The sequence below is a fragment of the Saimiri boliviensis genome, chromosome 3 (assembly GCF_048565385.1).
Source record: "Saimiri boliviensis isolate mSaiBol1 chromosome 3, mSaiBol1.pri, whole genome shotgun sequence".
Classification (NCBI taxonomy): Eukaryota; Metazoa; Chordata; class Mammalia; order Primates; family Cebidae; genus Saimiri; species Saimiri boliviensis.
Window position 1 is genome coordinate 43,844,417 of NC_133451.1, and position 72,089 is coordinate 43,916,505.

At 33.9% G+C, this 72,089-nt stretch overlaps 1 pseudogene; it reads right to left on the minus strand.

Annotated features, from left to right (window-relative positions):
* Positions 1-16,187: 16,187 nt before the first annotated feature.
* LOC101036337 (52 kDa repressor of the inhibitor of the protein kinase-like) lies at positions 16,188-46,322 on the minus strand (annotated as a pseudogene).
* Between the last annotated feature and the right edge of the window lie 25,767 nt (positions 46,323-72,089).

A 72,089-nucleotide genomic window follows, 5' to 3' on the forward strand; every position in this document is an offset into this window, starting at 1 on the left:
AATTTTTGTCTTAAGCTCAAAATAAAAATAGAAGTTGGCCTGTTTTGATGTAAGACTGGCAGACGATCAGGTTCAAAGAAACTAACCATTAGGAGCAAGTTTTGGATATGTCATGTTTGAAACATCCGTAATATTCGTGTGTGTGTGTGTGTGTGTGTGTGTGTGTGTATGTATGTGTATCTATATATCTATATATCTATATCTCTATCTATATCTATATCTATATCTATATCTATATCTATCTATCTATCTATATATTTGAAATCACTGCCCAAAATAGGAATGCCAGAATTATCAAGTGATTGTTGGAATATTAAAGTAAGATAGATATTAGAGGATGCTGTTCTGCTGGTTTTGAAGATTGAGGAAGAAAACACATGTCAAGAAATAAAGGTGGCCTCTAGAATCAGGCAAAGGCAAGGAAATTGATTCTCTACTAGAGCCTTGAGAAGTAATGCAGCCCAAACACCTGCTGATACCTTGACTTTAGGCCATTGAGGAATATTTTGAGCTTCCAACCTCCACAACAACAGCATAATAAATGTGTATTGTTTTAAGCTACTGTCATTTTGTAATTTGGCACAGCAACAATAGGAAATGAAAGCAGACACATTAAAGACCTTATTACCCCTGTCGGCTAATGAATCTGAATCATATAGAGGACTGGAAATTGTACAGAACTTGCCTCAGAATAATGTCGCTTGAGGGATGAGAAAAATAATGTATTTGTTCAACCCCAGTTTGCCTTTGATGACAGTCTGAAGCCCCACTCACCTGCCCTGCACATGGACTGAACACGATCTCAATAATAAAAGGTGAGCAAGGTGGCTGACTAGAGGCCCTAGCACTCATCCCTCTAACAAAGCACCCAGAACAATGAAAAAACTACTCTATTTTGATTAAAAATTAACTAAAGGAGAATGCCAAAGTACATCAAAGGAGTAACAGAAAGACTATAGAGCACAGAAACTCAATATGGCCACATAGAGCATGTAAAGAAATACTTTGCCTCTGCCAATCAATCTCTTAGTTGGGATCAGCTTGGAACTAGATGGGCCTTTTCTTGCTGAAAAAGGCAAGTGAGAGGACCTTGGTAGCTTCCACCAACATATTTGATTCTCACTACTGGGAACTCCTGAAACTCTCACAGGCACTAAGCTTAGCTGAGAGAGCTGGCTGAATTCCAGACAGCTGCTCACCTCAGAGAAGGAGCAAACACTGTGCTCCTCCTACAGCCCTAAGGCTACTGTGCTGCACCGTCTTGGAATGGGGCCAACTGTTGAAGTAGTCGTGGTAAGCTTCTATCTGCGAGGCCTTGTTGCACCTTGAACCACTCCTGCCCAGTGGCCTGCCACCCCAGAGCTAAGATGTTATTACACCCTGCCTGTGAGGCCAAGCTGTTGAGCTATTCCATCTACTCCTTCCAATCTCTGCTGTACCCTGTCCCTTAGGGTCTGAGTTGAAGCAGAGGTTTGCCTCTCAGGGAAATGTTGCATTGGCCATCAGTGTAGCTACAACCCTAGAGACTGAGTTGAAGCAGCACATTTCCTACTAGGCCTAGCTGAGCAGGTGTGCATCCCAGAGACGACCTGACATGATAATCCTTGTCCTATGAAAACAGTGTTCACTGAGCCAAGACAATAATGCTCATTTCTATAGGCTGCATAACTGTAGTACCATCCTTCACTGATACTGAACTAGCCCCCTAGATTCTGAGCTGCTGACATACTCCCTTTCCCAGCAGATATAGTTATTACTCTGCTTCTCTTTGCCAGCCAGAGCTTAAGATATAGCTGTTCTCTGCCATTTTGTGTTTCTTGCTGCTACTGTACTTGACTTCACAGTCTGGGATACTGTCATTTCCCACCATCCAACCATCCAGAGTCAACACTGTTGCGACTGTGCCCTATGATCAATTTAATGGATAAATCCTCCAGTCAAAATGTATAGTGTCAGAATGAATTAGAAAACTAAGATCCAACTACATTTTGTCTACAAGACACACACTTTAGCCTTAAGAACACATAGACTGAAAGTAAAGGGATGGAAGAAGATATTCCAAGCAAAGGTTAACCATAAGAAGGCAAAGAAAGCAGGGATGGCTATACATATATCAGATGAGATACACTTCAAGTCAAAAACTGTCACAAGAGACAAAAGAGGTAATTATTTAGTAATAAAGGCCTCAATTCATCAAGAAGATAAGTGTGTGTGTGTGTGTGTGTATATATATATATATATATATATACTGAACATTGGAAGTTAGATGAAGCTGTGAATCAAATCAAGAGCTTGATCCCTTTTACAACAGCTGCAGAGAAAGTAAAATATTGGGGCAGGCACAGTGACTCATGCCTGTAATCCCAGCACTTTGTGAGGCTGAGGTGGGCAGATAACTTGAGGTCAGGAGTTCAAGACCAGCATGCCCAACATGGTTAAACCCTGTCTCTACTAAAAATGCAAAAACTAGTTGGTCGTGGTGATGTGTGCCTGTAATCCCAGCTACTTGGGAGGCTAAAGCAGGAAAATTGCTTGAACCTGGAAGGCAGAGGTTGCTGTGAACCAAGATCATGCCATTGTGCTCCAGCCTGGATGACAGAGCAAGACTCCATCTCAAAAAAAATAAAAAAATAAAAAGGGAAAAGAAAAATTGGAATACACTTAACCAAGGATGTGAATGATTTCTACAAAGAAAACTATAAGACACTGCTGAAAGAAATAATAGATGACACAAACAGAAACACATCCCATGCTTATGGATGATTAGAATCAATATGGTCAGAAAATGACTAAACTGACAAAGGCAATCAACAAATTCAGTGCAATTCCCATCAAAATACTATCATCAATCTTCACAGAACTAGAACAAAAAAAAACCACCCTAAAATTAATATGGAACCAAAAAGGAGCCTACATTGTCAAAGCAAGACTAACTGAAAAGAAAAAATCTGGAGGCATCACATTACCTGACTTCAAAGTACACTGCAAGATTATAATTATCAAAACAGCATGGTACTGTATAAAAACAGGCACATAAACCAATAGAATGGATTAGAGAATCCAGAAATAAAGCCAAATACAGCCAACTGACCTTCAACAAAACAAACAAAAACATAAAATGGGGGAAGAACACCCTCTTCAACCCATGGTCCTGGGATAATTAGCAAGTCACATATAGATGAATAAAACTGGATCCTCATCTCTCACCTTATAAAAAATTAATCCAAGATGAGTCAAATACCTAAATTGAAGACCTGATGCCATAACAATTCTAGAGGATAATTGGGAAAAATATTTTATGCATCAGCATAGGTACAGATAAAATAGATTTTAAGCCAATAGCAGTAAAAGAGGATGAAGAAGGGCATTCAACAATGACACAAGGTTCAATTCAACAAGATGTCTTAACTATCCTAAATATATATGCACACAGCTGTGGTGCACTGAGAGTAATGAAACTAGTATTTCTAGACCTCAGAAAAGTCTTAAACAGCCACACCATCATAATGGCTTATGCCTTTAATTCTTGAACATTGAGAGTCTGAGGTGAGAGAATTTCCTGAACCTATGAGTTCAAGACTAGCCTGAGCAACACAGTGAAGCCTGGTCTCCACATAAAATAAAAAAATTAGCTGGCATGATGATGTGTGTCTGTACTCGCAGCTACTATGCAGGCTGAAGCGGGAGGATTGCTTAAGCTTAAGAGCTCATTGCTGCAGTGAGCTGTGATTATTCCACTGACCTCCAGTATGGTCAAAGAGTAAGATGCTGCCTCAAAAACAAAACAAAACAAAAAATAGACAAAGGATTTGAGTAGACATGTCTCTGAAGATAACATAAAAATTGCCAACAGTTCCATAAAAATGTGTTCAACATCACTAATCATCAGAAAATGCAAATCAAAACTACTCTCAGATACTACCTCACACCTGTTAAGATACTTGACAAGAGACAACTAATGTTAATGATAACTCTTTATGCAAGAGTATGGAGAAAAGGAAACCCTTGAGTGCCATTGGTGGGAATATAGATTGATGCAGCCATTATGGAAAACAGTGTGGAGGTTCCTAAAGAAATTAAAAGTAGAACCACCATATGACTCAGCATTCTCTCTTCTTGGTATATAGCCAAAGGAAATGAAATCACCACCTCATAAAAATATCTACACTCTTATGTTGATTGCAGCATTATTCACAACAGCCAATATATAGAAACAACCTAAGTGTTTACTGATGAATAAATGGTTAAAGAAAAGGTTTTATACATGTAGGACTATTATTTAGCCTTAAAAATGGAGAGAAATTTGCCATGTCCACAGATGGACCTGGGGAGTACATTAGACTAAGTGAAATAAGCCAGACAAAGAAAGAATTGAATTACCTCAATTTTATGTGGAATCTATAAAATAAAGGAGGCTCAAATATATGGAAAGAGAATAAAACAAGATCTAGGTTAGATGAAGGAAATGGGAAAATATAGGTCAAAGGATAAAAAACAGCAGATATGTGGACTGAACAAGCTTAGAAATCTAATATACAACTTGAGGACTATGATTAATGGTAATGTGTTGTGTTAAGGATTTTTGCTAAATGAATAAATTATAGTCGTTCTTGCCAAGGGACAGTTGGAGTTGAATAACTGTGAGATGATGGACTTGTTAATTTGTTCCATTATAATTACCATTTTTATATATTACATATATAATAAGTATTATGTCTATACTATTATCTTATATACTTTAAATAGGCAAAATAAAATATACAAAAAATACCCATCAAATTATCACACACACAAAAGGACAAATAGAGAGAGCCTTCAGCACAGTTGTAAGTACAGTGCATGCATCACAAGGGTTATTGCAGAGAAGATACCAACAGTATTTGCTAAAATAATCCTGATCACTTTCTATGCACATTTCTTTCTAAATTTCTCTTAATATTTATCATAATAACAGGTTTAATTACTTTTTTCTTTTTTTTCTTTCTTTTTTTTTTTTTTTTTTTTTACAAAAACTACGTTAAGATCATGTAAAGCCTTAATCTCAGTCATCATGAAATTTCCTCTTAGTAAGAAACAAAAACAATTTCTGGAATCCAATATGAATGTTAAAAAAGATGTATACATATGATGACTTCACAGCACATCAGAAAATTATTAGGTCCCAATAATGTTGTAAGGAAGAGGCCATGACTAGAGATTAAGATGCCAAAAGTGAATATGGAAACAAAGTGGAAATGGTAGAAGATGTATTCTAAGCATAAGATACTGTATTTGTGAATGTATGCCTAAATAAAGAGTTTTGTAAGTTTAGTTTAGCTGCAGAAAGAAAATTTTGGTGAGGAGTTAGCTTAGGATTTCAATAATGTTGGAAAATTCATTGAGGTACTAATTTACTCCCCATTATATACCATGAAACTTAAGTTTGGATATTACTAGCTAATGACCTGTCTTCCATTTGTATCTGACATGCCTATTTGGGAAAGGGTTACTTTACATGAAACAAACATGTACTTCAACTACCTATGTTTCCAAAATAACTACATTCCATCAATGGCCTATATTGGCTAAAGTAAGACAAATTTCTGGGAAAATGGTGTTTTTTCTCCTGATATTTATGTATAATATTTGAAGGACTTATCTTCAACTGTTCTCATTTCTAACATTTCTACATCGAATCCATCATCACCATTGTTGGCTCTAATTTCAAAATATTTAGGCATCTGAATACTTTCTTTTTTTTTTTTTTTTTTCTTTTGAGATGGAGTTTCGCTCTTGTTGCCCAGGCTGGAGCGCAATGGTGAAATCTTGGCTCACCACACCCTCCACCTCCCAGGTTCAAATGATTCTCCTGCTTCAGCCTCCCAAGTAGCTGGGACTACAGGCATGCGCAACCACACCCAGCTGATTTTGAATTTTTTAGATAGAGAGAGTTTCTCCATGTTGATCAGGCTGGTCTCATGCTCCCGACTTCAAGTGATCTGCCTGCCTCAGCCTCCCAAAGTGCTGGGACTACAGGCATGAGTCACAGTGCCTGACACATGTGAATAGTTTCAACACATTAGATGCTAACACTGTACCCTTAACCAGGCAGCCATTTCCTCTCTCCTTGTGTATTGTAATTGTTTTCTAGCTGTACTCTTACTTTCCTGAGTGTGTCGACTATTATCAACTAAGTAAGCAGAGTGATCTTTGAAAATGTAAGACAGGTCACAACATCCCTTTGTTCAAGACATTTTGAATGATTGTCCTCTCCATCTGAGTAAAAGTCAAACTTTTAAAAATTTCTTGCAAGACCCTCATTCATCCACACTCCTTTTACTTATCTGTCCTGCTCTCCTACTAATCTCACTCATTCATTTTACTCTGGCCTCAGTTTTCCACTTTTTGGTCTTTTGCATTTGCTGTTTTCTCTACCTGGAATGCTTTCCCTCAACATACGTATGTGGCTTCTTCAAATTTTCATTTAAATTATTTGCCAAAGCTAATTAATGACAGAGTCAAAATTTGAACATAAGTAATCTGGCTTCAGAATCCACAATTAAACAGGGACACGACCTTTATGTGTAAATTTGACTAAATTTTAGTTCTATGACCTACCAATATTCAAAACTTTTCCCATAGTTTTCTCAAACATTAAAAGGTTTCTATTTTATACTTTTCTTCTTTTCTCTGCACCTTGAGTTGTTACATGTTGACTTCCCTCTCTTTCCCATTAAATGTTCTATGACCTTATTAGTTTATTGGATATGAGATTAAGGGGAAGTGTCATGTCTTATAATGTTCCTTCTTTTATTTACCCTCTATTCCACTAACCACTCATTAAAATGTTTCTTCTCCTCAAGATAAATTTGTCTTCTTGTATGTAGCATGGGATAGAAGAAACAGTCATTGCATTTTGAAGCCTGAGCATACCCTTGAGGTCTTTTCCACGATCTTTTGTAGTTAATGTAGCTTTAATAGGTAATGAAAGTATTTCTTCTTTATTAAAAAAGTATAGTTCCTAAGAGAAATTCTGGGTAAGACTTTTTTTACACCTAGTTATATGTGATCTGAGCTCAAGTATGAATATTCTCATTTGTAGTGTGGGCTCTGCCAAAACACATATATTTATAAAAAGATTTCTGGTAACACTCTGATTACATATTTTGAAACTCATTGAATTTGAGACCGTTATCAAGAGTCTTTATGACAATAGTGACATGAAAGCAAACTACTCTGTTCTCTCATCTAGCCTTTCCAAAATTGAATAGCATCAAAGATAATAAACTAAAACAGGAAAATGAAGTCATCACGATTGAGCCTAGAAATAGTGACAAATGCATGCTAAAATTATTGAAAATATTATTGCTAAATTCATTACAAAGATGAGCAAATATAACTTAATTAAGTGGAATTGGAGCTGCCCTCCAAATGAATAAACTCTAGTGGTACAGGAAGCAGTAAAGAAAAGCAGAGGGACATCCTGCTAACATTGATTCAAATGAAAAAGCAATGTTTAGAGGCCAGCTAAGGGAAAAACACAGGTATTAGTTTGTATAAAAAACCCTTTTGTCATTGTGGAAAACATGAATATAAGAATATCAAAAACAGTCTTTGTGACTATGCACTTTGTGAGGGAATTATTCTGATGCAAGAGGAGTTCATTATCTGCTAGTATGAGGGACAGAGTAAGCATATATGGAAATAACACATTGAAACCTCTTTGGGCACTGGGAACTAACTGCTGTCACAGGATGAACATGCTGTTTAAATAACACAAATAAGTTTTGAAGAACATCTTCTGAACACTGTAACAGAAATAAAACATGAGTTATGTGAGATAAAAAAAATGAGCTATGACATGATAAGAGAGAATTTGAATATAACAAGGAAAGGCACTAGCACATTTTTAAATTAATAAAAGAACAAGAAAACAGCACAATAATTCTGTTTAATAAATTAAATAAAACAGATGAGAGGATGTAAGCTGGAAAGGGTGTCTTTTGAATAAAAAAATGAAATTATTAAAAACATTAAGAGGAGAGATAATAGACACAAAGAAAATATATATAATGTGGTTAACTGGTATACTGAAGAGAAAAAACATTTAAAGGTATAGTATTTAAAAGTACTGAATTTTAAAAGTAAAACATCCTGTACTTTCAAATGGTACCCAATAACATTGGACAGTGATGAGCCATTCAAGTGGAATATAAGACAAAAATATTAATCATTAACGTTTATTGAGCACTGCCTTAGTCAGCTTGAGCTTTAATACCAATCACCTAATGACACACTTTTACTTCTAGCATTTCTGGAGGAAGGGAAATTCAAAATCAAGGTGTTGGTAGATTCAGTATCTGGTGAAGGCCCTCCTCTTGGTTTGCCTGTGGTTGCATTCTTACTGTATTTTCACCTGGTGGAGACAGAGTCTAATGTCTTCCTTGTCTTACAAGGACATGAATCTTATCTATCTATTGGTTTCCAACCCCATAACCTCATCTAAACCTAATTACCTCCCAAAGGTTCTACCTACCAATAGCACCACAATGGAGGTTAGAGTTTTAACATTTGAAATTTGAGAGAACTCAAAACATTCAATCCATAACAAGCACTAATGTCATGATTGTACTAAGTTCTTTACAAGTATCACTTATTGAATATGCTTAATAGTCCTGCAAAGTCAGCACCATTATGATCATTCTCTATTTAAGAGAAGGGGCATAAAGAATATCTTGACAAAGTAAACTATCTAGTATGTGAAAGCTGGGGTTCACATCCAGGAATTCTAAATGTAATAAAGATAAAATTTGAAACATTAATAAAAGAGAACTGAAATAGTTGACTTTGAAGGTTTGGTTTCTATTTTAAATGCAATAAACTTATAAATCACTAGTTATTATAGGTGATTTTATTTGTAAGGAGAAAATACAAATACTGATAATTAGGAAAGAAGGCTAATACAGCTATTAATGTAGAAGAAATTCCAGTTTAGAAAAGTATAGTTTATTGAAACAGTTCTTGTATTTTTTCTTCTTCCTTTCATTCCTCTCTCTGTCTCTTTTTACCTAGCTTTGTTTAAGGAAGGAATTACAATTGCCTAAGTTGGATAATAGTTTCTTATATGAAAATAAGGGTCAAATTTCAAATTAGTAACACAAAAAAGGCATTTTTGTAAACTTTCCCAATTTTTGAATGTTAGCTTAAAATATTTTAAACAATGTGTAATCTAAAACAAACAAAATAACTGTTGGTCAAACTCAACCCATATTCTAAGCTTTTGTCCTCTGATAAAAGATAAGATCACAACCTATTTTAGATGGCATTTTATAAACATTGAAGTTTATACCTGAATTTTTGTTATTGTTGGGCATTAGTACAATTCTACCTTTTGGGAAAATGTAAAGTACAAATGTTCAATGTTTATTTAAATGAATAAAAGTGTTCTTTAAAAATAAACTGTGTTAGACATAGGCTGTGTAAGAGCTTTTGAAATTTGAAAGAGCAAATAATTACATACTCATAAATAAAAATACATCTTTTCCCCACATAGGGGTGAGCTGAAACCATATTGATAAGCAGCCTAAAGCTTCTGTTTGTTTGTTTTTAAAAATATCCACAGAGAAGTAGGTAGTAGGTACCTCACTCAGTCAGCAAATATGTATTCATTACCTACTTTGTGTGCCAAAAGTTGAATGCAAATCTTATGTAAAACAGACATCATTCAATACCTTCATGGATAATCTGGTCATTTTTAATTTCTAATAGTGAATGCAAGAAAGAGAGAGTGGAATGGTGGGAGGGTGGGAGGGTGATGGGGCTGGAAAGTAAAAGAAGGGCACATGAGGGAAGAGCACCCACAAAATTTGAACTATGTGGTATCTTGTCAAAACTTCCAAGATGAAACAGTTATAGGATATGTCCCTAGGTTCATTAATAAGTTTGTTTTTTTGTTAAATTAGGTAAAAATTTAATGAAGCCTACCCAAAATGATATTTTTTTTTGGTGGGGCTGGTGGAAAGAATTATTAGTCTTAAGCCATTCTGTCTGGCCATGGTTATAGATCTGTGACAGTTGTTCTTCAAATTCTCTTGTTTATTGCAATAAAAGTAAATAAACTGTATCATCTACATAACATCCATAGTTTTTTATCTTTTTTTCTAACTTCTATTCAATTTTATATAATTTATGGTTCATGACAGACTTATCTAGTTAGATTTTTGTCCTACTATACTTTGAATAATTGGGAGGTTGGACTGAATTCTCACTCCACATCTTTTGAGAACAATAAAATGGCATAGAATTAAAGAATATTAATGCAAGAAAGAATTTAAGGGATTATCATTCATTCACATTTCATAGGTGTAAAGCCTGAGATCTAAAGAAATATTTTGTCAAGAGTTTATAGGAACATATATAGGTGGCCTACATAGAAATTAGTTGAGTACTTTAAATGAAAATACCAAAATGTCTGTTTATGAGATATGTTTAAAATTCATCTGTATTTTTAAGATGAAGCACATGCTGTGCAATCAGTTTAGTTCATAGGTAAAGAGTATTATTTCTAATCTTGATTGCAGCAATTTCCTGCAAGTTTTGGCTGGTACTATTTTTGACTTTTGAGGCTATGAGCTCTGCTGTGCCTGGCTCACTGCTGGAATTTCATCAGTAGTGTTTACAAGTCATGTGAGCTGATAGCCATACAGCTTAGCCTGAGTAAGCTATAAAGTTCTGCCAATGGTGGCAGGGGTCAGCATGTGAGTGAAGAGTAGGGATTTGAAATCAGCTGCTAGAATTGATGTTATTTCTGGGGAACATGATGATACTAGCAGAGCCAAGGAGCTCAATATAAAGCAAAGAACAGGGATTAAAATATTTCGATAACCAGCACACATAATCATTCTTCTGGTCTTTGGCCTAATGGACTTCGGAGCCTCTTGCTTCTAATATTTTCAAGCGATGATACAGAACAAATGTCTTTAGTGTTATATTTGGGATTTGTTCCTTGTGAATTATATACTTACTATAATCTCTAAACTGGATGATATTTATCTTTAATAAAAAGCCATAATTGACCAATATGATTGGTATTATAAATATTAGTTGGTTATTTCATGTTGATGGATGATTCTTATTTTAGTAGTAATACACCATGGTGACATCAGATAAACAACAGTAAAGAAAAACATTGTCCGGGACTCTTTTTCAAGAAATTAATTTTCCATAGGATGTCATTTAAAGTTTTATTTTGGAGACAGAAAAGCAACATTTTATAAAGCAAAAATCCCATTACTGGGTATATATCCAAAGGTTTATAAATCATTCTATTATAAGGACACATGCACAGGAATGTTCATTGCAGCACTGTTTACAATAGCAAAGACCTGGAACCAACCCAAATGTCCATCAATGAGAGACTGGACAGGGAAAACGTGGCACATATACACCACGTAATACTATGCAGCCATAAAAATGATGAGTTCATGTCCTTTGTAGGGACTTGAACCAGAAACCATCATTCTCAGAAAACTGACACAAGAACAGAAAATCAAACACCACATGTTCTCACTCATAGGCAGGTGTTGAACAATGAGAACACATGGACACAGGGAGGGGAGCATCACACACTGGGGTCTGTCAGGGGGAACTAGGGGAGGGAGAGTGGGTGATGGGGAGTTGGGGAGGGATAACATGGGGAAACATGTCAGATATAGGTGAAGGGGAGGAAGGCAGCAAACCACATTGCCATGTATGTACCTAAGCAACAATCTTGCATGTTCTTCACATGTACTCCCAAACCTAAAACACAATAAAATATGTATTAAAAAAAAAGCAAAGACTGTCATACTCTAAAAAATAAATCTTGCAGAGAAAGAAAAAGACAAAAAAAGGAACATTATTAGATGCAAATCTAAGTTTGCTACTGTGTTTCAGGTCAGTGGTTTTATATAGCACTTGAGAAAACTCATCACCCCTTGTCCAGTGCAATTACATGGTGTTGGCATCTACAAAGAAAGACTTTTGTAAATTCTCTGTAATGTTAGTTTGTTCAAAGACTACAGGGAAATCATTTTTAAAATGTTTTATTTGTACTGAGATATAAAAAGACAATTAAATTCTATAAAAAGTTTTCATACATTTTTGTGATCTCTTTCAAATGTTATTTCTAAAGGACTAACATTCTATGATATGTGTATTTTTCCCACATCTCTTTGTAATCTCTCAATTTACTACAAAATTCTTTATAAAATCACAGGGCATTGGAATAGGAAAGAGGAAAAGAGATTGATTTGTTTTTTAGTTTTCAGATATTAAATATATTATTCTGAAGCCAAAGATGACTAATTGGTAAGTATCAATGGAAAATGAAAATAAATACATTACCAAAAATATAATAAAAATCCTATCCAAATTGAAAAGATATTTCTTTAAGGCTATCAAGGAAAGCCTGCCTACTTTAGGTAGGCTTAGGAGTCAAAATATTCAAAGATATCTGGTTTTAAATAATCTAATTTATTCTTCTTATAAAGAAAAAAAACAACTGTATTTATCATTATGAATTTATATAGACAGAACTACTTATAACTTTTCAAGCACCATTCAACTTTTAAGATTTTAATCATTGTTATTATGTGATAATAAAAATATTGATTAACCTCCATAACTAGTATTTAATTTTTTTCTAATTATTTTCACTTTTATTATATCAGTAGTTCTGTGTCCTAGTAAATACTCATTTTCAGTTAATAAAAGAGGAGATTTTTATGGCCAGGTTGAGATTGTTCCTACCCCAGACAAATGATTATTTTAATGCCATTGTGAACCTTGACCAAATATTTCCTTCTCATCACAAAGTACCAATTCTTCTTACAAAAAGTATTAATGTGCATTTACACTTCTGGCAAATGGCCAGATATCTGTGCATTACCATTTCCAAATAGAGGCAAAGCAAGGAAACATAACTTGGGTAATAATAGTGTGTAGTAGAATATCTGCCTTTAGCCCTTCCACTAAGGAATTTATAAACTATTTAGCCAGCGAGGTTGTGATTAAGGTTGTTAATAACCCAGCTCTTCTTCCAGTGACAAGGTTGTATTATACTTCCCAACACCTCAGAGCTAGATATGGTCATGTGAGTTTTTCTTAAGAACATATTAGCAGAAATGATGTGTATACCATTCTGGCTGAAGCATTAAATAGTTGTTCATGTTTTCTTTTTTCTCCCTGTTTTTTTGAATGTCTTTGTTCACATGGAAACTGGAAATGTTTAGAGATGGTGGCTACTCTTTCTCAATGTACTGACTGAAAAATATGACAAGCAGAGCATCTTAATGTCCTCATGTATGTGGAACATACATTTTTTATTAGCATACAATAAAATTATTTTTGGTGTGTGTTTTTGTGGGTTTCTCTATATTTATTGATTGGTTTTAATAATATCAACATGGTAGGCATAGGAAATACTTCCCTCATCTCCAAAAATTCTTTCTTGCTGTAATTTTGTAGTCATAGTCAATCACTCTCCTCTGAGTTAATCTTTGGCAACTATCAATATTTTCTCTGTTCTTATACTTTAATCTTTTTCAGAGTGTTACTTGAAATGGAACTACACAGGATGTAACATTTGGATACTGGCTTTATTCACTTATCATGCTGTCTTTCAGATTTTTATGTGTTATCTACAACGTTTCATTTCTGAGTATCCATTGCTTTTTATTTTTGAGTACTCTTCCATTACATAAATGAACCAGTTTTTTTTTTACCCATTCACCTATTAAAGGGCGTTTTGGTGGTTTCCAGTTTTAATATGATCATGAATAAAGGTGTTATAAATCTTGTTTACACACTTTTTTTGGAAAATGTATGAGAGTTCTCTGTAGGGACAGAACTAATAGGATATATGCATATATAAAATGGAGTTTACTAAGGATATTTAAACCATAGGATCACAAAAGTGAAGTCCCACAACAGGCCGTCTACAAGTTGAGGAGCAAGGAAGCAAGAATTGGCTCAGTCTGAGTCCCCAAACCTCAAAAGTAGAGAAGCCAGCAGTGCAGCCTTTAGTCTGTGGCAGAGGGCCTGAGAGTCACTGGTGTAAGTCCGAGAGTCCAAAATCCAAAGAACTTGGAGTCTGATGTTTGAGTGTGGGAAGCATCCAGAACAAGAGAAAGATGAAGGTCAGAAGACTCAGCAAGTCAGGTTCACCTCTCTTCTGCCTGCTTTATTCTAGCTGTGCTGGAAGTTGTCTGTATGGTGCCCACTCACATTGACGGTGTGTCTGCCTCTCCTTGTCCACTGACTCAAATGTTAATCTCTTTTGGCAACACCCTCACAGACACACTCACGAACAATACATTGTTCCTTCAATCCAATCAAGTTGACACTTAATACTAATCGACACAAATTCTATATTTAGAAGTAGAATTGCTTGGCCATATGGTAATTGTTATGTGTAATCCTCAGACTTCCAGTGCAGCTATACAATTTTACATTCCCACTGGCAATGTATGAGAGTTGCAGTTGTTCTGCATCTTCAACACCACATGATATTGTAAACTTTTATAAATGCAACAATTGTGCAGTAGTATCTCATAGTATTAATTTGCATTTTTCAAATGGAAGATGTTAAAAACATTTTCATGTACATATTTTTATCTGCATTTTTCATGTGCTTACTTGTATATCTTTTTGATCAAGTGTTTGTGAAAGATTTGTCCTTTTTTTAAAAAAATATATATTTTATTGCATTTTAGGTTTTTGGGGTACATGTGAAGAACATGAAAAATTGTTTCATACATACATGGCAATGTGGTTTGTTGCCTTCCTCCCCATCACCTATATCTGACATTTCTCCCGTGTTATCCATCCCCAACTCCCCACCACCCACTGTCCTCCCCTAGTTCCCCCCAACAGACCCCAGTGTGTGATGCTTCACTCCCTGTGTCCATGTGTTCTCATTGTTCAACACCTGCCTATGAGTGAGAACATGCAGTGTTTGATTTTTTGTTCTTGTGTCAGTTTGCTGAGAATGATGGTTTCCAGGTTCATCCATGTCCCCGCCAAGTAGAAATAAATGTTATGTTTAGAATGGATTAACCTAAACAATTCCAGAATGACACTAGCAGAGATTACACAGAAATGAAACGCAGCCCTTCCTATACTATATCCTGGAAGAACAGATCAGTCTTCAAGGCATAACAGTTAAAACAGAGGCCTTTTAAATACACAGATCATTAATGGATAATGCATTCAATGGAAGGCCTATAGGCAAAGATACACCTTACAGCTTTTCTTCCAAATATCAAATACAAGAGAAGACATATCTTGAAAGTATTTTAGGCATTTTCACTGGTTTCTGAATTATCCATAGGAAGCTCTAACTTAATTGTATAGAGTTTGATTTGTGTACTCCCCATTAAATCTGGTGTGTTTTATATCCAAAGTTTTGTTAAGCAAAGCTGAGTTACTCAACTTTGTTCCATCAAAGTGTTTAACTATGCTTCAGACACTTTCATGCATTTTCATAGCACTTATTCTCCATTTTCATCACAGGAAGAATTCATCAATGCATCCACATTAGGAAAAAAACAACCTCAGGTAGGTGGAGTGTTTCATACATGAGGGACAAAAGTTCTATATCTTTACCTCTGTGTTTCCATTTGACTCTTTGACAAGGGAACTTGGCTGAGATTATGTCAGGATTGAGTTAGTCACTTCTGTACTTGTCAGCATGGTGTTCCTCAGATGTATTGAATTTAAACTGTCCTGTGACTGAAGGTACCAGAAATAAGCAGTTTTGCAGTACTGTTCTGAGAATGTATCTTTCAGTTTCTGAAAAATGTGCACCACTGTTGGAACGTTTGGGTTTCTTGATAAAAACACTCAGAGGTCAGTTGATATGCCATGTTACCTTACTAAGCTCTATGGAATATCCCAGGGAGTTTCATTTGACTATCAAGTTTGGTTGCCAAATCTGTGCTTCCTTAAACTAAAAATAACGATAGATTTAAGATCTTTCATCACTTCCTTAAATGAATGCAGTACTGCCTTCAAACTACGCCCTACAAAGATGGTATCAGAGGTGTGACCCTGAAGATTTATTCAAAGGGTTCTTGTAATGAATAGGACATTTTTTTAAAACAATGGTAAAAATGAAATCAAAATTAACAATGAGGGCAAATTCTTAGCTGGCTACACAGTTATTCCATCTAATATTGCATCACCATTTTTATCACGTAAAAATAAAAAAGTGCTAGCATGAGGTCTACTAAAATTTTGAAAGCACCATGCCTGCTTATCCAATGAAAATACCCAATTTCCTTTCATCATTTATCCTTTTTCCCCTGTTTTGAAAAAGAGCATAAATGACATTGTCCACTCCTAAAAGCAGTTGTGATTGATGGAAAAATGAAGAAACTTCTGCAGTTGTTCCTAATGCAACCCATAATGGGCACTGATTTTGCCAATCACATGAGGAAAGGCAGAGTGGGTAGATAGCTTGAGGATATATTTCTAAAAGTCTAGAAGAAACAACTTTTATTTTGGAAGAGAATCCACTGCACACAGTGTAAACTTGGCCATGGCAGTAATACTCCATATTTAGTCCCCACTTCTCAGTTATGGTAGTGTGAAATTTCACAGCCAAAATTTCTGCTTCAGCTTCATAAGGCAGGAAGCCCACAGAGTCCTGTCTCAGGTTGAGATTCACAAACAAACCTCACCAACAGAAGTGGGTGCTCTTTCCCTGATATGTCCACTACACTGTCAGTGGTGGCCGTAGTTTGGATATTTGACCCTCAAAACTCATGTTAAAATTTGATGCCCCATGTTAAAGGTGGGGCCTAACAGGAGGGGTTTGGGTCATGGGATAAATCTCACATGAATCACTTTTGCCATCCTTCTGGTAATGTGTGAGTTCTTGCTCTCTTTGTTCCTCCAACTGCTGCTTGTTGAAAGGAACCTGGCATCTCCCTCCTTTCTCTTTCTCCAGTCATGTTGTCTCTGCATGCACCCGCTCCCCTTTGCCTTCCACCCTGAGTTGAAGCAGGCTGAGTCCCTCGCCAGATACAGATGCTGGTGCCATGCTTCTTGTACACCCTGCAGAACCATAGGCCAAATAAACCCTCTTTCCTTTGTAAGTTTCCCAGCCTCAGGTAATCCTTTATAGCAACACAAACCGACAAAGAGTGATAATGACAAAGAAGTGTGAGATTCTCACTTCCCTTAGACTTTCTTCCCTAATGCATCTCTTACAGATTTCTAGCATATGACTCTACTGTGTTTCCAAACAGAACAGTGTGTTAGCCACTGTCATCTCAAAGTGCTTTCTCTAGGACCTCTTCACCAGAATTTATCCGGCACTCCAGCAGTGCTTGAAAGTTACCAGGAGTAAAACAACTTTCTGGGGTTTCATCACCCCAGAAGGAATGTTTAGCTTTCTCATAAGAATCAACATTTCAAATAGAAACTTTATATTTAGCTTTCCCATGAGTACCAAAACTTCAAATAAAGACTTTATGTATTTTTTGTTTTCCTTTTTGTCAAAGGTTAATGGTAAAAGATCCTAATGCTGTTCTTCATCCCCTTCTCTGTACTGGGGTTGTGCACATTGTTGTTATTGGTTTCTCTGTGTACGTGTGTGTGTGCATTTTCCTCTTCAGTTTTGTAAACTTTTTCTGCTTCATGTGTTCTAATTTCATCTTCACTAATTCTTTTATTCATTTTCCCTGTCATGGAGATTGTTTAAATGACTGCTGGCATCAACTATTGTTGATATTGCATTATCTTAAAAAACCATCCCATAAGCACTGGTTCTACAAATCATAAGAGGTCTCAAAGTAGTTGGCACATACTTGACAATGTTTGTTTAGTTGATCAGATGTTTGATTTTCTGTCTGCTCCACTCTGCTTCTGACATCTGGCTGGATATGGCGGGAAACTGAAAAAAGCCAGGTCAGACTGCATGCTCTTCTACAGTGCAATCTGTGGTAGTGCAGCCTCACGTACCCTCTGTTGAGCTCAGCCTTCTTTTCCTTGCCTTCTCAGGGCAGTCTGCTGGCCATAGAACCCAAGGAGGAGAGAATGCATGTTGTATTTTAACAGATACTTTTAAAAATATCTATCGATAGAGTTATATAGTATTTTCTTCTTCTTCTTTTTTTTTTTTTTTTTGAGACAGAGTCTCACTCTCACCCAGGCTGGAGTGCAGTAGCACAATCTCGGCTCACTGCAGCCTCCACCTACCAGGTTCAAGCAATTGTCCCATCTGAGGCTCTCGAGTAGCTCAGACTACAGCTGGGACAACCACTCCTGGATCACCTTTGTATTTTTAGTAAAGACAGGGTTTCACCACATTGGGCAGACTGGTCTCCAACTTCTGGCCTCAAGTCATCCGCCCACATCAGCCTCCCAAAGAGCTGGGATAACAAGAGAGAGCCACCAGGCCCAGTTGTAGTGCTTCTTTATTTTGTTAATAGGATGAGGTATAGATTGAGTTTTGAATGTTGACCTAACTTTGTATTTCTAGTGGAATAAATCCCACTAGGTTATATTTGATGTAGTATTCTTTTTACATATGGATATATTTAATTTGAAAATAATTCTTTATAGATTTTTGCATCTATGTTCAAAACGAATATTGGTCTTTTCTTATACTGGCTGTCTCAGATTTTAGTATCAAGTTAATTCTCCCTTCTTGCTCTACTCTGGGTTCTCCAAAGAAACAGAACTGAGAGGATATATGTGATATATGTATGTGTGCATGTTTTATAGACATTGGATCACATGATTATGGAGACTGAGAAGTCCCAGAATCTGCCATCTGCAAGCTGGTGAACCATGAAAGATAGTGGCATAATTCAGTCCAAGTCCTAAATCCTGTGGGTTGGGTGTAGGGAGGTGATGATGCAATTCCTGGTCTGAGTCTGAAGGCCAGAGAACCAGGATTTGCTGTCTAAGGTCAGAAAAAAAGAAGATGGATGTCTCAGTTTAAGAAGAGAGAGCAAATTTGCTCATTGTTTTCCTTTTGGTTCTATTTGGGCCCACAAGAGGTTGGATAATGTCCACCCACATTGGTGAGAATGATTTTCTTTACTCAGCTACTGATTTAAATGCTCATCTCTGCTGGATGTACCCTCACAGACACACCAGAAATAATGTTCTAGCAGCTATCTTGGGCATTCTTTAGCCCAGTCAAGTGGACACATAAAATTAACCATCACACTCCTTTTCTGTTTTCTGGAAGGGATGCCTAGAATTGGTGTTATTTCTTTTTTTCATGTTCAGTAGAATTTTCCAGTGAAAATAGCTGGACCTTAAGTTTTCCCTTTCAAAGGTTTTAAAAGATGGATTACATTTTTAAAATATTTGTAGGAATATTCAGGTTTTCTATATCTTCTCAGCTGAGTTTTGTTATACAAGCGTACCCTGCCTTCAATAAAATTACATTTTATATGGGGAATAGATGACGTAGGTCCTTACATAACAGTGTGTTATAGACTGAGGGATGCATAGTCTGGTGAGCAGTAGCACTGTGATCCATTAAGTATTCTATAATATTGCAAGAATCAGAGAAAATTAATTTAGAATATTAACTAGATTTTATTCTGTAGGAGGAAGAATCTGGAAGAATCGACTCTCTCAGCAATTTTATTTACAGTTCTAAATAGACTTTTCCTGAGGACAGCTTTAAATAAAGAGCTTTCCTTGTACTTTCAAATATAATGTTATTTAGAATGCAATGTACTTACGTGGTTGTGTTTTTTGTTTGTTTGTTTGTTTGTTTTTGTACCTTACTGGTTATATAGATAAACACCAGTAATGTTTGTTTATATGATAATCTGTTTACACTTGGATGCAATTGTCATGCAGGAATATCTGTTGAATGAATGAAGGGTTGAATAATAAATGAATGAATGGACAGAGGAATAAAGAAAAGGCAGGCAGGAAATCAGGAAGAGAGGGAGGGAGGAAGGAAGGAAAGAAGGAAGGAGGGAAAGATGGAAAGAGGGAAGGAGGAAAGGAGGGAAGGAGAGAAGGGGGGAGGGAGGAAGGAAGGGAGGGAAGGAGGAAAGGAAGGAAGGAGGGAAGGAAGGAAGGAAAGAAGGAAGGAAGGAAAGAAGGAAGGAAGGAAGAAAGGACGGAAAGAAGGAATCTTTAGTTACACATTATAGCCATAATAGAAGGAGGGAAGATGGGGAGGGAGGGAGGGAAGAAAGGAAGTAAGGAAGGGAGGCAGGGAGGGAGAGAGGGAGGAAGGGAGGGAGGGAGGAAAGGAGGCAGGGAGGGAAGGGAAGGAAGGAGGCTTTAGTTATGCATTATAGTCATAACAGAAAAATATCTCACCACCTTCTGACTCATTTTAGAAAGACCCAAGAGACTGTACTTAACTAACAGATCTCTTTTTTAGAATGTTGTATCAAATACAGGAATAGTCAATGAATAAGTTTTGTGTCAGTCATATTACTTTTATGTTTCTTTTGATCAAAATTGCATTATGATTTTATTCAATTATATTATTTTCTGTGCTTATATAAATATATTTGTGTAATTAAATATATTTTGAAGTTACATAACAGAAAAGTTTTTGGATGTAAGGAAGCATTAATAAGTTCTTTAATACCTGGGATAATGTTTACTACTGTTGAAACATAAGATGTAAGACATTATTATGAACATAACAAACATTATAAAGGGGAGTGAACATTTTATGAAAAACAGATATGTTGACTATAATTCTATGGTTTAGCTTTATTATTATGATTATTATGATTATTGTTTTTATTTGAGATGAAATCTTGCTCTGTTACCCAGGCTGTAGTGCAACGATATGATCTTGACTTACTACAACCTCCATCTCCCAGGTTCAAGCTATTCTCTTGCCTCAGCCTCCCTAGTAGCTGGGATTGCAGGCCTGTGCCACCATGCCCAGCTAATTGGTTTAGATTTATTTTATTTATTAAGTTTATTTTCATTCCTATTCATATATACCACAGAGACATTTATATGGTTTCACAGCTATATTTGAATATTACATTTCATTATCCAATTTATGCTTAATAGTATTTAATAGATGTTTCTCATTATCCTCACATATAAATAATTATCACATATTTACAGTTTTTGATAAGTTCATACTAGCTTATGTTATTGATCTAGGACCAGAGTGATTGGGATTTTGGATTGTTTTATGTTTTTAAATATTTTTATATTTATAAAATGATATTTCTTGAGGATGCCACCCAAGTCTAAATGCAAAAATACTCATAGCCTGAAGAAAATTGTATACAATATTTTAATAATTTCATGCATGAAACAAAGTTTTGACTGCTCTTTGACTATGGCCCATCACAAGAGGGCAAATGTGAAATTTTCCACTTGAGGTGTCATGTCTATGCTCAAAAAGTTTCAGATTTCAGAACATTTCAGACTGGACGTTTAGATTAAGGATGTTCAATCTGTATTTTCTGCTGGGAGTTCAGGCTGGTTACGTACAGAAGCCAATAAAGAATTAGACTTTTAAAAATATATAATTTAAAAAGTATCATTGATGTGATTAATATTTTTGCACCTAGCATACAAATGGAGTATGTGGTGATATTAGTGGTAAAAGGGAATCCTCTCTATTCTGCCCTAAAAATCATTATAGAAAGTACCCTAAACATATTAATAACTGACTTTATCAGCCTTTCAGGAGGCTTCATGTCTACTATTGGAGATTTAGGTATTTTCAATGAATATCAAATCATTCGAATGTTGCCTAAACTAAATGTAATTTAGAAATTTTCAGCTAGGGCTGGAACAAAATCATACACGTTAAACCTAAATATAAAAAAAGTTTGCATTTCTTCAATTTGCTGCATCTATGTAAATCCTACCCTCCACTGGTCTGTATAATAAAAAAATTCAATATGTTTAGAAATTCAGAATAAAAGTAGAATAATAATGAATGCACAGTGATGCAGCATTGCATTTAGAACTATGGTCTACCCAAATCAAATCTATCACATTTCTATCTAGCCCCCTTACTCTCTTATTGAGAAACATAAAATCAGCTATCTTGTACTAATATGCATCAAAACCTCCTCCAATTTGCCTAGCCTGTCTCCAGGACAGTAACTCCCACTAACTCCCATTGTGCAATATTTATTCCATTCCTGTCAGCCCCTCCTAGGTCACCTATTTATCTGTTGATGTTCTTCTGCCATGGAAGCTTGTGTTGATTTCAGTACATGCCAGAAGACTGTCGAAAGAAGAAAGGCAGGGCTGAAGGATACGTCCTCTCTACATTATTAAGCTTCTTTGAAAATAGGCATAAAAGTGATGGTTCTAGGTTTGTCTATTTAAAAATAGAGATGGCATGGTTTTCATCTGATAAGTTACATATGTATTTACATATTTTCAAGTTAGATAGAGTTTGTGGAAAACACATCGATTTAACTCCATTTTTGCTCTTTGACAAAAATAATCAGATTTTATTCAATTCTTTACAAGAGGGCTTGGTACACCACACATTTTGTACTATGCTATTGTTTCAGTATTCCTAGTCACATTTATACAGTGGCTCTCTTTTCCATATCTCTGTTCTTTTACTTTCTAGATAAATTTGATTGTATTATTTCCACTATTTTTTCCTTTTTTTTTTTCTTAGTGAAAATCTTGGAATTTCTGCATTTACTTTAATAAATGGTAATAGTTTAGTTTGTGTACTCTTCTTTAATGTGTTCCAGATGAAAATTTTTCACTTATAAAACAAAATATTATAATGTACTTTGACTAAATCTGTAAAAATATCCCAAGAAGCAAAGCACATTTTGATTGTCTATCAAAGTCAGGTTTAACTTTATTAATAAAAGCATGCAGGGACTAACTATATTTCCATTGTTTTCTTCACTGATTGTCTTGAAATATTTGTGATAATATTTTATATGGTAGATCAATAGAACATGATTAAGAGAAGTCTTATTCTGCACCCCAAAATGACCATAAGCTAATAATTTATAGAAAAAAAAAACTCCAAGAGGTTTTAACAATGAATTTAGTCAAGTCTATATGACTTAGATTTTCAATTTCTCAAGATTCTGTATACCAGAAAATTATACATGAAGACATGTGAGGAAAATTCTTTCTCCTTGTTTGACTATATCACAGAAAATATATTGTCACATCTGGGAATATAGCCACTCTTCAGAGTGCTAACTCTGATTTTTACTTTGAATGTTCATGAATCATTTATTTGAATGTAATGGTTCATAACATTCTAAAGATGATTGAATAGTAAACCCACAATGTAAAAAGGTCACAATATTTTATATGATTCCTTTTACCTTTGTGAAGGAATAAGCAGACTATATAGCTAAAAGTAATCAGAATATCCCAAACCATTAGTGACAAAGAAATATTTTGTACTGAATTTTTCCTACTTCTTTTATGTTCATATTTTATCTCTCCTTCTACAGGTTCTGAAAGTAGTTCTCCAGCTGATTACTTTTATTGTTGTAGTACTTACTTTATTACATAATTTCCCATATAAATGACACGTATCTCCATTTTGGAATAATTTTATTTGGAAGCTAATGGACCATTACATTTGCTACATGTTACTAGCAAAGCAGAGTATTAGGCACTGATATGCCTTTTGTTTTCATTCTGTTTCTTAACATCGCATAGCCTTTGATCCATGGAGACTGTCTCTACCCTCCATGTTCTCTGATTTCATTCAGAAAGAGCCAGAGGAAGGAGAGTAGGATTTGGAAGAAGATTAACAGCACCTACTTTGACTTTTTGAAGGTTGGAAAGAGGTCAGGCTGAAGCCAATGTTTTACAAGGCATGGATTTTTCATGAAGCTTTCATTTTTTATGCACCCGTTGTTCAAATTCTATTTCTCTCCTTGCTGTGCTAATGAATCTCCGTAATCTCTACTGATTGTAGTAATCACAAACTTTATGGGTTAAGTGTTCAGAAAGCAACTCGATTAAGCTGTGTTTTTCACCAAAATAAAAAAATAATAATAACAAGACACTTAATGTTTGGTTGTCATAGTTCTATTATTATTTTATTTTCCAGTAATTTTTCCACCACATTACTTTGTAAGAATTTGAAATTCCTGTACCATGGTTTATTAAGAAGCCATAAAATAACTAATAAATGCATCAACCAGAAGTTTGTTGTTACCAAAGAGGCATTTTCAGTAAAGTACGATTTAGCTTTTCATGAAATTTGTAGCCATTCATGTTTTAAGCTGTATAGATTACTTTGATTTGTCTTATGTTTTACTGTAGAGATGAATATTGTCCATGATCACTGATTTTCCATAGTAGATATATAAATGGACACTATTGTATGTGTGCTATTGCATCATGTCACGAAGGCCCATAATACACGTGATGTGGATGAAAAGCAATTTTTCAAAGTAAAAATTGCTACATTTGTTTTAGTTTATGTTACTGTTCTCTTCATGAGAGAAAACATGGTATGCTCATTATTCATGGCTGCCCGCTATACAGCCTTTTCCTATGTCTTATAATAGCAGCCCACCTTTTAAGAACTCCATACTATTATTTAGACATGTAACTGATTTGGCTATTAATCATTTACATGTATGCCTAACTTAATATAAAAATAAAATTTAGTTAAGCTTGTTTTAGCTATGTATTTAAAGAATATTTCTAACAAGACCCATTTCTAGAACAGCAATCTTTAGATGAAATTGTATATGTATATATGTAAAAGCTATTGACAATTATTACTAGATTTATATTTTCACCAATAATTGCAGGGAATTCAATTTCACCACTTTACCTACTTGCTTGCTTTTGTTCCCATTAAATCTTTGCTAATGAGGTAAATGCTCTGTTATTGTTTTAACTGCACTTTATTTGATTCATACTGGGATTTATTTTTATTGAACATTTTATGTTTTACTTTTTGTGAAGTTCTTCCTTCTATACTGGTACTAAACTAATTATGCATTCGAAGTATCAATTATTTAGGTTATATTTTAAATTTTTCAAATCATTGTAATTCAAATTTTAATTATTTAAATGTGATTAATTGTACTAGTATTTAAATTTTTGTCTTTAAAGTATATCAGCTTCTTATTTATGTTTTCTACTTCTTGAGTCACTCTCTTTTTTGAGACTGTATTTATTTCAACTACATGTTTATTGTATTAGTAGTTATATAGTTTATTTTTTAAATTCATATTTTCAATCAATCAGACATAATTTTGTACTACCTAAAATGATGCGAGGATATACATTTGATATTTGTTAATGATATAAGTGTTATATATTATAAAAATCCCTAATTTATTATATTTCTACATGTACTTGGTCTTGCTTCGTGACTTGTTTTTTAAAACTATATAATTTTATTATATATATATATATACACATATGTGTGTGTGTATATATATATAGATAGATAGATATAGATATGTCACATGATACCTATCTACTCTGGCTTTTTTCAAGGAGTGTCAAAGAGATGATGATGGAATACAATTGTGGAGTTAGGATATTAAACATTTACTGGATTTAACTGTTATAAGGAACTCAAAACTTTCTAATTCTATAGTAATTGATCCTTCTTTTAAGGAATTAATTAGGCTTATAAATACCAGTAGTTTGAGCAGCAGTTGCTACTTACTTAGTGGGTTAGCATGTAGTAATGATGTTTTTGAAATGCAAGATTTATTTTGTATAAAGAATTTACCCTAAGTGGCATTGGGTGTTAGTATAGTCAGATCACTCCATTCACTTCTATCTCCTGTGAAAACCAAGATAAATATACAGACACATACACATAAACCAAAAATCACAGTTTGTTATTGAGTTTCTTAGTGAAGACAACATTTGTCTTGAATTACAACATAACCTTTTCTTACTTATTCTCAGTAATATCTTCAGTGATGATTGTCAGTAAGAATGTCAATATTCACGCTGTGATAATTAGTATGTGCCTAATTTTAATTACTAATTCTACTTATGTATTTGACATTATTTCCTGTGGCATACCATGCTGTGAAGTATATTCACACCAAGTTAATTCCTTTCATTAATATTAACATTGAAGAAAATCACAGGAACACATAATTTTGTATAAGAGCTATTAAAGACAGATGCTAAAGAAACATGCTTTCACTTGTATAGCTCACTTAAGTATTAAATGATTTCCTATGATTGAATTAAATATACCAAACATTACCTCAAAGAAACAGAATTCAATCATCCTTTATTTGATATAATTGTTGTCCTCTCATTGGCTTTGCCCATGGCATCCTTCCAGCTACAAATGTAAAATATTTGAATATATATATTCGAGGATTAAAAATGCTCCAAATATATCAATGTACATAGGAATTAGTAAAACTGAGCAATATATGGCATGAAATATCCTTAAAATTAAATCACATAATATTCAGACTTGTAAAAACTAACAGGCATATTATGCGTGGTCTTTTAGTAATTATACATTTCTAACCACAAACATAAACCTTCAAATCCAAGAGATAAATATTTATTTATAGTAAAATTTTTCCTTTTCTTTTCTCTCACCATCAGCTGAGCAGGACGGGCAAACCCATCACATAATTTATTATACATTAAGCTGTCATTATTTTTGTTGCCTCACTTATGGAAACGCTGGTCAAATATGCAACAGAATAGGGAAGTATCCTTTTAAAATAAAGCACACACTAAAAAAAATGTTAAGTTTAATTACAAGTAATCATTTTAAAGAAACATTTCTCTTAAAAATATCTGTGATATTCTAATATAAAATTGACTTGATATTTAGATTTTCGTTGATTTTGAAAAGTTCATCCTAGTTAAAAAAATACCTCTTTTTATACAGCTAAATGAGTTTTTTCTTTAAGCTATTGCATCAGATAGAAATATTTTCCATTTACATACTTAGAGTACTCATGAAGGACAATTTATTTTCTTATTTGTTTACTCTGATTTCATTTTACCAGGAGGTCATCAGAAGAAAAACCACAATATGTTGTTCTGAAAAATTTGATGCTGACCAGAATGAATAATTGTCCTTAAAATGTATTTTCATGGAATCATAACTCCTTTTCATTTTGAGTAGCAAACTCTAAAATAAAATGAAGTGAATATGTCAAATTTTTCAAGGAATCTGGGTAATAAATAGGACTGTGATATATGAGTTAGCACTCAAGAGGGAAATAATTTAGGGTGCATAAAATATTCAGGACAAATAATTTTACTCAATAATCCTAAAAATCAATTTTAATGGCTATTGTGCATAGTGTCTCAATGAACATGAAAGGTCAAATATCTTTAATGGGTAATTTCATTTTTGCAGGGTGTGATTATGAAGTATTTATTATTTTTAAAGACAGAGTCTTGCACTGTTGCCCAGACAGAAGTGCAGTAGTGTGATCACTTACTGCAGATGCAAACTCCTGGGCTCAAGGGATCATTCTGTTTTAGTCTACCTAGTAGTAGACTAGTAATACAGGTCTGGTAACACAAACCTAGTAGTAGAACTACAGGTTTGTGTCACCATACTTGGCTAATTATTAAAAAAAAAAAAAAAAAAAGTACAGATGGGGTCTGGCTAGGTTGTCCAGGCTGGTCTTGAACATGGCTGGAATCAAGCCCTCCTCCCATTTGGCCCCCAAAAGCACTGGGATTACAATGTGAACCCCCATGCCTGGTCTACAATTGGACATTTTCAGTTCTAAATATTGAGTTAAAAAGTCATGGTATTAAAAATTGTCATCATCCATGGTAACAAAAATAAAATAGAGATAGAGAAAGATTGCTGATAATTTCAAATCTGTTAATTCTGAGATTCATGAAACAAAGATTCCAAGGAGGAATTAATGTTTTATATTATATTGCATATATTTAGGGAACACAACATGGTGTTTTCACATAGGTAGTGAAATGGTTACAAGAGTCAAACAAAATAATATATTGTTTTCTCACAGTTACACTTTGTGTGTGTGTGTGTGTGTCTGTGTGTGTGTGTGTGGCAAGATCATGTAAAATACACTCTTAACTATAGTCCTCACATTGTAGATTAAATCTCTAGACTTGTTTATTCTACGTATCTGCTACTTTGTATGTTTTGACTGACATCCTCCGGTTTTTCTCCTCTCTTCACCCCCTACTCCTGGTAACCATTGTTTAATTTTGTTTTGAGAAATTGACTTTTTTTTTTTATTCCACATATAATGAGGTCATGCAGTATTTTTATTTCCTTGTCTGATTGTTTCACTTAGTATAATGATGTTAGGTTCATCCATGTTGTGGCAAATGGTAGGATCTCTTTTTTAACACCTGAAAAATATTTCATTGTATATTAGATTACATATATACATATATACATTATATCAAAATTTCTTTATCTTTCAATGGACACTTCAGCTGTTTCCATATCATGGCTATTATGAACAGTATCTCCATGAACATGAAAGTTCTAGTATCTTTAATAGGTAATTTCATTTTTGTAGGGCATGGAGAAAAGGGAACTTTTGTACACTCTTGGTGGAACTACAAGTTGGTACAGCCATTGTGTAAGAAAGTGTGAAGTTTCTTATAGAAATTTAAAATAGAACTAACATATGATCCAGCAGTTCCTCTTCTGGGGATGTACCCAAGAGAAATTAAAGACCTGTAGAGATTAAAATTAATAAATCTCATTGATTACTATCTTTGTTTTCTCTTCATCAATCATTTGAATAAACAGCAATTCATACACATGATTCGTTTGTCTGTATTTTAAAATACACAGCTTATTTATATTATTAAATATTTATATTAGACAACTTAATATTCACAAAGTTTTACTTGGCTAACATTTGTGCTTTAAAATAATAAGAAAATTTCAAACCAAGACTATCTGAAAAATTCAGTCACTAACCAACACGTAAGTAACCAGGAAACCGAGTTACATCACTTAAAAGGCAGTTGATACTTCACTCTAAAGTAGGGTAGGAGCTAATGGAATTGCTTAATGAAAGCAAATAGAATACATTTTGACCATCTTTATTTCCAATAAAACATTGATTTTATATTAATTTTTCAGTTCATTTATTAACTATGTTTGTGCCATTGTAAAGTATATTTGGCCTTGCAATAAAATTTTTAAAAATTGTTTTTATCATTTTATTTTTCTGATGATCAAAAGAGATCCAGAAAAAAATGTCTACTATTTGTTTAAAATTTTCTTGACTTATTAGGTAAAATTGTATTTAAAATTTCTTAAAAGCTGAAAGTAACACATTTAGAAGATAAGAGGACTCTGACTGGGAAGATACTATATACAGAGGTTTAACTTAGTAAGTAATTACTAACATAGAGTTTACCATGAAAATCATAAATAGTAGAAATAACTTAACCAAAAGCAGCTGGTTGCCATAGAAACAATATACATTCACTCGGGTGCTGATTGAAAGGAACATATCTCAGAACTAACACAGGCTATAGAGGATGGATATCTTTGGGAATCTTTCTTTTTCTCTAGTTTTTCTGTCCTAGTAAAAGATGGTGAGATTGAAGGTCAGGTGGGCATTTGCAAATAAGAAAATTCTTCTTGACCTTAGCTATTATTAGCAGAAGGTGACTTAGAATCCATTTTGTTCAAGTGATAGGACAAATATTTACTCAAAAATTTAAAAGTTGAAATAAGATGGCAAATAGATTTCAAATTGAGTGCTGTGCTTAATTGATTTGATTGTGACTGTCTGAAGCGGTAGAGCAGCTAGCCTCCTTACACTTCACATAAAAGAATACAATAGTTAAAAAGTAAAACACTACCAGCTTAGGGGACAAAATTGCAAGTATTAGTGTTGTCTACTTTCTAACATGAGCATGGAGAGCACACAAGAATCAAAAACTGGAGTATGCAAAATTCTAAAACTCCAAACAATTAGTATTACCTATAATCAGTGTTTCTAGCCTGGAGATTTTCTTACCCCAAATTCCACTATACAAACCACTAAACTAACATACGCATTTCTGATTCTATAATGAGAAAGAAGGCATTAAAAAATTAGCTCACTTGGACTCCCTGTAGAGTTTTAGCCACAAAATCAATTCCTTCTGTTGATTTTGGGATCATTTTTGAAAATTGTACATTCATGTCATCTGTTAAGACTACTTTTAGTAAATTAATAATATTTATATTACTTTTAACTGTGCACTTTGATGAGGAAGTTGACTTGCATTTGGATATCTGCTCATCAGAGAGAAAGAGATAGGCCTAGTACTAGCAAATGAGTAAATCAAAATAATTTCCAAAAAAGATTTTTAGATTATTGGGGCATGGTGCATGTTTTACATATTTGTTTATTAGGATATTATGTAATAAGCATGATTATATTAAATTGGCAGTAAAGAAAATATTTATTAGGAAAAATAATACAATGATGGTTTCCCAACATTTTTACTTCTTTTCTTCAATACAAATCATGTATAAAGCAGATAAAAGTGAAGCTGTCCTAGTTGAATCAGAAATGTAAGACTGGGTGCCTCAAATGCTCAAATTCTTTTCCCACCACCCCACCCCACTAGAAATAGCCTCTGAATAGATTTTGCCGTATTTCTCATGAGATGACGATCAAATTACCGGAAGGCAGTTTAAGAACAAGTTTTGACCCTTTTTCTCTGCAAGTATCAGAGTTGTTTTTAATAAATGGAGATATTAAAATCCAATAAAAACCTCCTTTTATCTTCAAAACAAATGCAAAAGAAAACAAAACAAAAATGGGTCACTATATATAGAACATATGGGTGTGGACACAAACCTAAAGTATGGAGACAAATCCAAAGGCTGACTCATTAATCTAGAGAAGAAAGTACTGTGATAAAAATCATCATTGTCAAGCCTCGGTGAAGTGGGAGAGAGGGAGGAGAGTAGAGAGATTCAAATGACATTTAGACGGCAGGATTCAGAGGATTGGGGGATTGTAGTAGTTTACTAACTGAGAAAGTTAAGGAGGAGAGACAAGTCGAGGATGAATACTTCTCCTATTTTGAATATAAGAGCTCAAAATATGGCTCCACAGAAGATAAGGGCTGAAGTCAAGGAAAAAAAAAACCAAAAACCCTACCACCCCATAGCATGGCAGGAGAGGAGCTGGGGAAATAACATGTTCTCTCCTCTCTGATCTCTCCCTATCATCTGATATTCTCTAGACGCAACAGGAAATGGGCAAGGGAAATTTAATTATTCAGTTCAGGAAGGTTTGTCTTCCCCGGGCACAGAGTAGGAAAACGAGGGTAAGAAATGGATCTGGAAAAATAAATAAAAAATAATCAACACAGCTGCTAATTTCAAGGACGTGATAACTCTAAATATTTTATGCATTTATCATGTCATTTCATATAATCCTTCAGTAACCACCTCTTACATTCTTTGAAAGTAAACTAGTTTTAGAAGCTTTTTAAAGGCTTTATGCTTTAATTTCATAGTATAATGAGTTCACTGATTGTACTCTTCTTGGTACTCTGAATTGCTATAACAACCTTTCATTTTCAAACATATCTTGTGTCTTTCTTTTAAATTGTGGCTGTGTAATTTCTACTTAACCTCTGTAGCCATATGTCATCCTGCTCTTCCAATTTTCGTAACTAACATTCTGATCTCACTCATTAATAGTGTTCTCTTTATAATCCCGACTAGTTGTATTGTCTTTTATTTATAAATTGTATTCTGTCCTGTATTTTCCCTTTTGTCACATAAAAATTGTAAATACAAGACGAAACACATATTTCAAGAGATTATATTTCCAAAAGTCACTTATTTTAGATAATTGGGTTGAGATATATTAATACAAAAAGTGATTTAAAAATAAACCACTTAAATGAGGTTTTCATCACCTAGTAGTTAGTTGTATTTCTTTAATGTCCTCAAGGATATAGCTAATGTCAACTGATAAATACATATATTTTCTTCCTGTAGAAACTTTAATGTGTATCTGTGCATTACACCTTATCAAAATATGTGTTATCTTATCTCAGTATTTTACAGATGAAGAAAGTGAGACTTTGAAATGGTAAGTATATTGATTGCCCAAGACATCAGCTAAAAAATGACAAAATCGCAAACCCAGCCAGAATTAGAGCCTCCATAATTTGTGTGCACTTGACTTGTACAAATATTTAAGGTGCATGTAAACAGTTTCTTACAATCTCACTTTTAGAGGTAAACATATGGAGAATTATTTAATATTGGTTTGATAAGAAAGTCCCAAGTTTCTAAATATTTGTGAAAAGGAACAAATACTCATGGAAAAAAAAATTAGTAGGTACATACTTACCTTATCAGTCCCTTACAAGAAAGTGATTGGGCAGCAAAGAGAGATATAACAGGTCACTTCAAGAAAAAAAAAAACAAAAACAAAAACAGCATTTACAAGAGATCATGGCATGATAAGAACTGTGTTATTATAAGCTTCCAACTATTGTCACCCATCATACTGGGAATACAAATAAGAATGAGATTTGAAAAAGTATATATGCAGGCAAATTTGAGTTTAAATTATGATAGCTTTCTAAAGCTTTTCAAAGCTTTTCTTGAGAAGCATTTTTTTTTTCCTCAGCAAAAGCAATTAAACAAATAACTCAGCATCACAGGTAAGGTGAATGCAGATGACTCCAGATCTGCAATAGAGAGCAGACATTGCTTCTATAATCAAATGGAAATCTCATGAGCATTATGAAAGTAACCAGAGCAGCTGCCTTTGAGTTCTGCCAAAGAGACAGATGCTCTTGGAACATCCCCTTCCACTGCTGCTGCGTGAGTCCCAGTAGGGCACTATTGTCATGCCATTCCACTTATATTTTATTATTTTACTCATAGCCACATTTTACTCAGACTATTAAAACTTCGATGGAAATTAAATGCCATGTGTTCACATTAGACTTTCACTAGCAGCTCTATTCTGTATGAAATATTTTAGTCTGAGAAGAACCCAAGTTTCAATGAAAATATTCCTTCCTTAGCCATTCACATACTACTTTTCTTTTAAATTTAGCACTAATAACTTAAAGGACAAATATCTTAGTTTTACATTGTTGAATGAAAATTACTGAAACCTATGATTGCTAGCATAACAAACGTGTGCATTAAATAACATTAAAAATATGTCATACATATCAGGTAGAAGGTTGTATTTATCGAGATAAATATTAAATCATTTTTCCCATGTACATTCGCAGTGACTGCTTTAAATTAGGGTTAATTGTTTCTAATAAATGGGGAAAAATCCCAAATCATATTGTTTTAATCAGGTGCTCAGAAAGGTTAAAAACAAGATAATTTACCCCAGTTTTCTAAATTGTGTTTGAAAAGTGCATTTTTAAAATTGTTGATATTTTATGGTTTTATGAATTTGAACAAAAGGCCATATAATTATAAAAGGTACGGTATTTTAAGCCTGTATTCAGAAAATTAAAATTTTGAGTTGCTGGATTATAAACAGAGCACATAATACAACATAGTAAGAAAATAAAACAAATGAATACCATTCAGGACATAGGCATAGACAAAGACTTCATGATGAAAATGCCAAATGCAATTGCAAAAATGAAAGCCAAAATTGACAAATGGTTCTAATTAAACTAAAGAGCTTCTGCGCAGAAAAGAAGCTATCATTAGAGTGAACAGGCAGCCTACAGAATGGGAGAAAATGTTTGCAATCTACCCATCTGACAAAGGTCTAATATCCGTAATTTACAAGGAACTTAAACAAACTTACGAGAAAAAATAAACAACCCCATCAAAAAGTGGTCAAAGGATATGAGCAAATGCTCCTCAAAAGAAGATATTTATGCTGCCAACAAACGTGAAAAAAAATGCTCAACATCACTGATCATCAGAGAAGTGCAAATCCAAATCACAATGAGATACAATCTCACAGCAGTTGGATTGGTGATTATTAAAAAGTCAAGGAACAGGAGATGCTGGTGAGGCTGTGGAGAAATAGGAACATTTTACACTGTTGGTGGGAATGTAAATTAGTACAATCATTGTGGAAGACAGTATCGTGATTCCTCAAGGATTTAGAAGCAGAAATATCGTTTGACTCAGCAATCCCATTACTGAATATATGTCTAAAAACATATCAAATATGAATCACTCTATTATAAAAACACAATGCAAAACCAGGTATGGTGGCTCACAACTCTAATCCCAGCAAATCATGAGGTCAGGAGTTTGAGACCATCCTGGCCAACATGTTGAAACCCTGTCTCTACAAAAAATACAAAAATTTAGCTGTGTATAGTGGCAGATACCTGTTATCTAAGCTACTCAGGAGGCTGATAAAGAAGAATTGCTTGAACCTGGGAGATGTATGTTGCAGTGAGCTGAAATTGTGCCACTGCACTCCATCCTGAGTGACAGAGTAAGACTGTGTCTCAAAAAAATAAATGTGCACATGTATTTTTATTGCAGCACTATTTACAATAGAAAAGTCATGGAACCAACCCAAATGCCCATTAATGATAGACTGGATAAATAAAATGTGGTAAGTATACACCATGGAATACCATGCAGCTATAAAAAGAGATAAGATCATGCTATTTGCAGGAGCATGGATGAAGCTGGAAGCCATCAGCATCAGAAAACTAACACACAAACAGACAACCAAACACAGTGTGTTCTCACTTGTAAGTGAGATTTGAACAATGAGGACGCATGGACACAGGGAGGGGAACAACACATACCAGGGCCTGTTGCAGGGTGAGGGGCCAGGGGAAGAAACTTAGAAGATGGATCAGTACATGTAGCAAACCACCATGGCACATGTATGACTATGTAACAAACCTGCGTGTTCTACACATTTATCTGGGAATTTAAAGTAAAATAAAAAAATAATAATAAATTGTTGGCATATTTGATCCTTAAGTTTATTCAAAATATCACATAAGTTGCATTGAAATTAGTAGCCTTAAAAATGAGGAATATAGAATAGTGGTCAACGTTATGGGTACTAAGCCAGCCTGCCATGCTCAAAGTTTATGTCTTCCATATAATGACTGGGCAAACTTTGACAAGTTAGTTAAATTATCTGTGTTTGTCTTCTTTACAAACTGTGCATGATATTTGTATATATGTCATAGGGTATTGTGATGAGTAAATGAGTTATTTTGTAAAGTACTTACAACAGTGTCTGTCATATAGTAAATGTACCACTTTTTCAAATATGTTTTCCAATAAACATTTGTCCAATACTTTTTTAAAGTTAATTTCAAGCTATATGAGTATATCTCTTTTTCTGTATGTATGATAAGAAATGCTTGACAAATATTATTTTATCAGTCCCTTATATGTTTTTCTATCAAAAATATGCTCGAGTTCTCAACTACTGAGACTTACTGGGACAGATAATACAAGGTAAATTAAAAGCTATGCACTGAATTGGGAGCACATAAACCATGACCCTGTAGGCTTAAGTCCTTATTTATAAAACTAAAAAGGAAGGTGCTAGTAAGTAGATGATATATCTCTTCTGAATCTAGAAATGTGAATTTGACTATTACTGATTAAATTCATAAGAAAAAGTGTCTTTTCTAAAATACAAAGACATAAAAAAAGTAAGAGTGCTATATACATAATAATTATATTGTTAATCAGTTGAATTTTTTACAACTTACTACTGCTATTTTACAATAATAATCATTCTCAGCAAACTGACACAAGAGCAGAAAATCAAACACCGCATTTTCTCACTTATAGGTGGGTGTTGAACAATGAGAACACATGGACACAGGGAGGGGAGCACTACACACTGGGGTCTGTAGGGGGGAAATAGGGGAGGAACAGTGGGGTGTGGGGAGTTGGGGAGAGATAGCATGGGGAGAAATGCCAGATATAGGTGAAGGGGAGGAAGGCAGCAAATCACACTGCCATGTATGTACCTATGCAACAATCTTGCATGTTCTTCCCATGTACCCCCAAACCTAAAATGCAATAAAAAAAGAAAGAAAAAATAATATGCATTGTTTTAATTGATTATTTAAACATATCAAATTAGGGAACAAGAACACCATTAAATATTTGAACATAGATGAAAGTCATTTGAACTCATTACATAAGCAAAAACTGTAAATTAGAAAGATGTATTTTGCACACACAAAGTCACAAAAGAAATTCATGACATAATATTCTCTTTGTAGTTAAATATAATAGAAACAACTTCAGAAATATGAATATTACAGCAGTTACACTTATATGTACTTTATAGATTCCAATCTGTTTGATCTTGTAACATTGCTAATTTATTGACTGTGCTTATGAGTTAAAAGTAAAAATTATGCTACAATAAGTAGATTAAACTAAATTGTTAAGTTATAGTGGTTTTCCTGAATTCATGTAGTATAAAAACTTTTCAGACAGATTTTCTTGGTTTTAGGATATCTAATATATCATTTACACATGAAAGACAAAATTGCATTTGTAGTTATCTGACAGTAGGTTGAATATTACTGTATTTAGAGCAGACATAATTCTCATGGCATTGTCAAAAGAAAAACCCCTTGTAACATCTTTTCCCAAATTAATATTTTTAAAATAAGACTATGTGGTCACAAGAATTTTAAAATACATAAATACCTGAATATTTCCATTACATGATTTTGTTTATGTCAAATTTTCTGCTTTGTGTTATGAAAGAGAAAAGAGTGACTTTTTAAACAAAATTAAGCAATTTTCATTTTAAAGCATTTACACTGTTGTGGAGCCTTTTGAAATGTACTAAACCTGTTAGACTATGTTTTTCTATATTCGAATCCTTAGGTTATGATTATTTTGTTATTCAAGATCTATGACAGTTTGGATGACTAGAAGATTTCTCTTTCTTTTCATCAGCACTTGGATGAGGAGTGAAGAAATTTCTTGGATGAAAAAGTCTATAGATAGAAAAAGTTGTAGAGAAGGGTTAGAAAAGGAGCTTGACTTAGGTGGTGTTGAATATAAGAAGTTTATTACTTACGCGGAGATACTGAATAGGCAAATGGATATTAGTCTGTATTAAAAGTGAATGATACCGGCAATTATTACCATACAATTGGTATGTATAGCATAAGATCTGATAAGATCATTTAAGCATTAATATACGTAGAGAAGATAGGAAGAAACAAGCAAACTAAGACAGAATGGCTAGTATTGTCAAAAGACTGAGAATAGCATCCAAGAAACCAAGTTAAAGATGTGCTTAAAGCATCTGTAACTGCATCATTTACACACACATGCACACACGCAAACACATATATACAGATAGATATATAAGATGAAGACTGAAACATAATCTTGAGTCCAGTGATATAAGTGGGGCCAACTTCTTACTGGAGTGAGCGTAAGTAAGATGAAAGATGTACATTACAAAATGTAAGATGAAATGGAGACAAAAACAAAAAAATAGACAATGGGCATTTGTTAACTTGACAAGATTTTTGTTAAGTTATGTGGCAATGATGAATGCCTAAAAGTCATTGATTATTTTGAAATAATAAGAGTGAAAGGGTGATAATAAGCTTAGAAAATTCTTAGGAATTCTTGTGTAAGTAAATAAACTATAGAATAAAGTAGACAATAGCAAAAGATAAAAACTAAGACTAATGCTTGACAAATCTTGGGAAACATGAATAAAGAAAAAATCAGAAAATATGAATGAACAATGGGAGGGAGGGAGAAATGATGTAGTGTGTACAGTGTATGCTATGTGGGTGTTGGTTACATTAAAAACTTCAAATTTGCCACTATACAATATATCAATGTAATGAAACTCTACTCATACCTCCTAAATCTATTTTAACAATTCTAAATAAAGAGTTTAAAATAGCTTTTAACATATTAAAGATTTATAAAATATAATATAAAAATATTGAAATAAATTTGATCCCTATAAATTTGCAAATGTATTTGAAAAGAATAAATTTATGTAAAACTATACATATAAAATGACAGGAAAATAGAAACCTTGAATAAATTGCTTTTTAATAAGTAGAAATTAATTAAAGCCTTGTATTCTGCTCTACATTTCCTATACCTATATACTATTGTTTTTCTTGGTGAAGTTCACCTAATACTTAAGTGTTTTATCATCCCTTTCTAATACTTACAGGCTTTTTTTCCTTATGAAGAAATATTTAAATTGTCTTTGGATGATGAGGAGAGAAATATCAGATATAAATGATGGGTGAACGAAGGCAGCAAACCACCTTGCCATGTATGTATCCATGCAACAATCCTGCATGGTCTGCACATGTACCCCAGAACCTAAAGTACAATAAAAAAAAGTTTGGTTAACTGAATCCCATGGCATATTAAAAATGCATTATATATGTAAGTTGAGCACATGGATAAAAATAACAAGCCAGCATATGAAGAAAAATGGAAAGAGTTTCAAACAGCAAGAAGAACACATGAAAGTACTGAATTAGGAAAAACCTTGAAACATTCAAGGAAACTAGAAATGAAACACAGTGACTTCCATCTGTCAGACACTGTTTGAACTAACAACCTGGAAGCAATTGGCAATTTCAACAAGAGATCATGCACATTACATGATTTTGATATATCAAAATTTTTGTGAAGCTGCTTCTTGGGTGATTGCTGTGGTAAAAGGAAGTATCTTGTAAAAATCAATATGGAACAGGAAATTAGAGTGACAGTGTTCAATTTGAATCCAATATTTAAGAAGATGTGCAATATCCGACAAGCATACACATTCACTGGACAAAATGCAGAAAGGGGCATTTGGTTTTGTATGTTGTAAGCATGGTGAAGAAGTAGAGATAAATAAAGCATTAGAAGGATGACAAGATCATTCTTCCTTCCAACATCTCAGAATGAGCACTTCTAAGTCCTTGCCATGGGTTAAAAAATAAAATTCAAATACAGATAGCCAAAGCTAATTGAGTGTTTCTACTCTTTTGATGTTATTGAGTATCTACTAAACAAAACACTGGATGAGGAAATTTATGGTAGTTAACCCAACAGATAAAAAGCAATTGCAACTAATAACAGAATTTCTAAATGAGAGATCAAACATAAATTATTGTTAACTTTTAAAATTAAAGTATTTCATGGTCATAAATATTAAACTAAATATTAGAGATGAGATGGAGAGGACACTGATTTTTTAAAAAATCATCATAGTTAAAATTTAATAGGGTTTAATATATACATCTACAATATTTAGTTTAAAACTAAAAAGAATGTATTAGAACACATATAAAATAATATCCCATTTCCTTTAGCTTTGTGCTATGAGCTTATAAATATGCCTGCACATAACTAATGGGAAGGAAAACATAGGTTGTATCATTTTTAGAAGATTTTGAAAACAAGAAATCCAGTTTTGGTATTATACCAGACATCATAAAACCTGAATGCTTGAAAGCCATATTCAAGAGCACTCTCAAAATTTCTCTACTGTCCTCAGTATTTGGTTTCATTCTTCTATGTGAGATTTTATATGCCTTCTAGCATCAAAAAGGATGTGGGAAACAGTACAGAACAGTAAAACAGAAAAGTTTCTAGTTCAAACAAATTTACTAGTTCAAATTGGTGATCATACAGTAAAATATAGAACTTTAAATGGTTTCTACTTCTCACTGGTACAAATCTTGAATTGTGCTCTCCATTAAACTAACTATTGGCAACACATGGACATATCACTGTTGCAGAAAATTCTATTGGACAATGCTGTTATAGGATGAATACCATATGAAAGGACATCAATTTCCTTTCTAAATATACACTGCATGATGGTAGCACTTTTTTTCTAGATAACATTATTTTCTACAGTATGATTTGAAAATATGTCATGACAAACATAATGTAATACATTTTTAAAAAATGTATGTGTGTGGTGAAATAGATATCAATGAATGAGTCTTAATAATACAATGGTAAAACAATGAACAGTTAGGTAGGTGGTATTAAGAAAATGTGCACAACATATAAAAAATTTGGATCCCTACAAAGGTAGACTTAATGAATTAGAGAATTAAGTATAAAGTATAAACCTAAAAATCAAACCAAAGAAAATAAGAAACATCTGGAAAAGGAAATGAAATTCTTAAACAATCTTTAAAGCACAGAATAAAAAGATAAAAATATGTTTCATTATATAAAAACAAGATAGTTTTTCAGTGAAAGATATCTTAGCTATAATTATTTTTTTTAAATGACCTGTTAAAAGAAAATAGGTCTCAACTTTTGTAAACACCAAGTATGCATATAAAATGCCTCTAAACAAGTAAATGACAAAAAAAATTAATTAGAAAATTATATGAAAAGATAAATTATAAAAACAGCAATATGAAAAGTGAGTAACTATATGAAGAGATATTTAAGCTCTATTAATCAAAATAATGCACATGAAAACATGGTATAGTATTTTATAACAAACATTTGGAATTCGAAAATAGGAAAAATATGAACCTTTACACAAAACAACAATATAAAAAGGAAAAGAAAACTCTCGATGAAAGAAAGTGTGAATCTAGGATTTATATCCAGCCAAAATGATCTTTAGGGACTAAATCACTTTTGATGAGTTGTCTAAATGATAAAGATCTATTTTTCTAAGAGGTGATTAGGAAAACTTCAGCAAAAGATCTGATTGTAATAACATTTGTATAAATAAATATTGATCTAAGAAGAAAAAGTAAACCTGAGGGAGAAATACTAATGTACAAATGCTATATGTTGTGACAAAGTAGAAAAAAATTCAACAGTTAAATTGGAAGATAAAGTAAGGAGAGAGACCCAGGCATTTAGGATTCCTTCCCCCTCTGTCACATCCACTGTGCATCTCAATAGAAGAGAGAGCAGGCCAGCTGGCTCCTCCTGAACCTTCTTCCTGAAAACAACAGGCTAGGCCTTGGGGAAACTTCAGAAGGCACTATTTTTACCTAAAACAAGATCAAACCAGAAACCTTTCCACATGTGAGTCCTAAAACTGTAAACCGGGACCCTTTCATATGTAATTCCTGAAACTGTGAACTGAAACCCTTTCATATGTAATTCCTGAAACTGTGAACTGAAACCCTTTCATATGTAATTCCTGAAACTGTGAACTGAAACCCTTTCATATGTAATTCCTGAAACTGTGAACTGAAACACTTTCATATGTAATTCCTGAAACTATGAACTTAAGATTCTTCCACATGCAGCATCTAAAGTATAAGCCTATATAAAGGCTTAACCTCCCTTTGTTGGATGAGTTTTGCTATTAGGCACACATGCCAACAAAGCTTCCAGCTGTAATACATTCCTTCCTCCTGTAATAGATATCCGAGAGATTCTTTTCCATGGCCGCTCCTGCTACAAAAGGAGACATGAAAAAGAAAAAGAGAATAAACTTAAATATAGGCAATAAATGGTAGTTTAAAATGCTGATAAAAAAAGACACGTCAAGCAGTAAAAAAGCTAAATAAGAAAATCATTATTTAAAGGTATTTTAAAAGTAAAGTTATATGCATTAAAACAAAAATACAAATCTCCTAAACACTTTCTAAAAGTAGAAATAAAGTAGTAATTATTAATCAAAGGCATCAAGAAAGGGAAATTAAAGGATATACAAAATAAGACACAACATTGTACAATAATTTGACATAGTTGGGACCAAACATGTCAGTCACATCAATAAATATGAGTGGGTTCAACTCATCTGTTCTTGATCTCCTGACCTCAGGTGATCCACCCACCTCAGCCTCCCAAAGTGCTAGGATTACAGGTGTGAGCCACCACGCCCGGCTGAGCAACTCATCTGTTAAAAGAAAACTATTTTCAATGTGGCTTTCAAATCAAGACTCAGCTATATAATATATATAAGACACACCTAGAACAATGTGATTCTTAAGACCTATACATAAAGACAAGGCAAATAGAAATAACAAAGGAAAACTAGGAATTCAGATATTAAACACATTCAAATTCAAATTCAAAAAATGACCATTAGGTGTTATTTTTAATGCAAAATCCCAAAGTCCATGAGGAAACTATAATACTTTTAAATATCTATGCAACAAATAACCCAGCAACCATTTTTGAAACAAAAACTAGGGAAAATGCAAGGAGACATTAATAGGCATAATATTAAGAAGAGGCTTTCATATAAATCACTAATTATAAGACAGATGAAGTAACAAAATATTAGTAAATAATATAATATGATTTTATATTATTATAAATAATATAAGATGTATTATGTATACAACAAATTTTTACCCTGATAATCAAGAATGTACCTTCTTTCCAAGTGTCCATAAAATATTTAAAAAATTGATAATATGTTTGTTCATACACACACACAAAATCAATATTATATAAATTAGAAATATATAAACAATATATCTGACTATAATGTAATAAAACAAGAAATTAACAACAAAAATCATATTTCTCGTGGAAATTACAAAACTCTCCATTAATTAACTCTTGGGTTACAGTAAAAGTATGCAATGAACCTAAGAATTTCTAATAAATAATTATAAGGAAACACTGCAAATCACCATCTGGAATTTTAAAACAGTGATGAGAAATAAATTAATAATAATTAAGACTTACCAGTGTAGAAGAAATGTTAGTAGAGAATTAAATGCCCAGCTCAATGACTGAAATAAAAAAGTAAACCAAAGGAAAAATAAGTAAGAAGATAGTGATGTTAAAAGAAGCAGAAATTAATACAGTATGAAATTGAAAAGGCAATTATGCAGTTATCTTCACTGCTATTCATTCTTATATTCAAGGTATTTGCCAACACACAAGTTAAATAATTTAGAGTAATAAGAATTGGTAAAGAAGAAATATAATTATCTTGATTTGCAGCTATTATGTCCTTTTATTTCTATAGAACTCTGGAGAATCTATTATAAAAGAAATAAAATAAAAATAACTCAAAAAGTTAGCAGGAAATAAAATTAACATATAGAAATATATAGCTGTAATACAAACAAACAATTATCAGATGGAAACATTATGGTAAAGAAAAATTCATATACATAGCAACAAGCAATATTAATTTGTAAAACTTAGGAATTAGCTTTCTATTATTGCTGTAAAAAATGTTACACATTTAGCGGCTTAACACAATATAAATGTTTTAGAATTTGATAAATCAGAAGTCTGATAATCTCACTGTACTAAAATTAAAGTGTTCAGAGCCTGTCTTCTTACCTGAGGCTCTATCAGAGAAGCTGTTTACTGCTCATTCAAGTTGACATAATTTTATTTCTTGTGGTTGTAGAACTGAGTCTCCATTTTCTTACTTGCTCTAATTTGCAAGCCATTTTTAGCCTGTAGTGGCCACTAATTTTTTTGGCCTTTGGATCCCTTCCTCCTCAAATTAAACAACAGCATAATCAAATATTTTAATGTCATAGCTCTCTGATCTGCTCTTTGATTTCCACTTTTATAAACTCATGTGATAAGGTTTGGTCCACCCAGTGATCCAGGATAATCTATCATGTCTCAAAATCTTTAATCTTAATCACAACGGTAAAGTCCTGTTTTATATACATGTTAACATATTCATAGGTCATCAAGGTTAAGACATAATCTGTGTGTTGGTGGGGGGTGGGTATAATGGAAGGAGATAGGCATTATTTCTGTTTATTATAGAAATAAATATCCACAAAACCTATTCAAGGAAATTTTTAAAGAATTCTAGAATAACAAAAAAGTAGACCTAGCAAACAGAAAGATTTTTACTTGCTTTTAATAGGAGGTGTCAATTTCATAAAGACATAGTTCCCTTAAAGTGTAATGGAATTTCAATAAATATGTAAATGAATATTTCATTGACATTAGTTTAGCTAATATTAAAGATCATATAGAAAAACAAATATGCAATAATAGGTAGAAAAATATAAGAAAAAAAATACAACCAGATATGGTTTGAATTTGTGTTCCCGCTCAAATCTCATGTCTAATTGTAAAATCTTCAGCATTGGAGGAGGGGCCTGGTGGAACGTGACTGGAACATGGGGGTGAACTTTCCCCTTGCTGTCTCATGATAGTGAGTTCTCATGAGATCTGGTTGTTTAAAGTGTGTAGTACCTCTCCTGCTTTGCTGTCTTCCTCATGCTCCAGCTATGTATGATGTGCCTTCTTCCCCTTCACCTTCTGCCATGACTGTAAGTTTCCTGATGCCTCCCCAGCCATGCTGCCTGTACAGCCTGTGGAACTGACCCATATAAACCTCTTTTCTTTGTAAATTACTGAACCTCATGTAGTTCTTTGTAGCAATGTAATAATTGATTAATACAGAAAATTGGTAAAAGTAGGTGAAATATTGCTATAAAAATACCTGAAAATGTGGAAGCAGCTTTGGAAATGGGTAACTGGCAGAAGTTTCAAAAGTTTGGAGGGCTCAAAAGAAGACAGGAAGATGAGGGAAAGTTTGGAACTTCGTAGAGACTCATTAAATCAATGTAACCAAAATGCTGACAATAATATGGACAGTGAAGTCTAGACTGAGGTAATATCAGATGAAAAGGAACTTATTGGGAATTAGAGCAAATATCACTTTTGTTTTGCATTAGTCAAGAGGTTGGAAGCATTGCGTCCCTTCTCTAGAGATCTGTGGAATGCTGAACTTGAGAGAGATGATTTAGAGTATCCGGTAGAAGAAATTTCTAAGCAGCAAAGCATTCAAGATGTGACCTGGTTTCTCCTAAACTCACATGTTTATATTCATGAGCAAAGAGATGATCTGAAACTGGAACTTATATTTAAAAGGGAAGCAGAGTGTAACAGTTTAGAAAAATTTCAGCCTGACCATGTGTTGGAAAAGAAAATCCCATTTTTCTGGAAGGAATTCCTGCCAGCTGCAAAAATTTGCATAAGTAAAGAGAAACCCAATGTTAACAGCCAAGAAAATGTGGAAAATGCCTATAAGGCATTTCAGATACCTTCATGGCAGCCCCTCCCATCACAGGCCATATGGCCTAGGAGGGGTCAACGGTTTGGTGGTCCAGGTCCAGGTCTCTAGTGCCCTGCACAACCTCTAGTTATCACTCCCTGTATCTCAGCTGCTCCAGCTCCAGCCATGGCTGAAAGGGTCACAGGTATGTGCTAGGCTGCTGTTCCAGAGGCTACAAGCCATAAGTCTTGATGGCTTCCACATGATGTTAAGTCTGCAGGTGCACCAGAGGACAAGAGTAGAGGCTTGAGAGCTGATATGGTTTGACTCTGTGTTCCCACCCAAATCTCATAGCAAATTGTAATCTCCATAATCCCCATGTGTCAAGAGCAGGAACTAATGGAAGGTGATTAGATCATGGGTATCATTTTTCCCATGCTCTTCTGATGATGGTGAGTGAGTTCTCACGAGAAATAATAATTTTATAAGAGCTCTTTCTGCTTCTTTCCTTTGCTTTCTCTTTCCTGCCACCATGTAAGATTTACCTCTTCCCCTTCCACTATGACTGTAGGTTTCTTGAGGCCTCCCCAACCCTGTGGAACTGTCAAGTAAACACTTTTAAAAAATATATATATATATAAAAATTAACCAGTCTCAGGTATTTCTTCACAGTAGTGTGAAAACTTGTGAAAACAGTAAGGTGGTATCTGTAGAGTCAGGTACTATTCAGGTACTATTCTAAAGAAAATGTGGAAGCAACTTTGCAACTGGGTACCAGGCAGAGGTTGGGAGAGTTGGGAGGATTCAGAAGAAGACAGTAAAATGTGGGAAAGTTTGGAATTTCCTAGAAATTTGTTGGATGGTTTTGACTGCAATGCATGTAGTGATATGAACAATGAAGTTCAGGCTGAAGTGGTCTCAAATGGAGAGGAGGAACTTCTTGGAAACTAGAGCAAAGGAAACTTTTGCTATGCTTTAGCAAGGACACTGGCAGCATTTTGCCCCTGTCTGGAGAGCTTTGTAATTTTGAGGCTGAAGTAGATGATTTAGGGTATCTGGTAGAAGAAATTTTTAAGCATCAAAGTGTTCAAGATGCAACCTGAGTGTTCTTAAAAGTATTCAGTTCTATACATTCACAATGAGATGGTTTGAAATTGGAATTTATTTTTAAAAGAGAAGCAGAACATAAAAATTTGGAAAATTTTCTTCCTCATGATGCAATGGGAAAGAAAAACACATTTTCAGTAGAGAAACTCAAGTCAGCTGCAGAAATTTGCATAAGTAACAAAGAACTGAAGGTTAATCTCCAAGACAATGTGGAAAATGACTCCATGGCATTTCACAGAACTTCATGGCAGCCCCTCCCATCATAAGCCCAGAGGTCTAGGAGGACAAATGGTTCCCAGGACAAACCCAGGTCCCTTGCTGCTCTATGCAGACTTGGGACATGGCAGCCTGCATCCTAGCCTTGTCAGCCCCAGTCATGGCTAAAAGGGGCCAAGTTACAGCTCACATCATTGCTTCAGAGGGTGTGAGCCCCAAGCCTTGGCAAATTCCACATGGTGTTGAGCCTGTGGGTTCACAGAAGTCAAGAATTGAAGTATGAGAACCTCTGATTTCAGACGATGTATGGAAATGCCTGGATGTTTCTGCTGAAGTCTGCTGCAGAGGTGGAGCTCTCATGAAGGATCTTTCCCTAGGGTAGTACAGAATGGAAATGTGGGGTAAGAACCCCCACGCAATGTCTGCACTAGGGCCACTCCCTAGTAGAGCTGTGATAAGTGGATCATTGCCCTCAGGACCCCAGAATCATAGATGTATCAAAAGATTGCACTATGTGCCTGGAAAAGCTGTGAATACTCAACTCCAGCCCATGAGAGCAGCTGGAAGGCAAGCTGTACCAGGGAAATCAACAGGTGGAGCTGCTTAAGGTTGTAGGAGATCACTTTGTGCATCTGCACGAACTGGTTATGAGACATGGAGTCAAAGGGAATCATTTAGAAGCTTTAAGATTTATTGAATACCCTGCCTGGTCTTGTACTTGCATGGGGTCTGTAGACCCTTTGTTTTGGCAAATTTCTCCCATTTGAATAAGGAACATTTCCCTGTACCCACATTGTGTCTTGGAAGTAACTAACTTGTTTTTGATTTTACAGGCCCTTAGCCAGATGGAAATTTCCTTCTCTCAGATGAGACTGTGAACTGTGGACTTTTGAGTTCATGGTGAAATGAGTTAAGACTTTGAGGTACTGTTGAGAAGGCATAACTGGTTTTGAAATGTGAAAATATGTGAGATTTGGGAGGGGTCAGTAGAGGAATGATATGGTTGACTCTGGGTCCCCACCCAAATTTCATCTCAAATTGTAGTCCCATAATCCCTACATGTCACGGGTGGGGCTGTTCTCATGATAGTGAATTCCCATGTGATCTGATGATTCTATAAGAGGATCCTTTCCCTTCACTCATTTGCTCTCTTTCATTTGCCATCAAGTAAGATGTGCCTCTTCCCCTTCCTTCATGATTATAAGTTTCCTGAGACCCCCACAGCCCTGTGGAATTGTAAGTCAATTAAATGTTTTATTTATAAATTACCCAGTCTTGGAAATGTCTTTATAGCAGTATGAAAATGGACTTCTGAGTTAATGCTGAAATGAGTTAAGACTTTGGGAACTGTTGTGAAGGGATGATTGTATTTGCAATGTGAGAAGGACATGACATTTGGGAAAGGCATAATCAGAATGATATGTTTTGGATTTTTGTCCTCACCCAAATCTCCTGTCAAATTTTAATCTTCGATGTTAGAGGAGTAACCTGGTGGGATGTCATTGCATCATGGGGGTGGATTTCCCCCTTGCTGTTGTCAGTGAGTTCTCACCAGATCTGGTTGCTTAAAAGTATGTCACATCTCTCCTCCTTTGCTCTCTTTCTCATGCTCCAGCCATGTAGGATATACCTTTTTCTCCTTCACTTTCTACCATAATTGAAAGTTTTCTGATGCCTCCAAAGCAAGGTTTCCTGTAGAGCCTGCAGAATGGTTAGCCAATTAAACCTCTTTTCTTTATATATGACCCAGTATCAGGTATTTATTTATAGCAATGTGAGAATGAACTAATAAATAACCCTACAAAATAAAATCTGCTATTAAATCTTTATACTGAAACAGTGTGATACCTAGTACATGTTAAAGGTAGCATCTTAAAACATTGAGACAAAGTTAAACTTTTAAGTAAATGGGGCTGGTACAATAAGTAGTTATTTGCGAAAGGATAATATTGAATAAGTAACTCGTAGTATATATGATAAACTATGAAAAAACAGAAATGTCAAGGATAAAATGCTTTCAAGCTTAATAAGATGTTAGTGCAGTCTGTTTAATTCTTTATGAAAAAAAAACAACAACTATGACTTAAAATCCAGATGCAATAAAATACAGCATTGAAAAATTCAAGAGGATAAAATAAAATTTTGGCATGGCAAAAACATTATAAACAAAGTTCAAAGTTAAAGACACTTAGGAAACTGCAAGAAAAATCTTTGTAACATATTCTATGGAAAGAAAGGATATAATGCCTAATACACATATAAAGTCCAAAAATCTGATATGTAGACAGTAAATTGTTCTCACACATATGAGAGAGTGCTGAAACTCACTTAAACATAAACCTTGTACATCTGGATGAGACATCTAAATCTAAGCACCTCTAAATTGAGACAAAAGATTATAATTAAGAGCACAATGTCCTAAGGTAAGGCATAGGCAAATAGAATGACAAAAAGATGAAAGATATTAGCACAATTCTCCCGTATGTCAACTTATTACCTCTATGGCTTATAATGGAATGTATGAATTATAAAGTGTTGTAAAATGATCATTGAAACTGGAAGATATTTTTTTGAAATACTGCAATCACAGATATGCTATAATGTTGTTGGCGTTTTGGGGTTCAGGGGAGCACTCAGCTTGCCTCCTGGTGGGCTCCAGGCTCTTGGTCTCAAGAGAGGACCACAGCAGGTGTGCTTATAAAGTAAATGCCAGCACCCAAAGAGTGTTTGCAGAAAGCAATTTATTTAGAGAAAAAGAAAAAGGAGAGAGCAAAAGATGAGAGAGAAAAAGGCTTCCATGAAGAGTATGGAAGGGGACCCGAGAAAGAAAATCTGCCCGGATGAGGGAGATAGGGACTTTTAACCTGGAAGGAATTCCCACCTTCTCCAAGTTCCCTGGCCAATGAAAAGAGTTCCCTTAAACTTCCAGTGAAATGATTGACTTTTGAACCTTTCTCCTGCCTAAGAAAATTAAAACAGGAACCATTAAATCTCCCAAATGGAGAGGCATGGGAGTGGGGCATGGTACTGGGAAGTTCTTGCCCTTGAAACTACACCCCCTCATGAACCAGAAAGAGAACACATTCCCTTATTCTCCCCTCTGAACAGGAAAGTTCAACTTCTGTGGGAACATGGGCTTTGATTGCTCTTTACTTCTTGCTGAAATGGGGCATACGAGGGGCCCTGCAGTTGAGGTTTCCTCCAGAGGGGAGACTTTCAGGGGTGCAGGTTGGTCCTGAGGTCCACGATAGAGCTCACAAGCCAAGGACATTTGGGATTCCAGTGGCAGGATTATATGAAACCTTACGGTTTTAGAAGAAACGAATGTGACAAAGTGGTTAGTGATGAGAAGCCCAGAGGCCAACAAATACAGAATGGTTACAAATGAGTCTAGGGGAGAATAGAGCCAGGACAGTCAGTTGTGAAATAAGCTTCATGATACTGTTTCTTGTAGGTCTTTAGCCCTGTGTTTGATTGGTTCCTGAGTTCTTTAACTATGTTTAAAGCAACACTTAACTGGTTTACAAAGTAGCAGCATTTTTCCTAGAAAGAGACAGGTTCCCTTCCCACTATGAAAAGGATATTCGGAGTTTGAGATTTATTTTGGTTGGGCCAACTTCTCCTCCTACTACCTGTAGGGGGCAGAGTTGGGGCATCCTGGTAGCCTGAGATGCCTTGGCAATTTTGGTCCTCCCTGGCTCCTGCTAGGGTATAGGAGCTGAGGAGCCCAGGTTGGCATTGGTGGAGGTAGTTGCCACAGGGAGTCCCACACATAGAGGTAGTTCTGAGGAGGGCTGAATAAGGTATGGGGTACAGGCCTGATAGAGCTGAGACTTATTGCTCGGGGAAAAGAAAAGTTGCACATAGGGAACCTCAAACCATTTACTCTCATTTTCACAATACAGGTCTAATTGAAGAATAGTGTCATAATCTATACTTCCCTTTGGAGGCCAGGTTTTTTCACTTGGCAGGGGATAATTTGGCCATGCTGTCGTCAGAGGAAAATGAGCCACTTCTTCTTCAAAGATCATGTGTCAAATTGATTCCAATTTTCCAGTATATACTTTAATGGGGACTTGATCTTGGGAAGACTGTCACCCATCAGAAATCGAACACAAGGAATGCCAGCATTCCTGGTTAATACTAAAGATGCTGGACCTGAGGTGTCCCTCAGCTAAGATACTGGTAATGGAGTGTCCTCCAGTCAATACCTCGAAATTTCAGTGCCCAAGGCGCATGATCATATTTTGGGGTTGGGGGAGCGGCTTCCTATGTACTGGATTCGAATCACGCCTACCAGCATCACAGGACACTAACACTCACTGTCTGCATGCCTCCACTGACCACTATAGAGGCATGAAGGCCTGCTGGGTTGTGTGGTTCATATCAATGAGTCCTTGAGGAGGCTAGTGAGACTCAGGAGATGGGTACTAATATTCCCCAGCAAAAGACCAATTTACACAGGCCAATTTATAAAACTGCCACATAAGGTAAACTTCTAGGGAGGGGCTGTTAGAGCACACAGTTCAAAGAAGGCAGGCCGCATGGCTGAGGCTGGAATAATACCCTCAGGACCTGGGCCTCTTTTTCCAACCCATTTTCCATTGTTGGAAAAGCCCTTAGGGATATGAGGCCTGCCATTAACTATTTGGGTCCTTGAACCATTTAAATGCTAAGCACAGAGCTGAGCATTAAAAAATATTTCTCTAACTTGCATGCACCTTAACTTTGTGAAATCTGAATTACTATTCCAAATATATAGAAAAGATAACAAAAACAGAAATGGAGAGTACCAAATTAAGTTGTTCAAGTCCAAGCCAATAGTATGCAACAAATTTGATATTTAAATTCCAGTCAATCTGAACACAAATTTCTTGTTATTTTTTGTTAACAATTTAACTCTTCAATGCTAATTCTAGGCCCCAAACTATTTTTTTCAGCGTACCATACAATAAACAAACATGTCCTTGATTCTTGGCTGTGCAACCACATTATTTTCTTCAAAATGTGGCATAGTACTTAACTGATAACCATATTGAATCCATCGGTGATCAGATGGGCAGTGGTTATTTATTTTTCCCTCCTAGGTGGATATTACTTGGGCTATTAAGTAGGTGATAAGGACTGTAAGAGACTGAACTGGGTGTGAGGATAGTTGTGAACTGACTTTGGAACAACCTGGAGTAGATTCAAAAATTAAATGGGAATAACTACTGTCTTAGTCTTTTAACTGGTGCTATAACAAAATACCTGAGACTGGGTAATTTATGAAGAACAGAAATTGTATTTGTCATGGTTCTGAAGACCAGGAGGACCAAGGTCAAGATGCTGGCAGGTTTGCTCATCTGGAAGCTGCTCCCTGCTTCTCAAATTGCACCTTGTTGCTGCATCCTCTGAGAGGAGGATGCTGTGTCCTCCCATTGTAAAATACAGGACAAGCCAGCTGAATGCTTCATGAAGCATGTTTTATAGGGATCTTAATTCCGTTTATGAGGTAGGAGACCTTATGGCATGATTACCTTTGAAAGTCCCACTTCTTAATACAATCACATTGGCCATAGAATTTCAGTACCTGATATTTGGAGGGTACACACTTAAACCAAATCAACTACAGTTGAGAGCAAAACAGAAGATGAGCCAAGCAGAAAGTAAATACAAAATATCAAACCAAATGCTCTAATGTTAAGGTGGAAATCAAGTGGTAGGTTATGATTTGGAAACTAGACATTAAAACTATTAAATAAATTTTGTATAAGATGTTTTCTGTGGTGTCAATGTAGATATAGGGACATTCTCTGCGTCTCTAAGACTTACCTTTAAGTAGAATGAGAGCTATTAAAGGATCCACATCAGTTTTTCAAATGACAGCCATAAAGTGCAACATTAAAACTTATCTCATGCAACCTTCTTGATGTCAGGGGTAAGGAAACTGGGACTCAGACAGGTTAAAGTGATTTACACCAAGTAACACAGCAGTTTTATGGCAAAGTCTTTACTAAACAAAATTTTAATATCACACGTGAAAAGTGTCATTATAAAAGTGACCTGTTTATTGATTATGAAAATCAGTTACAAAATATGAAAGTGTGCTAAATAAGAAAAATTCACCCTTCACAGCTTAGTGAAGAGATTTCATTAAAAATATTAAGTGACAGGCCAGGCGCCTGTAATCCCAGCACTTTGGGAGGCCGAGGCGGGTGGATCACAAGGTCAAGAGATCGAGATCATCATGGTCAACATGGTGAAACCCCGTCTCTACTAAAAATACAAAAAAATCAGCTGGGCATGGTGGCATGTGCCTGTAATCGCAGCTACTCAGGAAGCTGAGGCAGGAGAATTGCCTGAACTCAGGAGGCAGAGGTTGCGGTGAGCCGAGATTGTGCCATTGCACTCCAGCCTGGGTAACAAGAGCTAAATTCCATCTCAAAAAAAAAAATACATATATATATATATATATATATATATATATATATATATAGTGACAATTAAAATTAAGTGACAATTCAAAATCAAAATTTTATGTCCACAAATTCAGAATTCTTTCTGTTTATGCACATTTGATTTCTCATAAGAAAGAATGATATTTCTTCAATTATAGAGGTCTGAGGTCAAATGTGTTTGGAAAATAAAGTATTTTATATAAATTGTATGGTTTGGATGTGTTTCCCTTCCAAATTTCATGTAGAAGTGTGATCCTTGATGTTGGAGCCGAGGCTGCGGAAGATGTGTAAGTCATGGGGGCAGATTCTTCATGAATGTCTTGGTGCCATCCTTGTGCAAATGAGTGAGTTCTCTCTCTGAATTTATACAAGTTCTGGTTGTTAAAAGAGTGCTGCCCCTCTCCCCTTTCTCTTGTTTATTCTCTCAGCCTGTGATATGCTGACTTCCTTCACCTTCCACCATGATTTTAAGCTTTCTGAGGCCCTCACCAAAAGCTGAACTCATGTTCGTACATCCTGCAAGATCATAAGCCAAATTAAACCTATTTTCTCTATCAATGCTTTTATAGGCATTCCTACATAGCCTCAGGCATTCCTTTATAGCAATACAGAAATTGATTAATATAACAACACTCTTGGAGATGCACGATATTTATCAATGTAGTAAAGTATTTGCATTGTCCAGCAGTGAAAAGTCTATTTTACTTTGTATAGCCCAGTGTTTCCCAAATATACTTGAACATGAAACATATTTTTCATAACACAGTTTATATCATTTCACTAATCATATAAATAAAAACAATCCATCCCATTTTTTATCATTATGCAATTATTTGTGACCTGTGTCAGTTTCCAGCTGAATAACACAGGTCTAAAATCTGAAGAACTTAATTTTTCTAATTTGTTTAAACTTGTCTTAAGGCATTTGGCAGTCAGTTTTGAACCATGATTTTTAAAAAGCTAAGTATGATTTATGTTATAATTTTTTTTACCAATTTTTATTTCCTGCATATATTATATACTTCACTGCCAAGCACACATTAGTACATAACAGTAACTGAATAAATAAATTGCATGCGTTTTCTTAGGTCATTCTATTTTCCCTTCTTCCTTAAAATTTTAAATATTATTTTAATAGTTTTTTGCTAGTGTACAAATTATTCTTTCAGTACTTGTTTTTACTCATAATTTTCCACTTATATTATTTTGCCTAATTGAAATGATAAAGTCTAAAGCAACTTAATACTTAAGATCATAGAGGAGAATGATGTTTTATCTTGGGAGGCCAAAAATAATTCATTTTGTCCTTCACATAGAAGTTGTTCTCAAAGACTGCAATCATTATTTTTCTTCATCAATTCATTGAAGGTCTAGTAACTTGAAACACACATTCTAATGCTTTTTTTTTGCTTTAATATACCTATCACATGAATGTCAATCTTTATAAATAATATTTAAGTGATCACAACTTAAATAAAACATTTGTATTGAAAAGGTCTTGTTTGAGTAGAAGTGCAATTTTTGACTTTAAATATAGGCTTGCTCTTCATAGAAAATCTCTTTCTCTTGAAACTATTTTCTATAGTCTTTCAAAATATAAATATTTTAAATCAAAACACATAAGACATTGTGATATTGATGATAAAAATAACAGATATGCATAACCTAAAATATTCAATATTTGATCAGCTTTTACAAAATAAGCATTTTATAGTTGGAAAATAAGATTGCATGTCTACATTAAGCATTTAGCCACATAGTTCAACAACTACCACAAAATAGCATAGATTGCTATGTAAACAGTTTCCCAGCTCTGCAGTAGCTTAGAAGCAGAAAATCACATTCATTAAGTGCTCAGTGTCTGGAATCAAACACTGGGGCCAAATCTTGGCTGTGAAACTCACTGTGCGACTCACAAATTATGTGTAGTTACTTTACACTATATTATATGTATTATAGTTTATTCATTTAGTATTTATAAAGTAGAAATAGAAGTTTGCCTACCTAGTAGATTTTTGAGAGTTAAGTGGGTTGATATTTGTGGAAGACTTTGAATAGTTCCTGGCACATAGCTCTCTCATAATACATCACCTTAGCAGCTGGACTATCACCCAGAAAGTGAGGAAAATATTCTGAAAATAAAAAAGGCTCAATTTAGAACCTAGTCTTTCTCCATCTCTCCTTTTTATCTCCCTCTTTTGTGCCTTTTCCTTGATATTCTACTCTTTCTCATGGTTATTGATTTTCCTTTCTTGTTATCTTGAAATTATCACATTAGAAAATAAATCACTAGTAAAGTGATTTATTTAGTGTAAATGATAACAAAGGAAAGCTTTCATAATTTGGATTAAATATGCTATACAGTCTAAAAATTAATCAGGCTGGGAAGCAATATTAAATAAATCAAACAGATGGTAATGAAGACAGTATTCATAGCCCATTGTGAATAGTGACACAGAAAATGACTCAGACATCAGGTAATGGAAATAACAATTATACTTGATAGGTTACAGCAGCTAGGCATGAGCTGCAGTGCACTTAAACAGAGAAGAGCAACATTATTCAAAATCTGTATACTTAAAAAATGTATAATATCTGGAAAAGAAAAGTAGGAAAGATGGTAATTATACTAGAAACATTTGTGAATATATAGTTATTTAATCAAAAGACAATTTAAATATGGTTTATTGGCAAATTTGGAAATCCTACAGCAGTCTCCTCTTATCAGAGCAGGATATGTTCCATGACATTATGAGGATACTTGAAGGCTCAGATGGTACCAAACTCTGTATACATTACATTTTTTCCCCACACACGCCTACCTTTGATACAGCTCAATTTATAACCTACACACAGTAAGAGACTAACAACAATAACTAATAATAAAATATACTATAATAAAAGTGATTGAGAAATTATGAATTGTTTATTTCTGATATTTTCCATATAATAATTTTAAATTGAGATTGACCACAAGTTACTGAAGTCTTAAAAAGTAAAACTGTGGTGTGGGGGAACTACTGTACATATTGGAAATTTTCTCCATAATGTCTAATTTTAATAACACTATTGTTACTGTAATAATGTTTATACTACAAATGCAGGATAAATTAGTGTGCAGTATATATTATAAAAGAGTAACTTAGAAACTAACTAGGGTATGATGTTATAATTGCAAAATTAATACACACTGGATTTTAAAGTATAAAAAATATAATATTCATGGTTCTTTTTTGATTGTGTGTTAGACTGAAAATATGTGTGATATATTGGGTCAAATAAAATGCTACTAAATTTAATTTTATTTGTATTTTTTTTTACTTTATAAAGATGAGGGCAACAAAAAATGTTAATCACATAGATAACTCTCATTATATTTCTATTGGGCAGAGTTAATTGAGACGGTTTTAAAACAATGATATATTTCTTTGTACTTTTGAAAAAAGTAAAAATGAATATATTCTTATGACAGAATTCAGAACTTTACAGTAATAAGAAACCAATCAAGGCTGCCACATAATATTAAGAGCTCAATAAGTTAATTACTTTTTACATTTTATTGCATCAATATTTATGTATATTGTAAGAACTGTGAACAACTTAGATTTGAATATTATCTCTATCACCTCCTAGATTTCTAAGATCTTTAAACTTTTACTTTTAGCCAATGCTTTTCATCATTTAACAAAAAAACCCACCTCGGTTATATTATATGATTGTAGGTTTAGAGTTTTAAATAATAATCTGTATTTAAACAACAATAGGAAATATTATTATTAGCTGTTACTGTTGCAGTCGAAATTGATAGAAACTTTGGAATTTTCTTTGCTTGTATGAGTATGTGGATTGGCTGGCAGAGTGTATTTATGTCCTTCTGCTGTCTCCACCAACAATGTTATAAAAGGCATAGCAGGGAAATCACCAGCTAGAGCATGAAAGTAAAGCTATTTTACATTCATCTTCCCTTCAAAAAGAAATATTGAAATGTCAGTTGTTGCACTGCCTGACACACTGTGAAATCATTTACTTTCCATTGGGATTATGAGACCTGGTGATGCGCTGCCTTTTTTGAACATGACTTCGCCGAGAGAGCTGCTGCAACATGGCCATCTGTTTGGATATCGCAGCTGAGACGTATTTCAAAGTATATGTTCCTCTTTCTCTATTTCTCAGCACAGGAATTTTAAATCCATAAGCCAATATTTGAAAAGTTTTTTCTCAAAGCATCTGAATCAGGAGAGCAGTGGATTTAGATTCAGGAGACATAGTTTCTACATATATATATTGCACTCTAGGTTCTGGGGTACATGTGCAGAACATGCAGGATTGTTGCATAGGTACATACATGGCAATGTGGTTTGCTGCCTCCATCCCCCCATCACCTATTTATGACATTTTTCCCCGCGTTATCCCTACCCAACCTCCCTACCCCCAACTGTCCCTCCCCTATTCTCCCTCAACAGATCCCAGTGTGTAGTGCTCTCCTCCCTGTGTCCATGTGTTCTCATTGTTCAACACCTGCCTATGAGTGAGAACGTGTGATGTTTGATTTTCTGCTCTTGCGTCAGTTTGCGGAGAATGATGGTTTCCAGGTTCATCCATTTCCCTACAAAGGACACGAACTCATCATTTTTGATGGCTGTGTAATATTCCATGGTGTATATGTGCCACATTTTTGCTGTCCAGTCTATCATTGATGGGCATTTGGGTTGGTTCCAGGTCTTTGCTATTGTAAACTGTGCTGCAATGAACATTCGTGTGCATGTGTCCTTATAGTAGAACGATTTATAATCCTTTGGATATATACCCAGTAATGAGATTGCTGGGTCAAATGGAATTTCTATTTCTAGGTCCTTAAGGAATCGCCACATGGTCTTCCACAGTGGTTGAACTACTCTAATGACCAGTGATGATGAACATTTTTTCATATGTTTGTTGGCCTCACATATGTCTTCTTTTGTAAGGTGTCTGTTCATATCCTTTGCCCACTTTTGAATGTGCTTGTTTTTTTTTTTATTTGTTCTTTTTTTTTTTTTTTTTTTGTAAATCTGTTTTAGTTCTTTGTAAATTCTGAATATCAGCCCTTTGTCAGATGAGTAAACTGCAAAAATTTTTTCCCATTCTGTTGCTTGCCGATTCACTCGAATGACTGTTTCTTTTGCTGTGCAGAAGCTGTGGAGTTTGATTAGGTCCCATTTGTCCGTTTTGGCTTTTGTTGCCAATGCTTTTGGTGTTTTGGTCATGAAGTCCTTGCCTACGCCTATGTCCTGAATGATTTTGCCTAGATTTTCTTCTAGGGTTTTTATGATGTTAGGTCTTATGTTTAAGTCTTTGATCCATCTGGAGTTAATTTTAGTGTAAGGTGTCAGGAAGGAATCCAGTTTCTGCTTTCTGCACATGGCTAGCCAGTTTTCCCAACACCATTTATTAAACTTGGAATCCTTTCCCCATTGCTTGTTTTTGTGAGGATTGTCAAAGATCAGATGGTTGTCGATGTGTGGCATTGCCTTCAAGGCCTCTGTTCTTTTTCCTTGGTCTATATCTCTGTTTTGACACCAATACTATGCTGTTTTATTGCTGTAGTCTTGTAGTATAGTTTGAAGTCAGATAGTGTGATGCCTCCAGCTTTGTTCTTTTTACTTAGGATTGTCTTGGCTATGTGAGTTCTCTTTACAATTAGGAAAGGAGGAAGTCAATTTGTTTCTACCTGCAGATGACATGATTGTATATTTAGAGGACCCTCTTGTCTCAGCTCCAAATCTCCTGAAACTGATAAGCAAGTTCAGTAAAGTGTCAGGATACAAAATCAGTGTGCAGAAGTCACAAGCATTCCTATACACCAATAACAGACTGAAAGAGAGCCAAATCAAGAACGAACTGCCATTCACAATTGTTCCAAAGAGAATAAAATGCCTAGGAATACAAATAACAAAGGATGTGAAGGACCTCTTCAAGGAGAACTACAAACCACTGATCAAGGAAATAAGATAGGACATAGATAGATGGAAAATATTCCATGCTCTTGGTTAGGAATAATCAATTTTGTGAAAATGGCCATGTTGCCCAAAGTAATTTATAGATTCAATGCTATCCCTAACAAGGTACCTATGAACCTCTTCACAGAACTGGAAAAAAAACACCTTAAACTTCATATGGAACCAAAAGGAGACCTAGTTTCTATTCCTGGCATGGCCACTAATGAGTTCTGTGACTTTGGGAAAGCTTTATAAGTTCTCCTACCTTTAATTTTTTTTTCACTTATACATCAAAGAGTTTGAATGGAATATTTCAATGTATCTGTTTGAAATATAATTTTCTACAATGTTTTATCATTCTTGAAATGAAACTATTGTTTTATGATTTTTGTGCTATTTTCCTGATACATACCTTTTTCCTATCACTGCAACTTAATGATGTATTCAAAAGTTATTTGAAATTCTACTTTTAATATGGTTCTAGGTGTTAGAAAAACAATAAAAATACGGATTTGTGGATCTTGCAGTCTGGTGGGAGAACTAAACAGTAATCAAATATTTATACAAGATTATGATTATTTATAAACTGAGCATGGAGTAACACGTTAGAGCCCTCTACTGCTGCAGAGCACAGCATAAAAAAAGACCTTACCTCTGTAAAAGATAAGATCTGTGCAGAGGCAAATGAAAGCTGAAGGCAAAACAGGAACACAGGCAAAACCCTCCAGCTACCTCAGATTTATCACTAAGCATCAAGCATCCGTAAGTATAACCTGCTATCTGAAAAATTTGAGCCAATGTTATTTTCAATAGACTGAAGTTTCCCTCCACCCGCCACACCCCATCCTAGATTAATTTGATGGAATTCTAATGATGGGTGTGATGCAATTTCATGGAGGTGGGATCTTAGGGAGATGATTAAGTCATGAGGGTGGAGCCTTCATGAATAGGATTTATGCCCTCATAAAAGGGACGTCAGAAACTCCCCACCCTTCCTGCCCTTCAAAGACACTGAAAGATTTATGAACCAGGAAGCAGGCCATCACCAGACATTAAATCTACCAGTACCTTGATTTTGGATTTCATAGCCTCCAGAACTATATAAATATTTTTTTGGTTTGTTTGTAAGCCACTCAGCCTATGCTAACTAATTATAGCAGCCCAAATGAACTACAGCAGTATATAACCAGAAGGGATGGTGTCACTTCTCATACGGGCCATAAATATTTCTCATTAATGTTTCTCCAGTCTCTTTCTCCTTCTACTATCTTGAGGCTAATGTGCAGTGACCTTAAACAACATGGAAGAAACTTGCTGTGTGGACTTTTTTTTTTTTTTTGCTTGTAGCAGTTTTATTCATAATTTTCCAAAACTGAGAATAATATCCTTCAGCAGATGAATAAATAAACTGGTACACACATCTGTAATCTAATATTGCTCAGCAATAAAACACAGTGAACCACTGATACATGTTTAACAACTTGAATGAATATCAGGGCATTATATCGAATGACAGAACCCAGTCACAAAAGTTTATATGGTATAATTCCAATTACATGACATTCTTAAAGTCAAAACTGTAGTTATGGAGAAGATTTCTGTGGTTGCCAGGGTGTATAGGTTGAGGGAGTGTGACTATAAAATATATAAGGAAGACTTTTTTGGCATGATGAAACTGTTATATATTCAATTTATAAGGGTAATAACAAGAATCTAAACATCTGTTAAAATTCATCAAAGTCTATACCTTAAGGAAGTCAATTTTCACATATAATTTAAACAGTACAAATTTAAAACAAAAATGTATAATAAGTGAAAGATGGTAACATAAAATTTCACAAGAAAGTATTAGTTTTATTTTTAAAAAGATACATAATAATATGTAGAGGAGCTAAATATCCAGAGAACAGTCTGGATATTTATGTTATTCCTTTTCTATATTTTGGGAGGATTTTCTACACCAAAAGTGAATTACTTTTACACAACTATAAAAATTTATCATTCATTTTAATTTTGTAATAACCATGAGTTCAGAGGATCACATTTGGTTTCCATGATTGTTTCTCTTAAAACTTCATATGTAAAATGTATTATTTGTATGTTAAAGTTTAATTTAATTGCTCTATGAAATGTCCTGTAAAATATTTAATGGTGGAAAAATTAAAAGTGGCATTCTATATTTTAAAACCTAATAGTATTTAAATGATTACTATATTGTTGAAAGTTTCCAGAGAATTTTTAATTACATTTTTTAAACTCAGAAATATTTTAAAACTTTATAACTTATACCTAACCTTAAAATATTTTTTTTCCCTTTTTCCAGTTTAAAAATCCCATATACTACAGACAAATAATGGACAGAAGAAATTAACTTGAAAAAGACGTCTGTTCTGGGTCTTTGAAGACTAATACCTGTAATGCAGAAGGTAATATGGATGAAACCAGAAACCATCATTCTCAGAAAACTGACACAAGAATGGAAAACCAAACATTGCATGTTCTCACTCATAAGTGGGTGCTGAATAACAAAAACACACAAAGGGAGGGAAACATCACATGCCACGGCCTGTAGGGTAGGGAGCAAGGGGAGGAATAGCAGGGGGTGGGGGATTGGGGAGGGATGGCACCAAGAGAAATATCTAATGTAGATGACAGAGCAATGGATGCAGCAAACCACCACCATGGCATATGCATACCTATGTAACAAACCTGCGCGATCTGCACATGTACCCAGACTTAAAGTATAATAAATAATTTTGTTTACTTAAGGAAATGCAGAGCCATAGGCTCCAGGCCAGATCTACTGAATCAGAATCAACTTTTTAACAGGATGCCTAAATTTATCTATATTTACTTGTATGATCATTGAAATTTAACCTTTTTAATAATCAGGTAACTTGGTATTTTATATCAATCACAAGCAGTATTCTAACATACTAACCAGAAATGCTCAGGGTTTTCTTATTTTTTATCAATTTACTGCAAGTTCTTGCAAGCCGTAACATAGTTTTTCTGTTATACTTTGAATACTTGGGTGTCTTGAATGCCACTACCTTCTGTGGCCATTTCTTAGCAAAGAAGAATTAATAAATTGAGGGCATCAACTAAACTTTATATAAGCTAGAGATAAATTCTTGTTATGATTGAGCCATTACACATTTTTGTTTGTTGTTAAATAGTAGTATTTCCTTAATTAATATAGAAATGTTACTTTGGAACTATGTAATTGTATAGTATACTCATAGGCTATATAGTATTGGATCAGCAATCAGTAATTTCTAAGAAATTGACATTGGAGGTTAGAAAGATGTAGTCGCCCTGTGCACTGGCAATACAATTATTAAAGCTGTTGCCCTTGGTGACTTAGATTGGCTACATGCTTCCTAACTCTGTAGTTCTAAACAATGGAACAATTAAAGTGACACTGTCTATTGGTTGGTATTTCCTGCTTCCAGCAAGATATTTCCTGAAAAAGATAAATGCAATAAAGAATTAGGAAGCTTACAAAGCAACATAAAAGAAAACATAAAAGCAAAAAGTATCCTGATATTTGGAGACTTTCAAAAATTAAAAAAAAAATCTGGCTCCATCTGGACTACCAACACTTAGATTTGAGTAACAGATTGTTTCAGGAAAACAAAATAACTGCCCTGTGCAAATTTCAGATTAATTTATTCTAACCTAAGTAAGCCTATTATTTAAGATGACCTGAAGGCATTAAATCATGTTCAGAGAGAGAGAGAGAGAGAGAGAAAGAGAGAGAGAGAGAGAGAGAGAGAGAGAGAGAGAGAGAGAGAGAGAGAGAGAGACTTAAGAAACAAATACATAAAGCAGACTTTAGGATTAGAATTAGGGTATAATTTTACTTGTGGTTAGATGTTTTCTGGTGCATAAATGAACAGGAAGCAAATAGATTAGAAGCTCAACAAATTTTTGAAGGGTTGTCAAGAAATTAAAGTAGAATTTTAAAAATAACTTTGTTTACTTGAAGCTTAAGTCAAAACTCAGCCTCTGAACTGAACCAGTAAAATGTGAACTATAGCAACTGGGCCTCACCCAAAGAATGCATGCACTCCAACAACCGCTTTAAATATGTGTGCAGAAAATGATGAAAATGAAACAGTTTCAGAGGATGGAGTTAGGGGTCGTTAGTGTATAGTGTAAACTGTGTTAAACAGAGAATTAGCATTCAGTCATGCTAGAATTGAAAATGTTTCTATTTTAAGTTTAATAAAAACGTATTATTTCTATGGTCCAATGATTGCTTCTATTTTTTTCTTTTTATTTGCTTTTTATTTTAAAAAATGTATATTATATGAATTGACAAGTTATAATAGTACTGTATTCATGAAGTACAATGTACTGTTTTGATATAGGTATAAAATGTGGAATAATTAAATGGAACTAATTAATTTTCTATGAGTCTGAATTCTAGCTTGTATATGATCAAAATCTTAGCTTCTATCTTCTATCATTTACCATCGTATTATTTAAATTTTTAGAATCGTAATATTTTAGATATGTGTCTATTCTACGTAGAGTTGGATTTTTGATATGGTATCCAATCTACAACTATTTTCCTTTTTGTGATTTAATTAAGCTAGTGAGTTATGAAGCTACCTTGTAGTTTATAATATGTTGATGAATTGTGTTTAGAATGTTTTCTTATCTTTATTCATTTTTAAGAATTACTATTCTAGTTTTAGAAGTTAGTTTTCATATTTTTTGTAATGCTGTCTCTCCTTTAATTAAATTAACTTGTACTATTTGGATTATTAGAAAAATTTTACATGGAAAATTAGGTGTTTTTTTTTTTTTTTTTTTTTTTTTTTTTTTTTTTTTTTTTGGTAAGAAAACATTTAATTGTCCTTTTCAAGGCATGGCACATCTAAGTACTGGCAACTAGCCTGCATATGTGACGTGCATGATTTCTCTGATTCCCTACTATTAGGGAGAATATGCTGTTTCTTTTTTCCCTTTAAATTTATCCAAATTTTGCTATAGTATTTTTATTTTGTCAGAATAAATACTAATTACATACTATTCCTAAAGTTGTTCCTGCTTTCATAAATGTGTTAATACATTAAACGCTGTTTCCATCTGCCTTGTCAGAGGTTAATGGGATATACTTGTCTTTACTAGATTCATGAGAAAATATTTTTAAAATAGTATTTTTAGAGTTGTTTATTATTTATTTATTTACTTAATTTACTACAACTTAGTTATAGATACAGCTTCTGTTAATTGTCAAATCTATTGTCAAGAAGATTTTTCCTATGTTTTCTTCTAGGAATTATATAGTTTAGCTTTAACTCAAAATAGGCCTTTAATCTATTTTGAGCTAATTAGTCACATATGGCATGAGGTTAAGTCACAGCTTTACTCTTTTGCATGTGAATATTCCATTTCTTCTTAACATAATTGGTTAAAAGTATTTGTCCATTCACCATTAAATAGTATTGACACTTGTCTAAAATCATTTGGCCACATATTTTACGATTATTTCTGAGTTCGATAGTCTATTTCATTAGTTTATATTTACACCATACCACACCATTTTGATTACTATTTTGTATTACATTTTAAAATCAGGAAGAATAAGATCTTCTACTTTGTTTTTATTTTTCAATGTTGTTTTGCTCCACAGGACCCTTGAGATATCATATTAATTTTGTGGTTTTTCTTTTTTCTCCAAAATATATAATTAGAATTTTTTTAGGGATTGTGTTGACTCTGTAAATCACTTTCAATTGTATTAGCATGTTAATATTTAGTTTTTCAAGCTATGAATACATAATATATTTCTACTTAATGTCTTTAATTTTTTAAAAACACAGTTTGTAATTTTCATTGTGCAAGGCTTTGGCCTTCTTGGTTAAATTTATTCCCCAATATTTTATTATTTCTTATGCTATAGTAAGTGGAATTATTCCTTGTTAGTGCATAAAAATGGAACTGATTTTTGAGTGTTAATTTTCTAGTCTCTAAATCTGCTAAATTTGTTCATAAGCTCTAACAGTTCTGTTTTCTTTATTTTGCAGTGGAGTCTTTTGGGGTTTCTATATATTAAATCATGTAATCAGTTAAATAGAGATAATTTTACTTATTCTTTTCAATTTTGATGCCCTTCATTTATGCTTTTTACCAAATTATTCTATCTAGGACTTAGTATTATGTTGAATAGAAGTGTTGATAGTGGGCATCCTTGTCTTACTTGTGATGTTTGAGAAAAAGCTTCAGTCTGACATCACAAAATATGATGTTAATTGTGGATGTTTCACATATGACCTTTATTATGTTGAAGTGATTTATTTATTTATTTTTCTTAGCTTGCTGAGTGTTTTTTTCCTAAAATGATATTGAGTTTTTTCAAATGCTTTTTCTGCATCAATTGAGATGGCAATGTATAATTTTTTCTTTATTCTCCTATTGTGGCTTATTATAATAATTTATTTTCTGATGTTTAACTATTCTGAGATCTAAACCATGCTTCTTTTGGTTATCTGAGCTCTTGAATTAGGTAAGATAGAAATCAATTCTTCAACAATCACAGCCAGTTTAGTACACTGAAGATCAAGTCTGCTCTGTTCTCACACAGGTTTGAAGATGTTTTCTGAGGACCTGACCTCTGCTTCCCTAAAACACAGTGTGCCAAAAGGTGTGGGTGGGAAAAGAGAAAGTAAAAATGCCACAGAAATTTCTACTATTTTAAATGTAGTCTTTTGTTTTGATTGGACATTTGCTTGGTCGTTGTAGATTTTTGATTTACGAGCTCCTGTAAAATTATTTCAGCCATGCTAGTTGGTTTAAAAAAAAAAAAAATGTTTCTGTGGGGGAAACAAGGGATTGACTGAGTGTCTCCAAAGCTTAGGCTGTTGAAAAGTAGTTTTGCTGAAATCCATGGACATCCCTAACTTCTCTTGAATATCTTGACAATACTGCTTCACTACCACTTGGTTTACATGTTGTTATATACATCCTCCTAATTTTTTTTCTTTATGAGTGACTTTGTCTTTTTACTTGGAAGATTAGTGATTAAAAGTGTCTAAAAGCTAATAATTCTAGTTCAATTTTACAAGATGTGAGTGCACACTTTCAAAATGTTGATTCAGGTCATCTTTCTAGAGCCTATTCTATCACTGCAATTTCAAATAGTAGTTCTGTTTTACTATGGTGACTTTCTTTTTCTCCAGGGCTTCAAATTATACAGGATAGGGTCTTTGTTGCCTGCATTCTGAATCAATTACATTTGTTTATTATTTTTATCTTTTATTTCGTTGGTGTATTCTTTGGTTTATCCCTTTCCTCAAGTTCCATTTTTATTAAGTTAAGTAATTATCCCTTGAGAATTTTTAGATTCAGTCTTTGTTTACAGATATTTTTGTCTTTTCTCCTTAATTTCATGCCTCAGGTCAAGCAACTTGGTTTCAGATTTTCTTGTGTGTGTGAATCCGTTTTATAGTTTTATTGAGAAATAATCTATGTACTACATAATTCAACAATTTAAAGGATATGATTGAATGATTTTTAGGATATTCACAGAATTCTGCAACTACCACCATAACCTAAATTTTAAACGTATTTTTATCACCCAGAATGAAACCTGTGCCTATTGGCACATACTTCCCATGCATCTCTCTAGGTCCTGGCACCTGCTGATCTACTTTCTGTCTCTGTAGATTTGTCTATTCTGGACATTTAAAATAAATGGAAACATAAAATATGTTGTCTTTTATGACTGGCTTCTTTTACTAGGCATGTCATTTTTTAGAGCAATTCACATTTCCTACTTTGGGGCTTATTTCTGGTCCATTTAAATTCTAAGATGTTGACTTTCTGATTCATAACATTCTTTCATTTTTCCCATTGCTTATTTAATGTTTTTTAATTTATGTTTGAGAGCTGTATTATAATTTTCCTCTGCTTCATAATTGTTGTTGGTATGTGTTTTCATCTGCTAAAAAGTTTTGACACTTTCTGCTTTCTTCCAGTAAATTTAGAGTGGATGCTCTGTGAATTTTGTGTTTTTTAAGTACCTTTTATTTTTCTGAAACAGTAATTATAGTTAATTACATGCAGATGAGGCTGAGTGGTTTCAATGGCTTACTAAGATTGTTATTCAAGCTTACCATATTCTGTTGGTACAATTAAGGAAAGTTTCTTTACTAATTGTTGCTTTTCTCCTGTGTGTGTTTTGAGTATTAGAGAGGTAAAGTTGTTTCTGATGCGATTTTTGTTTGTTTGTTTTGAAGGGTCCATATTTTTCACTGTCATTTTTTTCTCTCTCTTTGTTCCCCAGCTCCTAAATAATGCCTACCCTTCACGTGGACTCTATCATCCATTGCAAAGTGATACTTTTTCACTTCTTTACCTAAATATGTCCTAGTCTTTTCTATTTAATTCCCTAAGAGGCATTTCTTTTGAAGCACAGATACTTAACATGTTTTAATTTTTCTGTTACTTGGAGTGATACTTTCTCCTTCAAAGATGCTGTTTTCTGTGTTTTCCTATTGCTAAGACTATTACCAAGTCCTCTGTGTCATGGATATTTTTTCTGTTTCTCCATTTATAAAAGGTCACAAAGTAGGGTTTATTGGTTGTAGATGTTTATGTAAATTGGAGTTTTATAAATTCTTATCTATTATACTTTAGAAATGGGTTACAACTGACTTTATATATTTGGAGTTTGTCTGAGAAAATTTCATATTTAGTAGTCAGTCATTATCCTATCTTAAAAATAGGATAAAATTTTAAGAAATAGAATATTTTACTTCTTTTATCTACCGCAAACTATTGGAATTATTGTGGTGAATAATCAAAGCGGTCTTACCAATTATTATTTTATGTAATCGTCCTGGCGTTTGACAGATTTGAATATGTTAAACAAGAATATTGTAGATTTGAAATAAGTTTTGGAAATAGATTACTAGTATTCACCGATATCTCTGGTACTGATTTCCTTGTACAAAAATGACTAAATTTCTAAGATTTCTCTTAATTAGGTGAGGCCACGTGCATGTTTCTAGTCATTAAAATGTGTGTGGAAGAATTGTAAAATTTTTAGGCAAACACAGAAAATAAGTCATTAGAAAATTATAGTCTCTCATTCTCCCTTGCTAGAACAATAGAGGCAGCTATACCTTGTAAGAAGGAAGCCATAAAATGGCAGTGGTTAAAACTACTGCATGGGTTTACCATATCCTGACAAGTAGGTTTAGAGAGTTTGGAATAATCTTTTTAGAATAAGAACAGGTGTATAGATTCCTATGTTTCACATACAAAAATTTAACTTTACATACTCAACCATTAAATCATTAACAATTTTAAACTAAGTTCCTTAGAGGAAAAAGCTAGAAGAAAGTCTTCATACATACTGTAATTAGGAAACTAAAAACTTTTTGTATTCCTCTGAAAGTCAAATTTTTCTATATATAAACTGTCAAATAAAACGGTACACTGTTTAATGTAGGAAACTGCAACTTTTATATCTTAAAAAATAGGCAGCCAGCAATATTTATATATCAAGTTTGTTTAAAGGAGATTTATTGAAAATTGGATGTTTGTGAGCAATAATTTACAAGACATTTTTAGATCTCCAAATTTGTAAAATTACATAAAATATAGAAAATAAATATATAAAATGTATAAACTCTATAAAGCACTCTCATACAAATTATATTTTTAGTGAACATTTTAATTCCTAAAAGAGTAACATCCTAAATATCACTGTTAATTTAAGTTTAATTAATTTTGATATTAAATTAGTTTTCCTACTGAAATTATGTATATTCTATAATTTATGTATCATTATAGTAATGTGAATTATAGACTTAAGCTAAATTGGCAAAGCTAAAATGGTAACAGTAAATGATTGTGATTGATACTGTCTTATAGGTGTGTGCTACAAATATCATGAATGTATATTTAGAAACACATGTTTTCTCATTACTGGATGTTTTAATTCTAACTGAAATGTATTATGCTGTATTATGAAATGTATTATGTATTATGGCTCGTCTCTTTGTGTTTTCTGCCTTGGTAGGGAATACTTTCTCTTATGTATTCAACTGTTGCCTCCTTTCCTATTAACTTCACATTATGCAAATGAAACTGCTTCTTAAAATTCTTGAACTAATCCTTGCTCATAAAATTCGTTGCTTCAAATGCTGTGCTGGTAACTTTGGCACCTGTGATTGTAAGGAAACATTTGTATTTTTGCAGGCTTCTGGCATCTTTCTAAATTGTATTTCCACCAATAATCATGTTTCCTATGCACATCTTCATACCACACATTAATTATTTTTTAACTGTCATAAGTTATTCTCTTTTAAACTATGAATAACTTTTTTAATAGCTCAAAAACTGTATGAAATAAATTTTATCTTTATTTCTATATGGAGATTGTAGAGTTAGCTGGATCACAGTCAAATTCATCAAAACCTTCTATATTCTAGTTAAGATTTGCTCACATAACTTTATTTTCAGATCTTACAAGAAGAATTATCTTGGTTTTCTAGATGATTCTCAGTGAGACTGTTATTTATTATTTTAGAGTTCTAGATATAGGATATTGAGTTGACATGAGTTAAGCTGTACTGAAACACAGGTGCTCATATTTACTAAGTTAACAAAAACAATCCTGCAATACAGCCTCAGGCATTCCACAAAAAAAACTACCAACACAAATATCATGTATTATACACACATGAGCACATGAATATAGACATAAATCATAGAATTCCTCAGTCTGTACTCAATACAAAAATAGTTGTTTTTTATTTTCCTGAATGCCACAATAACAAGAGACAAAATCAACTTAAATATCCATCAACAGATAATTGGATAAAGAAACTTGTTATTCTATTATGGGATACTACTCAGCCACAAAAAAAGAATGAAATCATGTCTTTTGTAACAACATGAATGGAACTGGAGGCCATGATTCTAGCTGAAATAACTGACAATGAAAAGTCAAATACCACATGTTCTCATTTATAAAGTGGGAGCTAAGCAATGGGGACAGATGGACATCTAGACTTCTGCAGGGGAATAATAGACATTGGCGATTACAAAATGAAAAACATTAGAGACTACAAAATATAAAAGGGTAAAGGAAAGTGAGGGTTGAAAAATTACTTATTAGATACAGTGTTCACTATTTCAGCGATGGGTATACTAAAAGCACAGACTTCACCAGTATGCAACATATTTGCATGTAAGAAAGCTGCTCTTGTACCTCCTAAATATAATAAAATGAATAAAGAATAAAAGTTTCACTGAATATGAAGAATGTAGTATATGTGCACTTAACAGAGTCTTTTAATATAAGTTTGATAAATTTTAAAGTATTCGCCAGCCCTCTAGCAGAGAGGAGTAAACTGGTAGAAATTTGTTTCTATTTTCTGTCCTCAAGCCATATGAACAAAATGTAGTGTCTTTTGCCTAATTATGTATTTGTTTTACATGAAGAAAAGGATATACAATAATTACTTAAAAATGAAATATATTTTACTGTAACAGCAAAAGTACTTCCAATAGGTAATGCATTTGGGTTACATATTACTAAGATATTTATTAAAAAGGCAGAGTAGTCATTCCCCACTAGTCACCAATGCGGTGGTTATATAATTCACAATTTATTAAAGAATACACTTTTTCATTTATTTCCAACATTGTTTTATTCTCAGAAATAAGAGTAGCAATATCCTTAAATTTCTTAGAGTGAAAATTACATCTGTTAATGTTTTTGACCATACATTTTATTTCAGACTCTCTTCTCATGAAAAATAGTTAACAAAGAGTAGATTTGAATGTTACATTTTGCATTCAAATCTTGTCAAACACATTTAATTAAGCTATTTTTAATGTCTGGTATCAGCAAATATACTTCAAGGAGTCATATCAGACCCTCCTGATGAGATTTCTAAATTTTTCCTCTTGGGGAGGATAGTCAATGAGTATCTATATCACCCTGTAGGGGTCTGCAATTCCTTTTCTGAATTTAATATGTTAACAACTCTGTTAACCGTGAACTACACCAAGATATTTCTAAATGTATATGAGAATATGAATTAATAGATGCCTGAATATTTTTGTAATTCACATGACAATTTGTCCCTGAAGTTATTTTTTTCAATTTTTCAAAAATTGCGATAGAAATGGGTTACAGATTTGGTTTTTGACAGTCATTCTGTAATCTAGACCAGTGGTTCTCAAGTATAACTTGCTTCAGAATTATGTGAATAGCTCTATAAATATTCATATGTTAGCCTGATCTCTTGTGGTTGTTACTCAGCAGTTTGGGAGCTGCATTACAATATTTTATAAGCTTCCCCAAATGATTAGCTTGAATGACAGCATTTGGGAAACTTTGCTCCAAACTAAATTCTCACCACTGGAATACCATACCTAGAATCAAAAGGAGAATCAGCATATCTAAGCAGTATAGGTTTTCTTTTTATTAAAAAAGCCACATATATATATATATATATATATATATATATATATATATGTATATGTATATATACATATATATGTGTGCATGAATACATATAAGAATATTATATGATATACAGTATACAAATATATGTGGGTATACATATGTATTATATAATATACATGTTATATATAATATATGTGTATATCTATTACATATGTATACACACACACAGACATCAGATTTTATTTTCCTTTTCTCCATGAGGCACCTGCTTTAGAGTTTTTTTTTTTTTTTTTTTTGCAGTATGATCAACAAGCTGTTTCCAACCACTTGTTTTTCCCATGCAAAATCAAGAGGTTTGGGTGGGGCCAAGAATCTTCATGTATAACAAATTCCCCAGATGAATACTTACAACTTAAGTCTTCCAGTAATGAGTAGGACAATGAAAAATGCCATTTGTTTATTGAGTAAATATTTTTACTACCTATTATTTTAAGATTTCTCTTGATTTCTCAAAGCAGAAGATTCAATTATCCTATATCGCATCTCCATACTCTTTATGGTTAGGCTTTGTGTTCACACCCAAATATCATTTTGAATTGTTATCCCCATAATCCCACATGTCAAGGAAGAGAACAGTGGAGATAATTGAATCATGGGAGTAGTTTCCCCTGTGCTGTTCTCTCGTGATAGTGAGTGAGTTCTCATGAGACCTGATGGTTTTATAAGGGGCTCTTTTCCCCCCGCACTTCTCCTTCCAGCCTCCTTGTGAAGAAGGTGCCTTGCTTCACCTTCAATTTCTGCTGTGATTGTAAGTTTCCTGATGCTTCCCTAGCTGTGCTGAACTGTGAATCAATTAAACTTCTATTATTCACTAATTATCCAGTCTCAGGCAGTATTTTATGGCAGTATGAAAATGGTCTGAGACTCGACTATGACTTTTCAAAAATAAGGTGGAAGACATGCCACATGTATTATTCTGAAGACTGCGTTAAGGCCCACATATTAACAGAGTACATCTTTTCTATAGGACCAGGCTCTTTGTCCAAGTGAAGAAAGAAAAAGAGACGGGAAA